The 72,089-nt window shown below is 36.0% G+C and overlaps 2 protein-coding genes and 1 long non-coding RNA gene across 4 annotated transcripts; 2 read left to right on the top strand and 1 right to left on the bottom strand.

Moving 5' to 3' along the window:
• Nucleotides 1-20,284: 20,284 nt before the first annotated feature.
• LOC127844890 (60S ribosomal protein L14-like) lies at nucleotides 20,285-36,025 on the bottom strand. Its single transcript, XM_052375443.1, has 5 exons — nucleotides 35,960-36,025; nucleotides 31,114-31,209; nucleotides 30,126-30,320; nucleotides 21,694-21,747; nucleotides 20,285-20,388 (listed from the first exon to the last, which is right to left on the bottom strand). Exons 1-5 carry the CDS (start codon nucleotides 35,969-35,971, stop codon nucleotides 20,320-20,322), a joined length of 426 nt encoding a protein of 141 aa, XP_052231403.1. The 5' UTR covers nucleotides 35,972-36,025; the 3' UTR covers nucleotides 20,285-20,319.
• Nucleotides 36,026-36,380: 355 nt separating this feature from the next.
• On the top strand, nucleotides 36,381-66,996 carry LOC127844888 (probable D-lactate dehydrogenase, mitochondrial). 2 transcript variants are annotated; one of them, XM_052375440.1, is made up of 12 exons: nucleotides 36,381-36,537; nucleotides 37,984-38,108; nucleotides 41,069-41,210; nucleotides 41,597-41,738; nucleotides 44,013-44,172; nucleotides 57,019-57,124; nucleotides 58,641-58,734; nucleotides 60,579-60,707; nucleotides 63,520-63,647; nucleotides 64,566-64,656; nucleotides 65,930-66,041; nucleotides 66,508-66,996. In XM_052375440.1, the coding sequence occupies exons 1-12, from the start codon at nucleotides 36,451-36,453 to the stop codon at nucleotides 66,674-66,676; spliced, it is 1,485 nt and encodes a 494-aa protein (XP_052231400.1). In that variant the 5' UTR covers nucleotides 36,381-36,450; the 3' UTR covers nucleotides 66,677-66,996. The 2 variants fall into 2 exon arrangements, with proteins under 2 accessions (XP_052231400.1, XP_052231399.1); XM_052375439.1 differs by lacking the exon at nucleotides 65,930-66,041 and adding an exon at nucleotides 65,444-65,555.
• A 475-nt stretch (nucleotides 66,997-67,471) lies between these two features.
• LOC127844892 (uncharacterized) lies at nucleotides 67,472-70,768 on the top strand. The gene is made up of 2 exons (XR_008032938.1): nucleotides 67,472-67,736; nucleotides 68,039-70,768. It is a non-coding gene; the product is annotated as an uncharacterized LOC127844892 (long non-coding RNA).
• The last annotated feature ends 1,321 nt before the right edge of the window (nucleotides 70,769-72,089 follow it).

Below are 72,089 nucleotides of genomic sequence, written 5' to 3'. Positions count from 1 at the left end.
TACACATTATAATATAATAACAGTGATAAAACCAAAGAAATATACTTTCTTTTAAAGTAATAGTTTGGTAAATTAGCAAGCTTTACAAATGCGATCAAATAAGTTTAAATAAATCGTGGATTGCATACAAACGCTTACTACGGAATCCGATGTAGTTTTAAATCTGTCTTGATGACCGGGAGGTTTTATCGGAAGCATTTCAATTTAAATTACCCGGGTTCGTGTCAATATCTTTTAAATATATTTTAAAGCATACAACAGTTTCCATGTTAAATACAAAAACTCTTAAAATGTGTTATATCATTTAAGGTGGTGGATGTAAGCACAGACTTAAAAAATATGTCAACATGTGCATTCAACAGAAGACGCATATAACAATGCTCCTATACATGTTATTACATCATAAACAACAACGTCCAAAGCGTAAACCTAGAACACATACACTAGAACGAGATATTAAGTCTCACAAAATATAACTGAGCCAGAAGGGAAAAGGTTGATGAAGATATTGTTACAGCACGACATGTGATTAATAATGCTGCATTTTCCATAGCTTGCTTTAACGCTCAGAATACATCGGTTAGGTGGCAAAGTGGTAGACACCTATCAGTGTAGCGAGTCGTTAATTTGCTATAAAGGCGTAACTAACAGTAAAGTCGATGATACATAGACACACCTATACACCTACTGTCCACATGATCCCGACAATACCTTTGCTTACAAGAATGGCTCTCGATATATCGCCCTACCATTGTGTAATATATCAGGTGAGGGTAAGTATGACAGAACAACGAGACTTACCGAACCGTTGTTTTATAAGTGTCGAGCCAGATGTAACACCCAACGTTAGGGCAGTCACGCGTTTTGTCAAGAATCGGTAATATTTATTAACTCGATACAATAATTTCGCGTTACAACGCGCTCACGGTGAGCTTTTGTCTGTCGTTTGTATTAAGTCGTACGTCTTATGGTGTCATTATTTGCCTTGTGAATAATACACAGGCCACATTTATTATTTATCTTAATTAAATTTGGTCAGATCAGTTGTCATTATAACATCCCGGCTGAATTTTAATAAGTCACTAAGTCAAATGAATGAACAAGCGTGGAACACTCAAGATGCCACATTTATTGCCTAATCTTCATGACATGTTGTTAGAAAATAAGACATTAAAATGTATCGGCCCAAAACTTAGTAACCAGGTCAAGTTAAATAAAAAGATCGTGAACACTCCAAAGGCTACGTGTATTACATAATCGCCCTGCATTTTGATAAGAACGTGTGTTCCAATAATGTCTCGGATTAATTCGAGACTGGGTGATGTGAGGTCAAGTTCTAAGACACTAGGTAAATTAAATAAACAGCAACACTCAACACTCTAAAAGTTACACTAGTTTGCGAAATCTGCATACAACTTTCTCTTTCATTTTTTCCCAACTTTTCCCTCGATGAGTGAAATACGGTTCATGACCATATTTTCCTTATGTGTCTTTAATAAAACCATCGGAATATTATAGAAGTCGCGTTAGTTACCCTGTCTACGTAAAACTTGTTCAGAAAATATATAAAAAAACACTTATCTGCGCGGGATTAATGTGTTTCTTTGAACACATGGTTGCCGAGTGTTGGGAAAGTATTTATTGTAGATCTGTTGTGAAACCTAATGAACACTACCTGCTTAGAACAGTTCAGCTCCTTGGGTTATCAGGTGAGCGCCTTAGGATCTTTGGTCAACGTGTTCTTATTAACCCCGTTGTTATTTCCTTGTATATTATCCAGGACATCATTTTTTTGTATTCATTTGTGATTTATTAGTTTGAAAAAGTAGTAGCGTAAAATATCAGCTGTGTCACACATTTTGATCTATAATATTAAAAATTGTTCCAAAAACGTGGTTTCATGATATAAAACGCCGTCGCTCGATTGCAACAGCGAAGCGCAGGTTGCTTATATATGATATAAAAGAATCGCAATTAGACGGCATTTACAAAATAAAGTCGATACGAGACGAACAACAGTGTGAAAGGATATAACTAGTTATTGCGGTAATTCTTTTTAGTAGCTTTGCTTTTTTGTGGTTTATATTATTCTGTAGCCGGAGTAACACCGGTTCAATATAGTGAAACTAACAAGCATGTATATACATATATATATATATATATATATATATATATATATATATATATATATATATATATATATATATATATATATATTTATTTATTTATTTATTTATTTATTTATTTAATTATTCATATTTATTTATACATATATATTCATGACATTTTAAGAGATAAAACAATTTCAGTAATAAATCCACGATCTCATAATTGTTATCATGGAATACACATTAATTACATTTCTTGTCGTTCGATAGAAGGACTCGAATAATGTCTTTCATGAACAATTTTATTCAAATTTCATTTTATTAATTATTAGGGTCGTGATTATTTATTTGCCCGTATATGCTCTAGTAAAACAGCTTTAGTGTGCATCATTGCCTGCAACTATTTTCTATACATTATAAATAATATTGTATTAAATCATATGTTTCCAATTAGAGCATAGAAAGTGATAGGCTTATATAATATAATCAAAATATTTTTTCCGATATTTACAGCAATTAGATACTTGATATACCAAAAGTGGCCCAACGTTGAACAGAATATTTGACACAATTGTGATCCAAAAAGCGAAAGTTCTAAAATGACATCCAATGAATCAATCTTATTTGCAGGTGACTGGGACAACTGTTCTCTTCTAAACTTGACTCGAAACATGCCAGCAATAACGCAAGAAATTCTAGTTGCCTACAATATGTTTCTCTACGCCATCATCGCATTGGGTGTGTTTGGAAATCTTATTGTACTTTTCGTCTTCGTCAAGCACAAACCTGCTAGTACGACGGACTGGTTCATTTTGTTCATAGCGACCTGCGACGTTTTCTCATCTGTATTCAATGTTCCAGTACATTCCAGTGTTGTCAATACCATGTTTCTGGCTGTTTCGAAATGTTGGTGGATTGTGCAAATCAGTTTCGATGGACACCAATCTGTTTTTTTTATTATCTTATGGTCTTCATCGTGTTTTGTTGTGCCACACTAACTGTCATTATAAGTTACACTAACGTGGCACTTACCGTGCGAAAAAGTGAGCAAATAATTCTGGACATCCAAAAATCTGCTTTTGATAGACAAACACAGAGACCAAGAGGATCTTCTTTCTTTTCGAGGCTTAACGTTAAACGAAATAGAGTGGAACCTTTATCGACCCTTTTCGTTGTTGCTGAAACAAACAGTGCGAGGTTCACAGGCCCTTCTAAACAAACTACATTAACTGCCACCACTATGGAACTGAAAACATTCCCTTCATCTAAAGGTGACCTGACAGATGCACCTAAACAAATGAAGAAAATTACTTTATCACCTCCAACATCGGAGCAAGCAAAATCAAATGTTTCGTCTGCAAGAAACCAACCAATGGTGCAAGGTATTCGTATTGCGAGCACAAGAGCCGTTTTCACCACTTTCTTGGTTTGCGCCATCTTTGTTATTTCATGGATACCACCTTGGATTTGCTTTTTTCTCGTTACCGAGCCGGGCCATAAGTTAAAGCCTACGGTCGTCCGCTACATGTTGTTTGGAAAAATGACCTACTTGCTCAACACAGTAGCAAATCCACTAATTTACTTTGCGTTCAATAAGAAATTCCGGGAAAAGGTCCGAGGACTTGTAAGTTTCAAGTAATGGTGAGAGCAAGCTTTTTCTGTATTCATTCTTGAACAGAACAAAAATGAAAACGAATTATGTTTTTCAACATTGTCCTCGATTATCTTTAAATAGACAAAGAACAACATGTCGATGTGAAAAGACCATCTCAACCTGAGCAGATAAAATAACACATAGTTCACACAATAGTAGTCAAATTGTGTTAGAGTTAAAAATGTTCGCATTATCGTTCTTAATCGGTCAATACACAACTATTGTTTTCGTCCTTATGCAGGATTTTATGAGAACTCAAGAAAACGCCCAAATGGTTTACCTCCCACGCACCTGAATTTCAAATCGTGGTTGATTGACTGATATTATTGGTAGCCTCTTCTTTAAACATGTATGCAAACGTCGTCAATAAATGTATTCATGTAAGTATTTATTGCATATGTTATGTTTGCAAACCGGTTAGCAGTTGTCATACGCTCTTTGTTAACTTCATGTAGGGATATAGCGTATGTTCTATGTTAATTTTCACGCAAGCATTTATTTAACGCCTGATGCTTTCTTTCATGTAAGCATTTATTGCATGCTCTTTGTACTACTTCATTTAAGCATATAGTGTATGTTCTATGTTAACTTTTATGTTTTTAATAGTATACTGTATGTAAAATTTCATGAAAGCATTAATTGTAGGCTCTATATTTACTTTAATGTAAGCATATATTGAATTCTCGATGTAAAATTTCATGTAAGCATGTATTGTATTCACTATGTTTCCTTTCATGTAAAAATGTACTGTTTGCTCGATGACAACTGTCATGTTATCAGGTATTGTATGCTATATATTACTTATTATGTAAGCAGTATTTGTTTGCTCTTTATCATCTTGCACTTTATCATTTATTGAATGCTATGTCGATTCTTCATGTTAGCATTTAACGTATGCTTATTGTGAATTTTCATATGCGCGTTCTAGCACATATTATATAGTCTGTTTTAACGTTGATGTAAGCATGTATTTTATGCTCCGTATTAAGTTTCATGTAAGAATTTCATGCTGCTCTGTATTAACATTTAAGTAATTGTATGCTCGATGTTAGCTTAAGCATTTATTGATTGTTCCGTTTAACACAAAGTTTCATTTAAACATTTATCATAACTTTTATTGTAATACGGGATTTTTTTAATTTAAAAAAATAATATGTTTCTTCATTATCTAGTGTTACTCAAGCATGTTTGCGTGATACTTATGACGTATTCCTTCTGAAAATAGCGATTTCTCCGATTTTGAAAAAGGTGTATATGAAACCAGCACGTTTTTACAACAAATGAAGTGACTAATGCAATGTTTTATAGGATCACGGAGGGCAAGATTCACAACTTTTTTGTCTTATTTAACACATTCTGGGAACAAGTTTTGTAAAATGTACATGATAAAATGTGTGTAGACAAATGTCTTTGTTTTTAGTGCCTGTCTGTTAACGTGACAGTTTCATTTGTATCCAGATTCATCCTGTTTCTATATGTACGACATACCAATCGGTTAGGACCATCTTGTAACATAGGAGCCGCACTCTTGGTTATCGAGATGCAATACATTTGCTTAAAGTGCCGTCCCAGATTAGCATTTGCAGTCCACACAGTCTAATAAGGGAAACAGTTCTCGCCGTAACCGGATTTTTTTGCTTAGAAGAAACTTCTTTTAAACAAAAAAATACCATAAAGGGGAAAGTGGCGTCTTTTATTAACAAGCATACCTTGGACGACATTTTACGCACATATATAGCGCGTCATTTTCCAAAAGCGCATCGTATTTACTCACTGTTTGTATTATTCAAGTATGCACATATGTGCCCAAAAAGGGCTTGCCCTACATATGTACTTGAACCCTCATGGGCTATATACGCGCATTTAGTATCAAACGTAACATAATTAAAATATATCATTATTTAACTTAATTTGTTGAACTATGTAATAGGAAAGGAAGTGTGTAAGTCCTTTATTTTACCACGAAAAAGTGACGGTGCATCAATGTCGCAAATATATGATTGGGATTGATTGATGTATCTATATTTATTTAAAGAACCGGATGCAAACGCCACAAAATGATTCTTATACAAATTATGATTGATTTTAACTTAGAGAATGAACTGTCAACTTTGATGACATTCAACATCGACGATCTTTTATATGGCTCTATAATTGGAACTATTTTAATTCAGAAAATGGTGCATATTTTATACCTCTCTCTAGGCTCCGTCGTTTTAATTTCCGGTAGTATCGGATGAGTGTCTTTTCGGATAGGAAATTTATTTATTTCAAGCTACATTTATGTGTTACGTTATCCAAGCAAGTAAGTAAAAGTGGGGCTAGTTTCTTATTGGTTACACGGTTGGTTTAAGGATTTCTTTTGCATACATATTTTGCTTAGTTGCCGGCGGAATGATCATTTCTAACCTATTTGGCCTCTCCGAGTATGCTGGCCTCCATCCGTCCACTGGCTTCCGACTTGCCAATTCTGTCTAACGTTTAAAGGGATTGAGTCTCATATCCGACAGAACAACGGCGATGAGTTTATCACCATCCCTATATTTACATGTTCTCTGTTCCTTTCTCCGACTGTTCATTTTTAAAGTGATATCAAATAATCCACGGTGTGTTAATTGTGGGAGCAACACTGTCTGTCGCATTGCAGAATACTGTTGTATATTTAGAGTTAATCACAACAGGTTGAACAACCTATGTATCATCGGTTACGTTTATTTTTTTACATAAAAGTTGAAGAACCTGTTAAAGGGGCCTTTTCACAGATTTTGGCATTTTTAACTTATTCATTAAATGCTTTATATTGATAAATGTAAACATTGGATCGTAAAAGCTCCAGTAAAAAATCAAGAATAAAATTAAAAAAAAGGAAAAGAACATTGCCCGGAGCTGGTTTCGAACCAGTGACCCCTGGAGTCCTGCCAGAGTCCTGAAGTAAAAACGCTTTAGCCTACTGAGCTATTCCGCCGAGTACACATTCTTGACGTATTTTATACTTTATATAAGCAATCTTCGTAGTTATACAAAATTTAACGACAAAAACAGAACTCTCCAAATTATTCAATCGTTCCGCGTTGCAACGCTTTATAATTTTTAGGTTTTATAATCGTCAAAAGATGTATATTATGGCTATATAAGAGCATGGTAAATGTTCAGTATTACTGTTTCCTCACAAATATCATAACTAAAACGAAAATTTGCGAATCTGAAACAACTTTTTTCAATTTTGTCAATTTACCAAAGCGTGAAAAGATCCTTTTAAAGATCGGCTATGTATGAGTGCAAGAATATTCGATTTCAGTGAAATTTATAAGATTATATAGTTTTCTCTCAGTTAAAATATCAGAATAATCGCTATTACATTTTCCGCCAGTGTTGGTTACGTTTCATAACCAAGAAGAAAATGCGTTTATAGTATTCCCAAAGATTGTATTATCAATATATCCAAGACTTACATGTATATCTACAACACTATCATTTAATAAAAGGTTATGGCACTTTTTGCCACCATGCTCATTTATGACGTTATTTAACAAACATTTAGACAATGTCATGATATATAAAACTTATTAATTTTTGGCCTGGGGCGTAGCCCCAAGGCCATAGCAATTATATCGATTTCTGAGCCTATCCGAATTCGCTGGCTGCCAAAAACCAAATTTCCAAAACTCCGATTTACCACTTAATGCATTCGCAATTAAGTTATTCTTCGCAGATCTCAATAACCCGCCTTGTAAATACAGAACATCACGATATAACATGACAGTGTCATAAAAAGTGTAAAACAATAGTATTGATAGAAAATTGCTAAGCATTGGCTACGGCATAGTTTTTATTGTTTACATATTCATGCGAGAATAAGCTTCTCACTTGACGGTCTAGGCCGAAAAGATACGAGTGTTTACGGAGATAGTAAGAAGAATTTTTTTCTGAAACATTTTTTGAAGACATTATATTTGGTATTTATAAACTTATTTTAAAATATTGTTATTTTATTTTGCGTTAAAAAGACATTCGTCGGAAACCGGATATGTTATTTCACTGCGCAGATCGAGCGCGCAAATCGAGCGCGAAACGTTCTACGTGATACAATCTGTACACCGTTCTTTATCAGGGTAAGTGGATTTGCTTTTGTATAAACAATACAAATGAAGTATGACTGTTTTCCTGATCTGTTTATTATGTAATAGAAAGCTTTTTTAGGTTATTTAAAGTGATTTATTTGACGCTAACAATAACAGTTTTGTTGCTGCCACGTTGTTGTTGTAGTTGTATTTCTTCACCGCCTATGTAGACGAACCTTTACCAGATCTCTAGAGTTGAACACAAGGTTATCGTTCCCACCACCAGTATCGTGTAGTCCTTCATCGTCTATGTACACTGTAGTATTTACACAAATATTGTATTTTCTTACAGTCTCTGAGCTTCTGCACTCAACCGTTATTGTCAATCTGTATAAATTCGGACAAAGAGAGAAATTCGGACAATACAACCTTAATGCATTTAACGTTGCTATACTTCTTTCGCTAAGTGCACTTTCGATTTACTGCCATGCTTCATCTATTTAAAGACAGTATTTAAAGATACATCATGGCGTCATTCCGTTTATTGCTTACTAGTATATGAATGCGGAATTCTGAGATCGAAGACCTGAATTACCTTTTACGTCACACAAAAATCTTTTCACGGCGGGAAAATTCAAGCCTTCGATAAAACCTAATATTCTAGTAGTAATATCTTTGATGAGAGTATGCAAAATAATCATTCTGTATTCAACTGCTATTATTAAAACCCCAATATCAAATGATTAAATCAAATAAAAGAGAAAAATAAAAGTGTCCGAATTTTTTTCATCTTTTTTGCGTGTCGGAAAAAGTCGGATACAGATTATTTAATAATCAGTGGGTGGTTTAATTATTATATAGGGTCTTTACTATAGAAATGATTGCAAGTTGCAAATGTCATATTTCTGTACATTTGTTAAACAAGTTCCGTTGCAGAAATAAGTCGTTTACAGATTTTTTTAAACAGATCCGTATACCTTAATAACACCTTTCAGCAATAATTATATCCAATGTTTATAAATGTCAGCCGTACCAGACACTGTTAAGGAGATCAGTAGAATGCAGATTGGATACACGAAAATGGAGAATGTTTCAACTGTGGTCGCAATTTAAATATTGGACAAATCATATGAGCAAGAACACTGTTTTCGTCATCCAACAGTATATGATTTGCTTATATCAACTAACAAAACTTACTATACGAAATGCACTGGACGTGATGTAGTAGTATATACCGCAGGAAGATGGGACTAGAAAAAACAAAATGCTAAAATATTAAATGATCCCGACTACATTGTGTCTTGCAAGTAGCCATGTGTTTCTGGCAAACCATATCATGAAAAAAGTTTGAGACGATACTCGATTGCTGTTACACACTCTTACAGATCAGAACTGATCAGAGTCGATGTAACAAACGTGTTGTGCTGATATGTTGTAAAATGCGAAATGTATGAAAGAATGGTCACCATATCCAGTTAATAGGAGAAAAAGAATGTATCATGTATATGTATTAAATTGTAAAATAAATAGATCTATTATCAGAACACTATCATGTCAAATCCTTAAGTGCAGATCTACAGATTGAGAGTTTCATCTCTATCACATGTTCTACACCAGAATCGCACCCGACATTGCTTGCAAAGGAACCGTACATTGTAAAATGATTTGGAACCTTTGTATTGCATGTACTTAGGCTCTGCCTCTAGCAGGCGACTAAATGCACATTTGTTTCTAGATATATTCATGAGGCTATGTCTCTTAACATTTTGATCTGTATATTTCTTCACAGAAACCAAAGATCTATTAAATTTAAATATATTACATGTATCTAGGTCTTTGCTGAAACTAGTCAGAAACTTGATGAAATGTTTTAAGTGCTGATTGTAGCTAGTTAAAATGTTGAAGATGTTGGTAGTACGGGTTCAACTTGTACCTAGTTCGAAACTTGTTAAAATGTTGATTCAGATAAATATTCTTTTAAAATACACTAACAATGTCATTAAATGATTGCTGTACATGTTAGCAACAATTTTTTATCAAAAACAAATTGATGTTAGAATTTTCTTTATTTAATTTTTGTAGCTGTCCGAGTTTTCCCTCCATGGTTTATACCGGTCCGAATTATCCCTCGATGCGTCCGAATTTTACCAATTCAACACTTGTTACTATTTTCAAATAAATTCATTATCTCGGACCGATTACAAAAAGAGTACAAATGATAGCATCCGAGCACGACAGTACAAAACATGTAGCAGAGGGAATGGCAAGGAAAAACAATACCGGATACGAGTATTAAGCGACGCAAGTACAATAATACAAAATAAGTCCGAATTTATACTGATTGACTGCAATAGTATTGATAATACTGTCTAGTGTTCTTTGTTTTCTGGACTTTATATTGCTTAACATATTTAACCTTGACACATGAAGAGAATATAGCAGTCGTCTAGAGTGATATTCAATTAAATTTTGTTTACGAAGTTTGACACTTTCCAAGTGAGTACTGTAATCTAATAGGACTCTAACTTTATCATGTGGTGTTTGCTCGTTAAAATGCTTATTTGTCAGCAGTTCATACTGTGTCGCGACTTCCTGAAGTATTGGTACTCTTATAAGATACAACATATCACACTGCAGTATAAATTGAAATTGTGTTGTTTTGAAAAGGTGATATTATAGACCTCTTGACCAAACAGCGAGACTGTTTGAAGTGGCCTCCTCCTTCGAAGTATTGTTATTAAGATCATGCTTTTGTATCTTCGGTTTCATCTTGTGAGTCAAATACAGCAAATCCGTTCTTTTTCGACACCCGTTTAATTCCGACAACTTTGGTCTTTTTACCGATGTCAATCAAATTATCGGGGGCTTCAGAGCTTCTGACCTTCAGATTGCGTAGATGAAAAATCAAAGTAAATTTTAAATTATTCAGACTTTTTTGTTATGTTCGTTAAGAAGACATCAACATTTTGTTTAGGGCATATTTTTTTCACTGAAATAATAAGAATTTCACATTTTATCGATAGATTTTTAACCCCGTTTGTCACGGGGTAAACATTGACTTTATAATTACAAAAACAATACCGCATCTCGAGTATATGGTTACAGAGCTAAGGCTTTTGCTCAAACATCATTTGACCCGAGGGTCCCGGGTTTGAATCCAACCATGAGCGTATATTTAGCAATGCCAAGTAAATCAAGAGTGACTTTCCTTGCGGAAGCGAATGAATATTCATAAATGGAGAAACGCGGCCCGAGTATTAGTACCAATTTATTACGGTCTTCAACGGCGACGATGGGTGCCAAAATTGTCATTTTTAAAAAGAGAAATGATGAAATTCATCGGAAAACGTCTATTTTTCAATGTAATCGTCTTTTTGTACAAGAAAACTTAATTTGAAAAATTCAAAAAATGTTTCCAACCGAAATGAGGACGATAACGGTGTGTTTTCTGGTTTGTTTCAATGCACACATATGCCTTTAGTTGATCTGTATCCTTTTTTGTATGAAATAACACGGAATATACACGAATATTGGTCATTTTCATGCCCACCCATTTGTAAACAAACAGGCAAAATGCGACCGGAAGTTACGGGAAGTCAAAATAAATGCAGTTCTTATGTGGCTTATCTTGAGAAAAGCATATATTACAAGTTTTGAGTATGTCTTAAAAAGTTAAAAATGGAACTGCTTTATGATTACTGTTTGATTTGCCAGCAAAAAGGGTGATTTTTTCCAATTTTGTATTCGTCTCCAAAATGGTTCGTACTTAAGATTATGTGAGATTGCACTGTTTTACACTGGGACAGTTCTAGACTATGTTAGGGTTGAAATACTTAATATAATAGTTTGGATCCAGATCAGATGCCACAGTCACAGAATGCAGGGCCCTTGCTACACTTTTGGGGACTGGGGCCCTTAGAAGGGGGAAATATCGCGTCGTTTTGGGGGAAAAGGGGGAATTTTAGAAGATTTGGAGAAAAAAACGCTTAAAATTGCTATTTCTCAATATGTTTTTGGAGGGGGGAATTTTTAGCTGACATAGGGGAAAAAGTAGATTAAACCTTCGACTTTATAAGGTCAGCATACATGTACACTGTATCTGGCAGTAAAAGATGGTGGGTCCGTTTACATTTACCTCAGTTTAGTCACTAAACTTCTTCCCAAGCACACTTAATCTAGCCCCAGGCCTTCAGCGCCTACAGCGCTTTGATTTTACATATGAGTGATTCTTTCCGGATATCTGACACAATTTGTCAAACGGTGTCTTTGACTTTAATTAAGCGTGCACATGCAGCATTGCGTTTGCATTAAGTATAAGTGTTGCAGAGAAACGTACATATTTTCGATGAATCTTCTAACATGATCTGCATTGCTTGCATATCATTTATTAAAGGCGCCTGTGTGTTTAAAATGCATATAAAACTAGAAATGACTCAATAAGACACGGATGACTCCTACTATGCAGTCTTGTCTGTTACGTTTCATAAAAGTTTGTTGCAATTATACTGAAATTTAGTTTATTTTCGGAGTGTTGTATTTATGCAAGGTCCAAAGTGTGTTCATTGTTGTCCAAAGTCAGTATTTTTGGTAAAATTTATACGTACCACCTTCAATGCAATTTCAAGCGAATTCTCGATATAAGGTACCTTTGTATTAAACTTAAAGGGATAAATATTTTCCTGATTTCGAAAAAAAAACATTTAATAAATTTACGCACAAAACTTTAATACATGAAATAGTTGAAAAACAAAATAACAACATGGACAAACATAAAATAAAACCAATTTGCCATACTTGGGGTTGAACCTCTGAAACTCTAACAGCACAAGCGTGCACGCTACCTACCACCACACCACGTAGGCACTTTAATCGGAACTCTTTATTATGCCGCCAATATACGTATATGTGTTTGCTGAATCATCTACGAAAAACGTTACAAACGGAGGCTGAAAAAGGGCAAGGAGAGATAAAGCCAGCAAAGAGGCAGGCGGATCACGTGAAAAAAAGTACTTAAGTATTTCTTTATTTATATGTTACCTTCGGCATTTATTACAAAATTAAATATTTTATAATCTATAATAATCCAAATAAGCGAAAAAAAGGGTTACTCTTCATATCTGTATGAAATGCGATGTGTATCAAGATGACCTATCATTCAGTGATTGATCATGTATGTTTTATTTTTTATTTGTCCCATTTCACATGTTCCACATTTGGAAGTCAGGTCCCAAATATGCTTAAAAGGAAGTCAGTTTCAAAAAGGGGTGTTAAACCCTTTTTTAGGCAATAATTTACTTATCAGAGATGAAACGGCGTCGGGAAAATGAAATAATCGTTATTTTAGTTCTATTTTTCAGTACACGTGCTTCAACACTGTCTATTATAAGAGAAAATGATTTTGTACATCCACTTTCTCGAACGTCACGTAAGTAGACAACAGATTTGTGGATGGTTTTCCTTCAATGACTTTTTATCCCAACGTCTACGATATTAAAACAAAAAAATAGCAGAGGGAAGGCACTGTACAGCCGAAAGGGCGTGATCATTTAAATGAAATATAAATATTATATGGCTTACCGGGTGAACATATCCGATACTCCTTCACGAAAAACACGAACACGAAGCCATCTTGGAAGTAAGTTCCAACTAAACTCACTTAAATCCGGTAAGCTCCCGTATAGACATGTATGGCAAGCGGTTCGACGCATAATCCCAAGAAATTGTGTTTCTCATGAGAACCTATGTTCTCAGAATGAGAAGCTAGGGTCTCAAGAGAACTATGGATCCCAAATGAAATCTTGGGTTCTCATGAAAACTTGGGTTATCCGAGAGAACGACGCGAAAAGCTGTCGAGAACCTAGGTTCTTGTGAAAACCTTGGATATCAAACGAGAACTTAAGTTCTCAGAATGAGAACCTAGGTTCTCATGAAAACCAAGTTGCTCATGAGAACCTAAGTTCTATGTGTCTATGAGAACCTACGTTCTCATGAAAAAACGAGTTTCTCATGAGAACCTTGCTTTTCTAGCGTAAACTAAGGTTTTCAAATGAGAACCTAGGTTCTAATGAAAACCTATGTTCTCATGAAAAACCTAGTTTCTCATGAGAACCTAATTTCTCATGAAAAACCTGGTTTCTTGGGATTTCATAAACCTAGTTTCTCATGAGAACCTAGGTTCTCATGAAAAACCTAGTTCCTCATGAGAACCTAGGTTCTCATGAAAAACCTAATTTCTTGGGATTTCATAAACCTAGTTTCTCATGAGAACCTAGGTTCTCATGAAAACCCTGGTTTCTTGGGGTTTCATAATTATATATAACTGTCAACCGAGCGCAGAGACGTGTCCAACTTGCGGGGCCTTTACGAAAAACCCTCTTGTTGTTCAGGGTTTGATCCCAGAATCTCTCGGACACATACTCGTTCCGACTAGAATGCCACCACAGAACAAAAAGAAACCGAAAAACAACTAGAGCTTTGTCACAGACGTGACGTATACCCCCACGTGCCGCATTGACACAGACTATTTTGCATGGTGTCTTCACAAAACAAGAGAATCTAAATTATGATGAATTTTTAAGAATTATTATGTCATTATCATTTATAGCCATTTTGACTTATGAACTCTTGAATTCTTTCACATGACACGCCGTCCAATGACTGTGAACAAAATTAATGTACAGAGTCATTTTAAAATCTCACAATGAATGACATAGTTATGGCCCAGACAAGATCATGTATTGCAATTTTTGACCTTTGCACTAAAAGTGTGACCTTGGAGATATCGACGTAATTCTTTCGCGCCACACACCGTCAAATGATGGTGAACAAAAGAGCCAAATGATTTTAAAATCTCACAATAAACGACATAGTTATGGCCCGGACAAGCTCATTTATGGCCATTTTTGACCTTTGAACTCAAAGTGTGATTTTAACCTTGGCGATATCGACGTAATTCTTTCGCGCGACACATCGTCCATTGATGGTGAACAAATGTGCCAAATTATTTTTAAATCTGACAATTAACCACATAGTTATGGCCCGGACAAGCTCATTTATGGCCATTTTTGATCTTTGAACTCAAAGTGGGACCTTGACCTTGGAGATATGGACGTTATTGTTTCGCGCGACACACCGTCCAATGATGGTGAACAAATGTGCCAAATGATTTTAAATTCTCACAATGACCAATATAGTTATGGCCCGGACAAGCTCATTTATGGCCATTTTTGACCTTTGAACTTTAAGTGTGACCTTAACCTTGGAGATATCGACGTAATTATTTCGAGCAACACACCGTCCAATGATGGTGAACAAATGTGCCAAATCATTTTTAAATCTTACAATGAATGACATAGTTATAACCCGGACAAGCTCATGTATGATCGTTGAACTCAAAGTGTGACCTTGATCTTGGAGATATCGACGTAATTCTTTCGCGCGACACACCGTCCAATGATGGTGAACACATTTGCCAAATGATTTTAAAATCTCACCATAAATGACAAAGTTATGGCCCGGACAAGCATTTGACCTTTGAACTCCAAGTGTGACCTTGACCTTTGAGATATCGACGTACTTTTTTACACGACACACCGTCCCATGATGGTGAACAAATGTACCAAGTCATTTTAAAATCTTACGATAAATGACATAATTATGGTCCGGACAAACTTTCAGTTTAAAACACACTAATTGACCCCGTGACCTAGTTTTTGACCTGGCATGACCCATATTCAAACTTGACCTAGACATCATCCAGATACAACTTCTGACCAAGTTTGGTGAAGATCGGATGAAATTTCGGGACAGACCGACAGACCGACCGACAAACGGACAGACAGACCGACAAAGTGACTCCTATATAGCCCCCATTAACAATGGTAATGGGGGTATAATTACATCAGGGCGCATTTTAACGGGAGAGGAAATGTTAAAAAACTAGAGGTATTAATAGACGGTTCTAATGCGTTTCCGAATGGGCCACATAATTATATTCTTTGGTTTGTATGCCAGTCCATCACTGTTTCCGCGCATTTTGATATGTTAAGTTTAAAATTAGAACTAAAACCAATCTCAAACATGTCGAATTGCTAGACTACTTGTGTACTTATCTGGTGAATATTTGTGACAACAGGCATAAGCCGTCGGTGACCGCCTCTTGTTCATATGTACGACGTTTCCCGTGCATGGGTGTTCTTGAGGAATGAAATTAGTAAAGAAATCGGTCGACATTGGTCTGAACACGTTAATAAACAATTAAACTGTTTATGAAATACATCTTTAATTGTAAATATTATTTTGAGACTAAAAATTGAAACAAACTCAGACCAATCGTTACATAATTCCTTGTTACAACATTAAATGAGTTTCAGATATTCAGTTTCCTTGTTCGAGCCTCAAACGACTGTACAGTTCAGTTTTCTATTTTAAGTATGTCTGTGATATATTATTAATAATATCAAGCAATCATTATGGTATAAATAGAAGTTTAATCTGTATTGATAAAAAATGTAATAATGCATTATTCAAACTTAAGATATCGACCCACACTGCAAGAAAAACTTATACACTAAAGACTTTGCAAACGTATTTCAATAACTTGAGATATCTGAAAAAAAAAAGTTCTTAACGGCGTGTTTTCATTTTGTCCAGCCCGTGTGCAATCATATGTGAACCCCATTGATCTTGCGCCCTGAATAATTTATGTCCCGTATTTCAAACGAGCAAGTTTACGCCGTCCGACGAGTAATTCTGGAAACCTAGGTTCTCACGAGAACCTATGGTTCCCGAATGAAAACCAGTATTAACTAGAAATGGCGCGGCAGAGGCCGACGCGTGTCCCCACGCCGCATGTTTGACCCAGGTGCGCCCCAGGGTTGGTAATGGGGCCATGCATAGTTGAGATTGACCGTATTGTCGTAAGAGATGTTCAGTATAAATTTGAAGTAATTCGGTGTAGAAATGAAGAAGTTAATGTAAAATAACCTAAAAAATGATTGAAATCTATACCCTAATTTCTCCTCCTCATCCTGCTCTCCTAACAAATCTAATACTGAATAAACTTCACTGACATCCATTCTGTACATGTCATCCTCATTGGAATGACTTATGAGATGGCTGAACATGCTCTCTTATAGCCAATCTTCTTGCTTCTGTTTTGGAAAAGTTATGTTTTGAGGTTAAATGGTTGACTAAATAGTAGCTTCTCAGAAATTTTCTATCGCAATCTTGTACACAACAATGAAAATGTTGAATTTCATGTCTGTCTTTGATGTGCCTGTTCAAAGTCCATCTTGCTTTAAATTGTTTCTCACATTTTTCCCACTTGAACATTTTGACAGATTTTCAGTAGATTCTAAAAGTGTAATTGAACAAATTGAAAGTTTCAGCCCTTTTATAGATTCTTGAGGCTCTATTCCATGAGTTTCTCGTGCTTTTTATGCTTGACTGCATTCTATCTCTTCTCTCATATACAGGTGTACCTTTGCGCCAATATTTTTTATAATCCCTTGTATAAACATTAGATGGATGAGCTAAACCATTTAACAATTGACTACTAAATACATCTCTGCGCAACTACTGTATAACTCCCGGAGGGGGGGGGGGGGTAACTTCCCAAATTTTAGGGTAGGGGTGTCCCGCTGAGACTTCCGAAATGTGAACCATTTTTTTACCGGAACTCTGATAAAGTAGACCCATTTTGATACAAGATTTTTGAAAGCGCATACCCATTTGTATACGATACCATCGAGAAAGTGGACCCATTTCAATACAAGAAGTTTGATAAACTGGACCAATTTAAATACTAGAATTTGATAAAGTGGACACATTTCATACTAGAATTTTAATCTCTTTCATGTCAATACAGTATACTTATTGAATTTGCTATTTTATCTTTCCCGCTACTGAAATGTACTTTTTGATACATATTTATATACAAGAATGACATTTATCATTCCCAATTTGATACTGATACTTTCAAATCTATATGCATTAAAATACAAGCAAATTTCTGATTTCAATACCCATATCTATACTTAGATGCTCAAAACCATACCCATATCTATAATTTTAGTCGAAAAACACACTCCATAAAATCGGCACACCCCTATATAGGAAGTTACCCCCCCCCCCCCGGGTGTAACTCTATGTGTTTTCATGAAAATGCTTGCACTTCTTCTGATTGGGTAGATAACCACATAATAGATTTCGAAATCTAAACGCGGACCCTAAGTTCAAGGTCACAGTGGTAAAAAATGTCATGGGCATGGAAAGGTCTTGTCCAGATACACATGCACACCAAATATGAAAGCAATATCTGAAGGGACACAGCAGGTATGAGCCTTTTTCAAATTGCAGTCACAGATTTCGAAACCTGAACGCTGATCTCAAGTTCAAGGTCAAGGTCACAGGGGTCAAACATTTTATGCGCATGGAAAGGTGTTGTCCAGATACACATGCATACCAAATATGAAAGCAATATCTGAAAGGACACAGAAGTTATGAGCCTTTTTCGAATCGCGGTCGCAGAATTCAAAACCTGTAAACTGGCCCCAAGTTCAAGGTCACAGGGATAAAAATTTGTATGCCCATAGTGCTGTCCAGATATACATGCATACCAAATATGAAAGCAATATCTGGAGGGACACAGTAGATATGAGCCTTTTTCGAATCACGGTCGCAGATTTTGAAACCTGACCCCAAGTTCAAGGTCAAGGTCACAGGGGTCAAACATTTTATGCGCATGGAAAGGTGTTGTCCACAAAAGGATGGTGCCCTGTTCGTTTTCCCCATAAACATGAAAGGGAAACTGCCCTCACTGGAAACCATGTTTCTGCACATTTGTGAATAAATTAAGCTTCACCGAATCGCACTACATTGAACGATTTGTTTTAAATAATGCGAAATATGTTGATTTGTTTTATATAAAAAATGTTAAACCTTTACATTTGACCCGAATTGTGTATGCCGTACTTCGTTACAGTATGCTTCCAACACCATGCTATGTTTTACTCTTCACTTGGGTCTTGCACGTGACACTACGTCAAAGTCCGGACAAATTGTAGTCCTAGGACTGTGACCTTGACCTCAGGGACCAGATTATGCACAAGACCACAGGAACTCTTGTACTTATAAAATGTGAAATTCTTCGAACATCTGTACACGATTGACAAATGCATGCTCTGGACAGTGTTATTAGTTGATTCTTTTGAATTCACCTGAATAACCTTGAGATTTGTAATAGGCCCTTGTTCGTGGGTGCCATACTAGACCCCACAATGGTCGTTGTCATAAGTATGCTTCATAAAGTGTTTGGGTTGATGCATACAATGAGGTTTTTTATACATGAGCTAGATATTAAAATGCAACATCGGCCACATGCAAAATACAGATTTTTCTACCGACTAAACCGTTTTTTTACAATTGTGTGGGGTTTATTTTCTATAGAAGTATAATTTTCGATGCCCAAGGCGAAAAGAAATTATTGTTTATTGATAAAGAAATGACTTGGCTACAGGTACATGCCAAAGTTGTTGAGCTGCAACATTTATGTCGATGAATTTGGACATTGATTGATGGCCGTCTGTGAAATGTAAATTTTTCAACACCCATGATACCATATTCATGACTTAAGTTTTTGAAATGTTAGGTCAAAATAAGCCATACGTGACTTTGCACCGTTCCAGCTCCCTGAGGTGACATTGAAGCGAGCGAAATGGGGTTTTGCATGTTCACCACGTCTAAATATTAGATTCACTGTGATCATTACCTTTAACAGTCACAAACTTCGACTTATTTTGTGAGTGCGAGATTTTTACATGCGGAAAATTGTCTTAGATGAGCAGTTACCAACAATTTATTTTGAAATCCCAATCAACTAATACCATTAATCAACTCTATCAAGTTCTGAGCCTGTCACAGATGTCCCACACCGGCAGGGATTATGGAGAGGGGTATAAATGCAACTATGCTCGATTAATGCTCTGGACAAATTTCCTATGATGAATTTCTTATTGTACATATGATATGAATTTCTTATTGTACATATGATATGATATTGAATTGTGACCTTGACATTTGACCTCATTCCTGGGTCGTGCACACAACACCCCGTTCTGTTTGTTACATCTGCCCAGTTATTTAAATTAAATCAATGCTGACCAAAGTTATGTTACAGATAAGTGATAAGGATTTATTTCTTGAATTTAATCTTTGACATTAAAAATTGATCTGGACTTTTTAACAATGGCCTTAATTCTGTGCACAGACACCTGCAAATAACTTCTGCTAGCTAAAAGAATTACATAAATGACAGACAGCGTTAAACTTTGTCCATGCATATAGTTAGAGAAAGAATATTTCCAGTCTAAGCCCAACTCATCCCAAAATCCATCTAACCATGCGAATGCACAAAGGTAGAGCAGGTAACTTTCCTTTTTAATTGAAAAACAACGCACAACTGCCAAGGGATGACATTTATTTACTATCATACAGTTTATTTCTTTGCAGCTTTCTTTGCAGCCTTTTTCAACTTGCCAAACTCTGTGTTGATGAGGCGGTTTCTCTAAAAAGGACAAAGATATACATATAGTATATTAGAGAGAAAGAGACCAGAAAGACATATTTCCATTTTTGATTGGAAAGATGACAAAACTTACAGTAATTTCTGTAACATATTCTGCTTTAAAAACACCATGGATATTAAAGTCATTAATAAATGGAACAATAAATTGACAAGCTCTTAACACATTTAATGCACATGTTCCTTCAAAACACCATAAAAGATCATGAACTACGACAATAAAGAAGAAACACTTGCATATTACGAGTGTTTCATGTAAGTGCCATACTTCTGATCAAACTGTACAAAATAACATTCAGTAAAACTCATGGAAGCAACAGTATGATACAAATGTTCCAGTACAAAAGGTCTGCAATTAGAGAAGTCCAAATTGAGACATTAGAAATATTTACTAAAATAATTAACTAACAGAGTAACTATATGTTGTCACTTGTGGTCATAAATACTTATACAGTTCAATTAAAACTAAAACACATTTATAGAAAAGTATGACTGTGATACAACAGCTATATTGTCAGTTTTACTTCTTATTTTAATGTGTACTATACCAATACTTCAGATAACAAGAAACCGTCGGAGACAGGTGATGCTCCCCAAAGTTTTTTTTGTCACAATATTGCACTATATATTCAGATAAAAGGAAACGTCTTGAGGGCATAGTAGTTGGGGGGAAAATAATTTTTTTATAGAAAATTTCAAAGGGCCATAACTCTGTGACAAATCATCCGACCAGAACCCATTGATAATATGCACATCTCCTCTTGGTAGTGAAGCTTCCCATAAAGTTTCATTGAATTCCGGTCATTAGTTGCTGAGAAATAGCCCGGACAAAAATTGTGCACGGACGAACAGACAGACACACACACCGACAGACGAAGCGGCGACTATATGCTCCCCCCAGAGCATAATAAATTAAATAAGTGTATATCAGTTTTATGCTTATTAAATTATTCTAAAAGACATCTGTTGAGAACTATCCCCTGCATCTGTATGCCGCTATCACAGGGTGCAGACAATTAACTTGTCAGAAAGTCCTTAGATTGAAATGAGTTATCTCCACACAAAGAAAAATTTCAGTATTGCATTTGAATTTGGGACTGACAACATATACTCAAGCTATCAATGCTAGATTTATGGGCCATAACTTTTTATTAAAGTATTAAAGCATGGTCGGGACTTTAAGATTTGATTGAGCTATCTATCGTAGGTTTCCAAATGATCAATTCTTGAGTAAAAAAAAATAAATACTGTAGTTATTTAATCATCTCGTAACAGTTTTATACTCACGGCTTGCTTGGCCTTCATCAGTTTGAATCTGTCGAAGTCTGTGAGAGTGGCCCTCTGAAAATATCAAATATAATGGATAAATCAAACAAGCAAACATGTTAAAATGGTTGGAAATGTTTTAATGCCAAAAGAAGAACACTTCAGATCAAGTTGATCAGCACAGCTCTCAGACGGCAGTTCCTATCAAAAACTTGGCTCATCATTCAATGTCTTCATAACTTTGAGCAGGCAAATTGATTGACTGTTTTTGTTGTTACTTATATTGAGCAAAGCAGGTGTCCATGGGACCCGAAAGCTCACAAATTCCTCTTGTGTCTCTAAACTTAAGTATGAATAATGACAGAGCCATATGATGTTACATGTACCTTACAAAACCTCTTGGCCTTGTGAATATTCAAGCCCAGTTTATGAAACCTTTTATAAATAATGAAAGAGATTAATTTATCATTTTTGCCGTAAAACATATATTTTTCCTCCAAAAGAACAAGTATACTCTTATATTTCTGTTATACTTTTTCAAGAGGGTCGACCTCTAACATTACTTACCATTGTAGCTCATGTCCTTGATCTTATCAAAAGTGCTGATGGAAATTATTATTTTCATCATAGAAAGTAGCTTTATTTAAATATATTAATGCATAAAGGTCAGTGTCTATATCAAGGGACTGTACAAAAGATTCCTTATTCTCTAGGTTGGCGCTAAGGAAAAAAACTTAGTCGCCAAATCTAGGGGGGTCCGGCGGCATGCCCCCCCCCCCCTCCCCGGATTTTTTTTTGATCCTAGATTGTCTGTGGTGCGTTTTGGGGCTATTTTCTGAGCAAAATTAAGACTATTTGATTCTGAAATTAGCCCTTTTTGCTTAAAAAGTTTCCTTTGCTGGTGAGCGACTTGCTGACATTTTGCAGCCAATTTATTTGTTTACATAGACACCAGTGGCGTAGTGATAATGATACACTAACACCGTTAAACAGTTTTCGGTACATGTGGTATTTAGGTTTTAAACCACTAAAGCAGCCCGCCCGTCTCGGAAGTAATTATACGACATTTTATTAAATCCAAACATTTTTTTTTGTTTTTGAAGAAATGCGTTAGAAATTACTAAGTCAGCATGAGACCGCCATTGCACGTCAAAAACCGTGAGACTCACGACGAAACCGTGAACCTTGACAGGTATAGACGTTTCTGATTCCGCATTCACGTCTGCACTATTTTAGACGTCCTCCGATCGCGAACCTAACATTTGGTCATTTCCTGAGTTTACATTATTCTGTCCGCTTTCTTTTCTAAAGAATTGTGTTAATTTCTGTTGCTTCGACTTTCCATTTTCGCTCGCAGCATCCATTTTTCCCAGAATCTGCAACTCACTTTCTAAATCGGTCTTTCAAGTCGCATAGCGACCGTAAAGGGAAGTAACTCTTATCTACTTTTTTAGCCAATCAAAATCGTTGTGTCTTGGGAAATTAGTTTATAGTGGCTATGTCAATGCCATAACTCCGCCCATCTGATTAAACGACAATTCCGTACTGGTCGATTCGATAACGTTGAATCATAACATCTATAGCATAGGTCATACACGGCACGCTTCAGTGATTCAGTCATCGCGTAAATAGCCAAGTAACCCAAATGTTAAAAAAGTCTGGTCGCAGTGTAAAGCTTGACCAATTAAGACATTAGCCATGTGGATTATCGACCTAGGCGGTCGTCATTATCCCCTGGGGCCTTTCCGGTAAGGATGTTATCTGTGTAATCTTAGCGATGTTTCTGGCGATTGATACGGCCTGAAAACAGGCATTTAGAGTGTGCATTTGTAAAGCATAGGGTCTATTTTTTCTCAATCGCCAATTTCATGAAAATCTTATTTTTAATCGCCAGCTAGGAATTGTAATCGCCAATGGCGATTTCGGCGATCGGTAACGCTAACGTAGTTATTCTGTAAGAACACCTTCAGATCAAGTTGATCAGCACAGCTCTCAGACGGCAGTTCCTATCAAAGACTTGGTTCATCATTCAGTGTCCTCAAAACTTTGAACAGGCAAATTGTTAGTTGTCTGCTAGAAAAGGTTACAAAAGCAGGTCTACGCATACACCTGAGGAGAGACAATTTGTGTGAGCCTACCTAAAGATACCCAGTAATTATTTTACTGTATCATTCATGAAGGAAATAAGTGCATTATGCAAAACATTTCCCTTAGTAAGCAAAAATTTCACTGGATAAAAGGTGAACATAATAGCCCCCCCCCCAAAAAAAAAAACAACAAAAACAACAAACAAATATTAAAATTACATCAGCATAAGTACTGATTGGTGATTAATTTTATAAGCGAATAAATAGACATTTGAATCCATTTTTGTTGCAAAGAACTTCTAAAAATCGCATCATTTCTGCAAAGAGTTATATAATTTAACTAGTCTTTGATATTTTAAAAGTAAAATTACCTCATATACATGTAAGCTATTAACTGAACTAACAAAAATATACTGTATAATCGCAGTCATGGGAACCTAATAAACTACAATTTATGATAATATTCATGAACCAATTTGGAAATTAGGCCTAAAATGTATGATATTGATAGGTCTATCACTTTACAGTTAACCTTATTTCATCCGCAAAGAGTAAAGTATACCGATACTCCTTTATAGTTCTGTGTTACTCCTTTTTTCAGAGGGTTGAGTAATGTTACTCATTTCCTACATCATTATCAACAGTGCTAATGAAAACAAAGATATTCATCCTATGATACATCTGTATTTTGTATATATTAATGCATAAAGGTCAGTGTCTATATCGAGGGACTGTACAAAAGATTCCTTATTCTGTAAGAACACCTTCAGATCAAGTTGATCAGCACAGCTCTCAGACGGCAGTTCCTATCAAAGACTTGGCTCATCATTCAGTGTCCTCAAAACTTTGAACAGGCTAATTGTTAGTTGTCTGCTAGAAGAGGTTACAAAAGCAGGTCTACGCATACACCTGAGGAGAGACAATTCGTGTGTGCCTACCTAAAGATACCCAGAAATTTATTTTACTGTATCATACATGCAGGAAATAAATGCATTATGCAATTGTAAAACATTTCCCTCAGTAAGCTAAATGTTACTGGGTAAAAGGTGAAAGTAATAGCCCCCCTCTCCCCCCAAAAAACTACAACAAATATTAAAATTAATTCGGCATTTATAAGCTCTGATTGGTGATTTATTTTTACAGCGAATAAATAGACATTTGAATCCATATTTGTTGCAAAGAACTTCTAAAAATCGCATCATTTCTGCAAAGAGTTATATAATTTAACTAGTCTTTGATATTTTAAAAGTAAAATTACCTCATATACATGTGAACTATTAACTGAACTAATAAAAATATACTGTATAATCACAGTCATGGAAACCAAATAAACTAAAATTTATGATAATATTCATGCACCACTTTAGAAATTAGACCTATAAAGTATGATATTGACAAGTTTATCACTTTGCAGTAAACCTTATTTCTTCCGCAAAAAGTTAAAGTATACCGATACTCCTTTATAGTTCTGTGTTACTCCTTTTTTCAGAGGGTTGGGTAATGTAACTTATTTCCAAGATCCTTATCATGACTCCATGCTGATGGAAACAAAGATATTCATTGTATGTCACAGCTGTATTTTGCATATATTCATGAATAAAGGTAGGTGTCTATAGCGAGGGACAGATTCCTTATTCTGTAAGAACACCTTCAGATCAAGTTGATCAGCACAGCTCTCAGACGGCAGTTCCTATCAAAGACTTGGTTCATCATTCAGTGTCCTCAAAACTTTGAGCAGGCAAATTGTAACTTGTCTGCTAGAAAAGGTTACACAAGGGACAAAATTGTCACAAAACCAGGTTTTCATTGTGAAAAAAAAATATGATAAAGGGAGAAAACTCAAACTGAACTTTTGAAATGACCAAAAAAAATTAACCCCCTTTGTAAGTTTTTTTTTTTTTTTAAATCTATTTTTAGTCGTGGCGACCTTGACATTGGAGATATTGACGTGATTCTTTCGTGGGACACACCGTCCCATGATGGTGAACAAATGTGCCAAATGATTTTAAAATCTCACAATGAATGACATAGTTATGGCCAGGACAAGCTCATTTATGGCCATTTTTGACCTTTGAACTCAAAGTGTGACCTTGACCTTGGAGATATCGACGTAATTATTTCGCGCGACACACCGTCCAATGATGGTGAACAAATGTGCCAAATGATTTTAAAATCTGACGATGAACGACATAGTTATGGCTCGGACAAGCTCATTTATGGCCATTTTTGACCTTTGAACTCAAAGTGTGACCTTGACCTTGGAGATATCGACGTAATTATTTCGCGCGACACACCGTCCAATGATGGTGAACAAATGTGCCAAATGATTTTAAAATCTGACAATGAACGACATAGTTATGGCCCGGACAAGCTTATTCCGCCAGCCCGCCAGCCAGCCAGCCCGCCCGCATTCGCCAATCTAATAACCAGTTTTTTCCTTCGGAAAACCTGGTTAAAAAGCAGTTCCACACATAAACAGGAGTGAGAATTTGTGCCAGCCCACCTAAAGATACCCAGTAATTATTTCACTGTATCATACATGCAGGAAATAAATCCATTATACAAAACATTTCCTGCAGTAAGCATACTGATTTTCCAATATTTTACTGGGTAAAAGGTGAAAGAAGTAGCCCCCCCCCCAAAAAAAAATCAACAAGCAAATTCATTGAATTGATATCCCCTGCCAATATATTCTGGACAAAAAAGTGTTATATTTGACACTATAAAAGCATTTTTTCAAGATACAAAGGGCCATAACTCCATAATTAACAGATGGTGTACAATGCCATTTGGGGTGCATCATCCTCTTATCGATATATATATATACTCATACCAAGTTTCAATGAAATCCGCAAAGCACTTCCAAGATATGGCTCCGGACACAAAAGTGCCAGACGGATGGAAAGACGGAAGGAAGGACGGACAACGCCAATACAATATCCCTCCGCCTATGGCGGGGAGAACAAACAAGAAATGTGTTTGTCAGAAACACTATGTCCCCTTTTGCAACGCTTTGAAGCTATATATTTAACCTTTGACTTTGAAGGATGACCTTGACCTTTCAGTTTCGCCACTCAAAATGTGCAGCTCCATGAGATACACATGCATGCCAAATATCAAGTTGCTATCTTCAATATTGCAAAAGTTATTGCAAATGTTAAAGTTGGCGCAAACAAACAAACACACAAACCTACCAACCAACAGACAGGACAAAAACACTATAGTGGTGGGGGACATAAAAATATAAAAATTACATCAGCATAAGCACTGATCGGTGATTAATTTTAACAGCCAATAAATAGACATTTGAATCCATATTTGTTGCAATAAACTTCTGAAAATTGCATCATTTCTGCAAATAGTTATGTAAATTTAAATTGTCTGTGATATGTCACAAGTAAAATTAGCTAATATAAGCTATTAACTGAACTAGAATAAATATACTGTAAACCTTATTTCTTCCGCAAAAAGTTAAAGTATACCGATACTCCTTTATAGTTCTGTGTTACTCCTTTTTTCAGAGGGTTGGGTAATGTTACTTATTTCCAAGATCCTTATCATCAGTGCTAATGGAAACAAAGATATTCATCGTACGACACAGCTGTATTTCTCATATATTCATACATTAAGGTCAGTGCCTTTAGCGAGGGAAAACAAAAGATTTCTCATTCTATAAGAACACCTTCAGATCAAGTTGATCAGCACAGCTCTCAGACGGCAGTTCCTATCAAAGACTTGGTTCATCATTCAGTGTCCTCATTCACTAGGCTATATTGAATTGCAACAGGAGAAAAGAAATTTGTCATACACAAACAAGAGCGCCGCATGACGGAGCAATATACGCCCGATTCGTGTGCCATTGGAGATGATATTGCATGTGTTAATCGGTTGCATGTCTCCAATCAGACCTGACTGATATATAATCTATATACTACCTCTGACCAAGTTTGGTGAATTCAACTTGAACTAGAGCTTTGTCACTGAATGTGACTTATACCCCCATACCACTTTGACGCAGGATAAAAAGTTGTTTAAAAGTTTCGGATGAATACAATTTGAATTAGAGTCCGGACAAAGTGGCGCCGTTGAAAATGCACTAATTGACCCTATGACCTAGTTCTTGACCCGACATGACCCATATTCGAACTTGACCTAGATATCAACTAGATGCAACTACTGACCAAGTTTGGTAAAGATCGGATGAATACAATTTCAATAAGAGTCCGGACAAAGTGGCGCTGTTGAAAATGGACTAATTGACCCTATGACCTAGTTTTTTACCTGGCATGACCCATATTCGAACTTGGCCTAGATATCAACTAGATGCAACTACTGACCAAGTTTGGTGAAGATAAGATTTATACAATTTGAATTAGAGTCCGGACAAAGTAAAATGCACTAATTGACCCTTTGACCTAGTTTTTGACCCAGCATGACCCATATTCGGACTTGACCTAGATATCAACTAGATGCAACTACTGACCAAGATTGGTGAAGATCGGATGAATACAATTTGAATTAGAGTCCGGACAAAGTGGCGCCGTTGAAAATGCACTAATTGACCCTATGACCTAGTTTTTGACCCGGCATGACCCATATTCGAACTTGGCCTATATATCAACTAGATGCAACTGCTGACCAAGTTTGGTGAAGATCGGATGAATACAATTTGAAATAGAGTCCGGACAAAGTGGCCCCTTTGAAAATGCACTTATTGACCCTATGACCTAGTTTTTGACCCGGCATGACCCATATTCGAACTTGGCCTAGATATCAACTAGATGCAACTGCTGACCAAGTTTGGTGAAGATCGGATGAATACAATTTGAATTAGAGTCCGGACAAAGTGATGCCTTCCGCCCGCCGCCCGCCCGCCAAGGGGTTTCACATAATACGTCCCGTATTTTATACGGGCGTATAAAAAACCAATGTCAGATATGTCCCGTATAGTTTACCTATACACACGTTTGGACACAAACAAATCTACTATATATTATACAGTTAGTGTTTTTCCCAGAAAGGCAAAGGGGCATCGCGCAGTATATTTAAAAGAGTCATTTTAACGTGCAAAATGTTCCGTGAAAACATGGTTTGGGGATGACCATTTTCTTTGCTAAAATTGCTGATAACAACTTAATATCAGGAAATAAATAATAAGTGAAAACAATGTACGAAATTTGTTAATTATGTTATTTTATTAACTACCTGTCTGAGCTCACATTGTACGTTTATTGAAAAACAAAATGTATATAAAGCGTTAGAAAGGATGTCGGCTCATTTTTTTTGCTAGGCAATCTAATTAAAGGAGTTGGGCAGTTGGTTGCCCATCTAGGCAACCAGCCATATAAACTTAGTTCCCATCTCTGTACATTACAGTGATTGTTTCAATAATTACTTATCTAAAAGACCATAACAATAAAGATAAAGCTTATTTTATTTGAAAATAAATCACATGTAGACATACATGTTTTGATATGACTCTACTATGACTGAAATGCACAATTTCCACAATGATAACTCTCATTTTCATCAGAAGTCTCGACTAAATAACTGTTCAAGATTTTATCATGTAGGAATACACATTACAGACTGATTAGTGTGCTTGGTATAACAAAGCTACTGATATTATTGACTGGTTTTGACACAGGTTTATTCATGCATGACTAATTCACAACTGTGTGCATCTTTGCTCCCTTGGGGCCATACTGTGATACTATTTGGCTTAGTAGGCAATAAAGATGTTATCAATTAGGGCCCATGGTGGCTTTTGCCCTTGAAAAGGGCAAATTGGCTCTTCAGAACAGCGGCGTGGCGCAGCACCACACAAAAAGAGCCTGTGAAAAAAACTAACAGTGGACAAAAAGGCCACAATTAAGCCAAAAACTTGTCGCATTGAAAATTCCTTTCTTGAAAATCATCTACACAAATTGAAGTTAAAAATAAAGTAATATTTTCAAAGCATGTATACCCTTCAAATGACCATTATAAGTCTGAACGTTTGAAATTAAATAAATCTAAATTGAAAATCTGAACAAGGATGACTGTCAGTTTACTTTGTGACTTATTGCACACAATAAAATACAGCAGTAAGTAGTATATTATTCAAATCATTAATTTCATATTTATTACCCATAGATAAAACACACTCTTCAGACCAAAGATATCAGCACATTAATCAGCCGGCAGTTCCTATAAAAAACTTGGTTCATCATACTAAGCGTGTTGCAAAGGTATTAAATTATCATGGAATATACATCTTAAGACCAGTCCTTTCTTTATAAAAGAAACCACAATGGAATTTAAAGCTTAGTAAATAAGTATTTGTTTATTTTCCACCAGTTTAAATATTATACGTTCTATAGTTACCTTTTCTCTATTTGCAATTTTCTTGGCCCAGATTGTTTCACTCCACTTTTTGCTGATATTTTCCTTCTCCCACATTTTGCGCACCACTTTCTGCCTGCCAGATCGGGGCACTTTCAACACAAACTGTGTGAGCTGGAGGGCCTTCAGATTGACCTGCTTACGGGTTACATTTGTGCATGGACCTTCGATCAGAACCTGAAGGAGATTTCATTTAAACAAAGATAAGTACAAATGACATTCAGTCTGTTGAGCTAAGAATTAACAAGACATAATTGGGCCAGGGACTTCTCTAGGCTGCTTTAGTGCCCAAGAGTGCTTAAATGCTGACTTTTACATACTGGGGAGCGTAAAAATTATTATGGGCTTATATTGCACTTAAAAACTCTTCCGGATAATCTATAATTTTACTAATTACAGTTTACAAGGCTGTGATTCCTTCACTGAACCTATCTAAAATTTTCATATGTTGTAAATTTCAGCAACGAGAAAATAATCTTTCTCTGAAGTTTTCATTCAGGCTAAAATAATATTAAAGATAATACAGACGAAAATAATAATTATTATTAAATAACTTTTTAGTCAGAATGTGAAAGAAGGGACGATGAAAGAACAAAAAAAAATTTAGAAAAGGAAAATAACTTAAAAACTAATTTTTGCGTTAGAATGACAAATTCAAACACATTTTGATTAATTAATCTGTGACGTGATGCTAAATTTACTTAGAAATACTTTTAAGAAATATAAGCATTTTCATTTGAAATAATTATTACTAAGTCCATTAAACAGTTGTTACTTGAAATTATCACAATATTACTTGTTGGATACATGTTAGTTAACAGACACTGACAGTCATATAACATATTTCTTATGTTAACGGATGTATTGACCTTACAGTTTCAATACATTTTACTCCAGAAATTTTAAGCTTGAGTCATTATCTCTGGGATTTGAATCCTATTAAAAGACAGGATCAAGATATTCTACTTACCCTGTTTTGGTCTATCACATCGACAATCACACAGAGTTTTCCTTTGTCATCCCCATAGGCAATGTAGGCAACACGCCCAATTTCGACTTTACGAATCTATTAAATGTAAAAACAAAAAAGGTTAATAACAAGTGAATACTGCAGGATGAATAAATGATATGCATATGCAGTTCATATGTCCCAGACCCTGACACACAAACACAGTCATGCATAAAGGTCAGTGTCCAGTGCTTTTTATCCTTCTTTGGGACCCGCCGAAAAACAGCCCTTTCCCCTCGGATTTTTTTTCCCCTCAGCAGGTAAATTTTCCCCCAGACTTCATTTTCCCACTCCCCCCCCCAATTTTTTTTTTTTTAAACCTCAAATACATTAAGTTAACCTGATCCAGTGTAGAAAATATAACATATTGCATAATTAAATTATCTGTTGCCTTGAATTAGTTTTAAAAACAGCAAAATATGTTAAATTGATTATTTAAGACTTTCCTTATTTTCCCCAAAATCCAGCATTTCCCGTGATTTTTTCCCCCAAAATCCAGCATTTCGTGCGAATTATTTTTCCCCTAAAAAAAGGCCAGGCTTTCCCCCAAAATAGGATAAAAAAAACCTGGTGTCTATTGTGGAAAACTGTCTGTACACACAACTTCTTATTCTATAAGTACACCTTCAGATCAAGTTGATCAGCACAGCTCTCAGACGGCAGTTCCTATCAAAAACTTGGTTCATCATTCAGTGTCCTCAACTAAATTGCTATATTGAATGGAAAAATGGAAACTAGAAATGTGTAAACAGACACTGCAGGGGTCAGCCGTGAGAGACTGGTAGATAACTTCTTGAACATATTAACTTGTCCCTTTAATTACATAAAGGAGAAGCGACTTCTCCTTTTGAGATTATTTGTTTGGCTAGAATTCGACTAATATGTTAAATAAGTAAAGTATAAGAATAACACAACATTAACACTTGTGTTTGTTTTGTGAATGTTCTTCCCGAAACTGCAAAATGTGAGTTAATTTTGATTTATGATGATGGGGGTGGTGTAATGAGGGGTATAAAACATGTAATGACTTGATTAAAAGCTGAACAGAAACCACTTCTCCTTTAATTTGTCGCACTTATTCCTGATTTCAGCTGAAAAAGTAGACATTTCTCCCTCAATTTGAAAGTAGGCTGAGTCCTGAATTGTTGGCCTTGCAATAAAGTTATTTTCTAAAATATTAATGTCTCGACTGTTGTTATACAGTTTTATTGGTTTATTTATTGCATTTGGAAGCCTTTTTTTCCACTTATTCCTGATTTCAGCTAAGAAAGTAGACATTTCTCCCTCAATTTGAAAGTAGGCTGAGTCCTGCATGTAGGGTAAGCCCTGCATTGTTGGCTTGGCAACAAAGTTATTTTCTAAACTATTAATGTCTCAACCAGTGTTTTTTTGGATGAAATATTCGACGTTGTTCGGCCCCATTCCCCCAATCTTTAGAGTATATATTTTTCCCCCAAATATTTTTTTTAATCCCCTCTCAGAAGTGTTCTTCAATTTTAATCAATACCTCATTTAAATGTCGTTCGTTACGAATTTACTACAATTTTCCTGAACTGCATTCGCGTGTTTACTTTATTTTAGCCTTTACCACAAACCGTACGTAGTTCACTATCACGACTTTCGCTTTACGACATCTACCCCAAACCATACGTATTCCAACATGTCGCACAACAACAAAAGCTATCGTAAAAAATTGACAAATCTGTTTTAACTTAAAAATAAATTGATATTCTTTTCAAACAAGTACCGTATTTTACCATGCATAGCGCGCTCCCATGTATAACGCGCATGCGATTTTTTAAAGCAAAAAGGAGAAAAAAAAAAGAATTCAAGATCAAAAACCTGAAAATTGGGCCGAAAATGGCCGCCATTCTTATATTGCGCAATCATTTAATCTGAGTTTTTCGGGTGCTTAATGTTTTGTTTTAAAGTAGGGAGCATTTATACGATCAGGAGCATGGATTGCAAAGCATTATATTTTCGACAATTTTTAAGATTATTCTCTCGAGAACACCGTATATGTCCTTATTGTCGCGCACTGCGCGTGTTTTTTCAAGACCCCTGCGCGTTAAATTCGAACCACTATTACCTATTCCTCACATTTGAACAGTGTAACATTTTCATTACCTGCCGCTCACAACATCGTATGACATAGTCTTCTGCAGACCCGCAACATCGCAATGTCCAATTTTACGCAAATCGTCCGTGGATCCCATTTTATTTTTCATCAACTTAAATATTTCCCCATTAAGAGATTCTCCCGATTAATTCCAGTTTGACCCGGCATTTCGCGCCGTCACTGCGTCTAGTTGATCGGTATTTATAGTGAGTCAAACAATACACCCGAACACTCAATTCCATACAGTTGGTGTTAACGGCGTAAAGCCATTAGACAAATATCATTTGTTTGTCTCTATTGAAAGAAACTAAAATGAGTCTATATCTCTATTGTTGGTTTGTAACCTACGTAGTATACTCGCACGGTAGCATATTAATGCAGAGATCGGAAAATCATTGATAAATGTATTCGTCGTTTCAATGCTTAGGGCCGAGAAATTTCGGCAAATCGGAACTCAACTAACGTATAACACTTGCTCAATTAACCGTTTAACTCAACCTCCGTTCTCTGCAAAAAGGTTCGAAGGCGGAGCTTTGCACGTGCTATTATTTAATTGGACGATTGCCATTGGGGAACAAACACACGATTGGTTCGGCATGTTGATTGCTAGACAAAGGAAGCCAATTTTGTCGGCGAGAAACTTGTCGCTTTATTGCTTCAGACAGGAAGCGGCTTTCCTTTGATGACGTCAAACTGTCAATTCACATAGAGTGCAAATTTTCGGAATTGCTAACATTAAAATTTGGATTAAATTATCAAAATAAAGCAAAAGCGAAGTTGAGAAATATGATTGAAATAATTAGCGTCAGTTCAAATAAGACGTTTTGCGTTGTAAATCAACGAGTTTTCATGACAACAAAAACTTAAACAAACAATACCGCGACGACGCGGGGATTGATATACCTCGATTTTTTTTTATGAACAATCAATAAAGAAGTGTGAAAACACCAACAAAGACATTTTTTCATCTTTTAATTTTTGTCAAAACTGTTACTACCCCGTTCATTCCTACCCTTTCCCGCTTTTTGTTGTTTCGACAACGGCCCTTTCAGTCTATAACATTATAGGGTGTAGTTTTCTGCAATAAAAAAATGGCGGCAATTGTGAAGATTTACGATTTTGAAATGGATTTTTTGCAATTTAGCAACCAGGAAAGCGTTGTGTCAATGTATTACGCGCACTGAATTTTTATTTTAAAATTTGAAGGTAAAAAACTGCGCGCTATGCATGATAAAATACGGTACAACTTAAAAGTCAGTCTTCTTCAAATGCTGGCAGTGAAACGCCAGAAATGTCCGGTCAATAGAGTGTTGAAAGACTGTTTAGCTTGCTCAACCTGCTTTGCAAACCACAGAGAAACAGGCTTGGGGAAGCTACATTGGAGTCCCTGATCAGACTTTGTCTGCACACGGAGAGACTTGGTGAAGAGGCGGTCACCAGAATAATTGATAAATTTGCTGAAAAGCCCAGAAATGTTGAACTTTGAACATAACATGTTTATGAATTAAAGAGTTTGAATTATGTTTTTCTTCCTCTGTATGGTGAATTATAGTGTTAAAACTTGATTTTGTACTGTTACTAGCTAAGCATAGAAATTTCCCTCTTTTCCCATTTTACACGCGAATTCCCCCCCCCCCCCCCCCTCAGGGGACCCGACCCCCTTCCCCCTCAACTGAAAAAAAAACACTGTCAACTGTTGTTATAGTTTTATTGGTGTATTTATTGCATTTTGAAGCCAATTTTTTAGACCATGGTGTTGTGCAGGAATGTTGAAAGTTGTGTCCCTTGTATTTATTTATGGCATGTGTAGAATATTTTCTCTAATGTTAAGTTATATTCTGGTAATACCAAGGTTGCAAACCCATGTTAGGATTTAGAGTTTGATTATTATTTAGGTTGATGACAACAAAAAGCAATTAACCAATACACTCAATGTTCACTATGACAACATCAATCCTTTGGTTTACTTATGTACTGATGGCTATGAACTTTCATTAATACATGTTTTTGCCTATTGTTAGCCACATTCCCAAAAGTGCTAGACAGACGGACTGTCCAATGTTTGATAGACAGGTCAGATTGAAAATGCCATATTGCCAGTCCAGATGTCTGGGGAATAATTAAAATGGAAAAGTTAATTTCCTTCATAACATAAAAAATCTTGAAAAGAAGAGCTTAAATGAGAAACAAGCAATACAAATTACACATTTTTGTTAACATTCATGATCTGTTATCGTTCATGCCCACCAGAACACTTCCTTCAAGTCCTGCAAGTTAACAAAGTCCACAGGACCAGATGTCTTATGGACTTAAAATACTTTACAACAGAATTTCTAGCAATCCCAAGTTTGCTTCTATTTAGTGACACTTGACTTATTTAACAAATGCATTATTTTGGTTGTATCCCTGTCATACATGTTTATCAGTATGGTATTGGGTCTAAGGAATTCCCTGTGATTACGTACATACGTAGTTTATTTGGTACGAATTGTTCTGGTTACGAATCGAAACCATGTGTTTCACGACTCGGCAAACAATAATAATTTACTCATATCACTCGGAATATAAAATATTGACAATGCATACATGCGAAAACGGAATTAATAACGATGACTGAATATAACAAAATATGGAGTTTCTTTGGTGATATAATTAATAAATACATTATTGTGCTTATTGATTGCATACTTTGAGCACCATCGTGTCTACCAAACCGGAAAAGGAAGTATCCTACGATAGAATTGGGAAAGATGGGATTTCTTTTCAATTATACAATTATTTGCTATTATTTTAAACGAGTACACAGAAACGTCACTTTTAAATGAATGATTGTGAAAAAACTGATATGAATGATAAAAATATAATATTCATGAAAAAATATTTTAACGAGAATGAAAATAAGGTGAAGGCTACATTGCACTTACTTTTTAACGAGACATTCACTTAAATTATATATGACGTAAGTTTTCGAATACTTGGTTGAACAAAAGTCCCAGTAAACTGTTGTTTAATTAATTGCAAATATATTATTTTTTTAATTCGTTGAACGACATCAATCATTTTAATGCAACGATTATCTTTGATTTGTTTTAATATCACGTTGGGTTAATTCATACAAAATTGTAAACAGCTGCAAAAGACTTATTGTCACTGCTAAATTTCCCCTGCATTTTGAAACAATGAATTGTCAGCTTGCTTTCGGAAGACTTACGCGTCTTCTAAAATGTGTTCCGCAATTTCCATTTTCTTATAGATGCCAGTCGAAGGTAATAAGCTCAGAATTTGAAAGTGTATTGCCAGCTAACATTTCTAAGCTATTTTTAGAGCTGTTCACTCTTTTTTTACGTGAGGTCAAAAACTAGGTCAACATATTAGTTCTTTGACAATTGGTGTACCCTGAACTAAGGTGAGAGTTTGAGGGTCATCAAATCAGAATCCACACTAAGTGTTAAAAATAATTAGCATCTTGCCATTGACACTATATTTTTGAAGTCCGAATAAAAAAATCCAGGACAAATAAAGACATTTACATGTTAATAAGTTATGATGCCGATAAGCCCTGCCTACTGCTCATTACAGCGAATAGAAGCAGGCAATACTCTGTATGCTTGTATTGCTGTTAGCAGTTGTGAATAAACATATGAACATCCTACATCCGTAGGGTCTTTAGCCTAAGGTTTAGACAATAATTATAATAATTATCAATAAAGCAAGATAACACCTGTTGTCCAGAGATTTATCATATTTATATTAACCCATATAACACAGCCAGATTCCCTTAAAAAATTGTTTGTGTGAGATAACATGACCCTTAACATGGCTTTTTTTTTTTTTTAACACGAAAAAACCCTGTTGAAAAAAATATTATCCCCTTATTTTTGTGCCCCTGGATCGAAAGATCGGGTGTATATTGTTTTTGGCCTGTCTGTCATTGTATGTGTCTGTGTGTGTGTGTGTGTGTGTGTCCCAAAACTTTAACCAAAACTTTAAACTTCTTATTAACTTTTGCCATTTTGAACATAGCAACTTAAATTTGGCATGCATGTGTATCTCATGGAGCTGCCTATTTGGAGTGGTGAAAGGTCTAAATCAAGGTCATCCTTCAAGGTCGAAAGTCAATTTATTTTGTTTTAAAGCGGCGCATTAGGGGGCATTGTGTTTCTGACCAACACATTCTTGTTATTTTAAAGATGTGTGTAACAATACACACATTAAAAAGATCTATATTCTAAATTCACAATCTTGTTGCTCATTTAAAAAAAAAACAAAAAAACAGTTATTTCTGAATCTTAGTGATGAATGGTAAACTGTTAACCTCTTAACAATTACCAGTTATTAGATCATGTTAAGTTTAACTTAACAAACGCATGGGAATCGCAAATCATTTACCATTGGCCTAGAAAATACTATACCCTCCCCCCACCTACCGGTATTTGTTTGTGAAACCTTAAATTGCAAAATGGTTTGATGTCATATGTGCAGTCTGGTCATGAGCTTCCCTGTCCACTTAAGCATGACTTTATAGCATTTTGACCGAACTACAGGTTTGCACCGGCTGATATGGAGCAAAGTTTGTCTCAAATGTCATAAGACCCATTTTTGCATGACTGGGCTCATTTGTCTACCATCTGAATTGGAAAATGTTAAAACCAATATAATTAAGGAAACAGTATGAAAGATCTTGTTATTTGCCAATTAATATTTTAATTTAGGTTGCAGTGTCTCCCAAAGTGACCAGTTCCTTTGTGCAAGATGTCCAAGCCATTGTAGGAAAGTCAAATGTGTCCACTGCAGATGCTGTGAGGCAACAGCATGGCCACGATGAGAGTTATCACAGGTAAAATAAGAAATGAAAATGGGAAAGGGGTGGATGTAAAATATTTGTTAATGTTGACCTGTGTTTGGCCTTTGGTAAAATCATAGCCTATGGACATATTTAGCACTTCTTTGAACTTTTTGTTTAAACAACATCTCCTTAACAGCTGTGCATATTTTAACCCAACATCATACAAATGATTCTTGATTTATGTTCTTTCAAATTTATTCTAATTATTCTGGTCCCTGTATTTCAAGGTCACCAATGCTGAAAATAGATGTTACAAATTAAAACTTTAAAAATCTGCTTTGAAACCTCAAGGGTAAGGTGTTAAATATTTGGTGTTTAATATGGCATAGTGCTCATGGTTTATAGACTTGCATTATACATAACGTAAGACATTTCCTCTAGTACCGCAAAGCCCAGAGGTTTGGTATTTGTTATGTAACATTGTATAGTGGTCCTCTACCAAGTTAGTTCAAATCATGCCTCTTGGTTAAAAACTGGCAATGTCCAGTGGTCACATAATTATATAGACTTTTATGCATTTTTTATACAACATTAAAAATCTTAAGAACTGCAATGGGCAGAAGTTGATTATATGTAGTGTAACATCGTGTAGTGGACTTCTTAAAAGTTTGTTCAAATCATTGCTCAGAATTCATAATGTTGAGACCTTAGTGTCACATAATATATTTAGAATATTGTGGTTATATTTTAAGATCTTCCCTAAAAAAAAAAACACCAAGGCTAAGAGGTATTATATTTATTTGGCAAATAACATGATGTTGTGTTCTTCTTTGTATCAAGTTGTTACAACTTTTCGCTGCCTAAGTATGGAATTGATCAATGCTGTAAAAAACAAATTTGCAATAAAAGCAGTAAATTTACTACCCAGGCTTTTTCCGCTCCATTTTGGGAAAACGCCACACTGGAATTTTGGGAATTTCGCGTCGTGAAAACCCCCATTTTGGGAAAAAAATTAATCGCAAAATTGGCTCAATTGGGAAAAATTATCGCATGTAAATTATTTAAAACAGTGTTTCTTATATTTCAAAGAAGCCGTTAACTGGTAAATAACAACTATTTTGATAACTTATTATTAAAATTTTACAAAATATTATGAACATGTGTGATTAGTGCAGGTTTTTTAATCTGAATTTGGGGAAAAGGCTTGGCCTTTTTGAGGTGAAAAAAATCGCGGGAAGCGCCGGATTTTGAGGATAAAAAGTAAAGTCTTAAATAATCATTAACATATTTTACAGTTCTTAAAACAAATTCAAGGCAACAGATAATTTAATTATGCAATACTTTCTATTTTCTACACCAGATCAGGTCAACTTATATATTTAAAGGGTAAAAAAAAAAAAAATTTTTTTTTTTTTTTTTTGAATTGGGAATTTTTTTTTCAATTGGGAAAAAAACAACCAGATTTGCATTGGGAATGGGGCCGAATTTCGGACCCGTGGCATAGGGCGGAAAAAGCCTGCTACCTTACATTAAATATATGATTGCCACAAAATTTTGATTATAAAAACATGTTAGTTTCCTATTTGTGTCTAGCTAGTAAGGTATGAATCGACAATCAAACTGACAAAGTTTCTTTCAACTAAACGAAAAATTATCTTACAGTATAATGTTTGCATTCAAAGAGAAATACAGTGTGCATGCAAAATATATTATTGAAAATTGTAAAATATGTAATTTAATGATAAATTGACACAGTTATTGTTTAAAAAAAAAATGTTGAAAATATATAGGATAAATGAATTATAGATCCTGTAAGTCTCTAAGGTGTTCTTGTGTGTTTTTAAATTATTATCTGTTCTAAGATTCATCAGACAGTCAAATAAATTACGTCCCCTCAAATTGGAATCCTCTTAAACTGATATATAGGACAGGGTAATGTTTACTAATAGTGGTAATGTTTGACCAGCCAAACTGAACAGGTTGAACAAATAAGATTCTTAAGATGTTGGTTTTGTGAAAAATGGCATGATTGATTATGCACTCTGACACATTGCATGGTTTGTAGCACTGAACCCCCAGACAATGTGTTGTAGCACTGAGCCATAGACACTGTGTTGTAGCACTCAGCCCCCACTAGGCCTGACAATTTGTTGTAGCACTGAGCCATAGACACTGTTGTAGCACTCAGCCCCCACTAGGCCTGACAATTTGTTGTAGCACTGAGCCATAGACACTGTGTTGTAGCACTCAGCCCCCACTAGGCCTGACAATTTGTTGTAGCACTGAGCCATAGACATTGTGTTGTAGCACTCAGCCCCCACTAGGCCTGACAATTTTTTGTAGCACTGAGCCTCAGACATTGTGTTGTAGCACTCAGCCCCCACTAGGCCTGACAATTGTTTGTAGCACTGAGCCATAGACACTGTGTTGTAGCACTCAGCCCCCACTAGGCCTGACAATTTTTTGTAGCACTGAGCCATAGACACTGTGTTGTAGCACTCAGCCCCCACTAGGCCTGACAAGTTGTTGTAGCACTGAGCCATAGACATTGTGTTGTAGCACTCAGTCCCCACTAGGCCTGACAATTTTTTGTAGCACTGAGCCATATACACTGTGTTGTAGCACTCAGCCCCCACTAGGCCTGACCATTTTTTGTAGCACTGAGCCATAGACACTGTGTTGTAGCACTCAGCCCCCACTAGGCCTGACAATTTGTTGCAGCACTGAGCCATAGACACTGTGTTGTAGCACTCAGCCCCAACTAGGCCTGACAATTTGTTGCAGCACTGAGCCATAGACATTGTGATGTAGCACTCAGCTCCCCAGACATTGTATTGAAGAACTTAGCCTCCATACATTGTGTTGTAGCACTGAGCCCCCATACATTGTTTTGTAGCACTGAGCCCCCAGATATTTTGTTGTAGCAAAAGAAACCCCCCAGACATTGTGTTGTGGCACTGAGCTCCTGTAAATTGTGTTGTAGAACTGAGCTCCCAGACATTTTGTTGTAGCACTGAGCCCCCAGACATTGTGGCGTTTGCTGAGAGTGTGGATCACGTGAGTCAGGTGGCCAGACTGTGTAACTACCATGGCGTGCCTTTGATACCCTTCGGCAGTGGGACAGGCTTGGAGGGAGGGGTCAATGCTGTGCAGGTATGCCACATTACCTTTATGTTGCTCAAGTGTTCACAATTGCAGACCAGATATGACAAAATCAATCTATGTGTGAATTCAAATGGGTGCTATCTTGCAGAACTTTCACTTAAGCTAGTTTGATTATGGATCATTGATAAAATATGATACAAGATTCAGTTCTATAGCCTTATATTTTCACACACCATTTAGGTACAAATACATACACATTTAAATTTCATTCTTATATTTTTTCTTGTATGTCGCCAAAGTAAATATGATGTTATGTGAGTCCTACCACTTTCATATTCTTACCTTGATCTTACTTCAGTAAGATACAACAAAAACGCTCACAACTTTGCTGTAAACACGTCGGTCAACAAGCACATTCTTTGTGTTGGTTACAGGGAGGTTTGTGCCTGGATGTGTCAAAGATGAAGAATATTTTGTCAGTGAATGCTGAGGACTTTGATTGTTCTGTGGAAAGTGGGGTCACGCGTGTACAGCTGAACAACTACCTGCGAGATACAGGCCTCTGGTTCCCTATAGGTCTCTGTTTAACTTGAATATCTTGATGTTCCTTTGATTTTAAAGTTTTTTAGCTCACCTGTCACGAAGTAACATGGTGAGCTTATGTGACCGTGTGATGTCTGGCGTCTGTTGTGTGTGCGTGCGTGTGTGCGTCCGTCAACAATTTGTTTGTGTAGACAGTAGAGGTCACAGTTTTCATCCAATCTTTATGAAATTTGGTCAGAATGTTTATCTTGATAAAATCTGGGTTGGGATTGTATTTGGGTCATCTGGGGTCAAAAACTAGGTCACTAGGTCAAATAATAGAAAAACCTTGTGTAGACAATAGAGGTCGCAGTTTTCATCCAATCTTTATGAAATTTGGTCAGAATGTTTATCTTGATGAAATCTGGCTTGGGAATGTATTTGGGTCATCTGGGGTAAAAAACTAGGTCACTAGGTCAAAAACTAGGTCAATTATTAGAAAACAGGGGTGTGATTTTTCCGCGGATTTCTGCGGATCAGGTTGTCTCGGAGGTCATTTCTGAGATTCGCGTAAATTCGTAAAAAAAAATGGGGGGGGGGGGGGGGGGGGTACATCTGATTACGCGGACGTCTTTTATGTGCGGCCCAAAATATCCGCAGCTCGCGAAATCACTCCGCATAGTACACTGGTAGATTCTGCCTAAGCAATTTGAAACGCGCTATGTCATTGGCTATTGTTTTCCAATCTACCAACGTTCAGTATTTCTTTTCTGATTTGTCTGCAAATGGCGCAGTTGCAAAGCGAAAATTAAGTTTATCCAAATGACAAATATCAATCGAATTAGCGACTGTCATCATATAGTTAGATAGGATAAATGAAATGTGTCTGTCATCGATGAAGACTGCGTTTTAGATACAAGCAACACATATTTTTTTTACAAATGTGCGCAGTGAATTTGTGTCTCGGAAACCAGTGTTTGCAAATCGGAGTTCACTCTACTTGCGAAGTAAAACAATTTAGAAGAGTATCGTTTGAAAATGGAAATAGACAAACATGATTTGATTTATATGTTAGTGGATCTGTGTGTAATCAGATTCATATGCATATTCTGCTTTATTATGTTTGTCACACTGTTCAGTTAACTGAAATAGCATTGAACTGTAGATGTGAAATGCAAGATTTTAAAAGGTAAACACATTGAAATATATTAATTTTACTCAGTTTAATACATCCTTAACTCAACAAGAACACTCAAGTGTGTTTCTTTATATTTATTAATGTTTTCCCATTTTGATATTTAATTAAATAAGTCCATTTACTGTGAATACATTGAACAACTGCTGTTTTTGATCACAGTAAATATTGTTTACTTTGCATCCTCAGTACATGTATGTGAAATGGGAAGTTAAACAGGTTTTCATAAAGAAATAGTGTTATGAAGTTCAAGAAATTGTTTATTTTAATGTATGTTTTATTTTAATGTCTGTTTTAAGGTTTGTCATTGCGTTATTCCCGCGATTCGCGTAGTCAAAATCAGTCGACAGAATTTTCCTCCCCTCTGACTTCGCCTCAATCACACCCCTGGAAAAACCTTGTGTAGACAATAGAGGTCGCAGTTTTCATCCAATCTTTTTGAAATTTGGTCAGAATGTTTATTTTGATGAAATCTGGGTTTGGATTGTATTTGGGTCATCTGAGGTCAAAAACTAGGTCACTAGGTCAAATAAAAGAAAAACCGTCAACAATTTGTTTGTGTAGACAGTAGAGGTCACAGTTTTCATCCAATCTTTATGAAATTTTGTCAGAATGTTTATCTTGATGAAAACTGGGTTGGTATTGTATTTGGTTAGTCAGGTGAGCGATTCAGGGCCATCATGGCCCTCTTGTTTTGTATTTCAGTGTAAGTTTTTTTTTTTGTTTACATTTGGACTGTTTGTAAGAAAAGGTCAATCATGGTAGCAAGTACATTAAAATTCCTCTGGACATATTGTTCTACATTATGCTACAGGTTTATGTATTTGTATTGCATGGACATCAATTTCCGTAAGTTATGTTTAGTTTATGCAATATGTTTTGATTAAAAAATGCAGATTTAAAAAATGAAAATTACTTTGATGATTTACCTTATAAAACACACACCAAATACTATTTCTCTAAAATCAATATCCATTCTCCAAAAATTTTGCTTCTTGATTTATTCTTTCCCTTACTTATGGCGATACTTTATCATCCCCTTGTTCCCCCATTCAAAATCAAATGCCATATATAAGTCCAAGGAAAGAATACCCTTAAAAATGTATATAATAAGTATAAAGTTTAATCCACAGATCCTGGGGCGGATGCCAGCCTATGCGGTATGTGTGCCACAAGTGCCTCAGGTACGAATGCGGTACGTTATGGTACGATGAGGGAGAATGTCATGAACCTGGAGGTGGTGCTAGCAGATGGTCGAGTTATCAACACTGCAGGGGCCGGCAGGAGGACAAAGTGAGCTCCTGATCAGTGATCTATATGAACCTTGTCTTAGGATAATTGGGTTTAATGCATGTGCATAAAGTGTCGTCCCAGATAAGCCTGTGCAGTTTCCTTGTTTAATGGTGTTTTTATTTTAAAGAAGTATTTTCTAAATGAAATCCAGTTTTGGCAGAAAGCATTGTCCCTGATAAATCTGTGTGGACTTCACCGGTTTATCTGGGACGACACTTTAGGCACATTTATTGAGCTCAGTTATTGCAGAACGAGTCTGTATTCTCAAGATTGTAATACACAGTGATGGGATTCACATCTTTTTAGCTCACCTGAGCACAATGTGCTCATGGTGAGCTTTTGTGATCGCCTTTTGTCTGTTGTCCGTTGTGCGGTGTGCGGCGTCAACATTTGCCTTGTTAACTCTCTAGAGGGCACATTTATTGTCCAATCTTCATGAAATTTGGTCAGAAGATTGGTCTCAATAATATCTTGGATGAGGTCGAAAATGGTTACGTTTGCTTGAAAAACATGGCTGCCTAGGGGCGGGGCATTTTTCCTTATATGGCTATAGTAAAATCTTGTCACGTAATTACACGTTGTTCGTTGATAACACACAGTAACAACTGAAGTTCATTTCTGATTTCATCCAGATTTATTTTTGTGTCGAATATTTCTTTTAACACAACGCTTGCTAATGTACACGAAATACAAGTTTACAGCGCGGCAGCCAACATGGCCGCCACGTCAAGAAAATGTGACAACTCTCCAAGTTCTTCAAATCTAACCGCAGAATTTTACTACTAACTAAAACACTGCATTTTATCCCCAGGTTAATTTACATAAAATTTACTTGTAATTTCCATTGGTCACCAAGGTCCGGGCTTATTACGGATTGGTTACATTGCACCTTGGGAATTGATAGCTCGAACTGTTAGAGTTCTTACTTGCTTATAGAATATTCTAAAACCTCATTACTCGGTGTGACATAAAACTTTATGTTATGTTTGCCTGTGAATGCCTGTGAATTATTTTATATGGCCTGTACAAATAAGATTTTCTGTTGACCCCTTTCATGTGTACCGTTACAACGATAAATGAGGTAATAACAATCGTATATGTCAATAGGTTGACCTGTTCCGTTAATCAAATGTCTGTCAGTTATATCAGTGCCCCAGATAATTATTTCGGAAATAGGGTTTTCACCCACTGATTTTGAAAAATAGGGTGATTTCATTCTTGGAATAGGGTGAAATGAGTTAAAAGATGCATACAGTAAAACCATTGCTGCTTTACTTCTGTTGAAGCTGCACACAATTGTATTGATTCAATAAAACTGTAAACTAATATAATTAACTTTAATAAACTGATGTTTCATAACATCTTTAATCCTTGAAACTGTCAATGATATCAACTTTAAACTTAAAAAAAATCGATAACACGAATGATTCGGCACTTATTTGCTCTTGGTTCGAAAAAGTTAGCGATCGACTGATATTTTGGCGCAACAATTGCGGACGTCTTTCTCTTAGCCATTTTTATTACGCATCGTATTAGAAACTGAAAGTACAGACACTTAACAAATACATGCACAATGAACGACGGATTAAGTCAGATTGAAAACGCATGTATGTCGTCGTAAATAATTTGGTCAGCCGCTTTATTTAACTATGAAATCTAGTCCGCAGAGCGTTTGAATAGCTTTGACTGTTTTATTGCTCCGTCATCCAGGCGCTTGCTGAATAAAAGCGTCGCCGCGTATCGAAAATAAACACAAAACATACCGAAAATGAGCAAAGTATTTTCGATCAAAGCTATTGTATCGTACGCATTAAATAAGACGAATGTGCGTAAAAGGCCAATCGGGTGCGTTTTCAATACGCATGATATTGTATTTCTTTGCGTTTTCAAACATTTTAATAGGGTGAAAGACGCAGATACGCAGCTTATCTGGGGCACTGTTATATAATCCCTCAATTTCCTATTCTTAACATATGGTATTAAAATTTCAATTTATTTACCCCACACTCTATCATGTTTACTTGCTTATTGACAAACCTTCCAATAATTTAACTAGCCTTTACATGCACGAGATGAACTCTCAAATAGTTCAACCACTTTAACTTTTAACTTCTGCTTATGTATCAGATAGAAATATTGATGTAAATAATCTTTTAACATTTCCATACATATTAGTACTTACAATAGTTACTAATCAATTACTCAAACATATTATTAAAATATTTCCTTATAATGCCCCCCTTCGAAGAAGAGGGGGTATATTGCTTTGCTCATGTCGGTCGGTCTGTCTGTCGGTTGGTCTGTCGGTCGGTCCGTACACCAGGTGGTTGTCAGACGATAACTCGAGAACGCTTGGGCCTAGGATCATAAAACTTCATAGGTACATTGATCATGACTCGCAGATGACCCCTATTGATTTTGAGGTCACTAGGTCAAAGGTCACGGTGACCAGAAATAGTAAAATGGTTTTTGAATGATAACTCAAGAACGCATACGCCTAGGATCATGAAACTTCATGGGTAGATTGATCATGACTTTCAGATGACCCCTATTGATTTTGAGGTCACTAGGTCAAAGGTCAAGGTCACGGTGACCCGAAATAGTAAAATGGTTTCCGGATAATAACTCAAGAACGCATACCCCTAGGATCATGAAACTTCATGGGTAGATTGATCATGGCTCGCAGATGACCCCTATTGATTTTGAGGTCACTAGGTCAAAGGTCAAGGTCATGGTGACCCGAAATAGTAAAATGGTTTTCTGATAACTCAAGAACGCATACGCCTAGGATCATGAAACTTCATAGGTAGATTGATCATGACTTGCAGATTACCCCTATTGATTTTGAGGTCACAAGGTCAAAGGTCAAGGTCACGGTGACCCGAAATAGTAAAATGATTTTCGGATGATAACTCAAGAACGCTTTTGCCTAGGAGCATGACACTTCATAGGTACAGTTCAACCTGTCAATAAAGACCACTCAAGGGATTTGGTCGTTGTGGTCTTTGTTCACAGGTGGTCTTTATTCGCAGGGTCGATTGAAACTTTGCAAAATGTGCTATCAGTTTTTTAACAGGTACCTTATCTATGACTGTGCTCTATTGTTTAAATGTTTGAATACTTATGCATGTATAATGAAATAAAGGATTGAAAACACAGTTTTGTTTTACATTTGTATATTTATTACATGTTGTATTTCTATTCCTTTATGTTTTTATTAGCCTTAAAGTCCAAATATCCTAACTCACACGCAAACTTCAAGGCTTTCTCCTGGATCATAGGTCCAGACACAGGCAAGAGCCTTGCACTTGCGTCAACAAACCACTTATGCACTAAGTCATTCACTGACGCGAATTCCGACTCACGCTTAGGGCGTTTACTTTCACAGTTTACGTTCTCCTTGAATTCGTCCATAATCTCATGTTTACGCTTTAAAATGGTCTGAATTTGAGTTTTTCCTACACCAAGATCACTAGCCACTCGTCTACAACTGTGTCGTGTACCTAACAAACTAATGACCTTAACGCGTTTTTCCAACGTCAAGAACTTACTCTTGGAAGCCATGATGGCTAACTTGAACTGACAATTTACTTTTCTAGAATCTATGAACGTCTTATTACGGATAAATTTAAGAAGAGAATGACTATCAAAATGTTTGTCTTTAATAGGCATCGTTAATGACATGAAACCGTTAATTTCCTTAATGAGTTTATGAAAGCCCCAAATTTGTCTTTGATATTTTCGGCAATTAGTGCATTAATCGCGAGTTACTTAAATACAAAGGCAAATTTTTACACTTTTGACAAACTGTCAAATGCATAAAAGAAGCAGGCGACTACCAATTAGCAATGCATGTTAAATAAACAAACAACTGCTATCGAGTGAAATAAACTGTCACTTGCCAATATCTCCATAGCGACCGACGAGTCCACTGGTAAGATGCGTATCACGTGACTACGCAGCGTCCTGGCGGCCATTTTGATTTTTGAAAGTTGCGAAATCGTTGATTTTTATGATTGTAGTGGTCGTTGTAAGCTATCAAAATGGAGATTTGGGAATGTAAAAGGGTGGTCGTTGGTCTTTGTTCACAGGTGGGCTTTATTCGCAGGTTCAATATATAGTGAAATCGTTCGGAAGGAAATCGGTGTGGTCGTTATTGACTGTTGGTCGCTATTAACAGGCGGTCGCTCAGGCAGGTTGGACTGTACATTGATCGTGACCCGCAGATGACCCCTATTGATTTTCAGGTCACTAGGTCAAAGGTCAAGGTCACAGTGACAAAAATCGTATTCACACAATGGCTGCCACTACAACGGACAGCCCATATGGGGGGCATGCATGTTTTACAAACAGCCCTTGTTATTAAATCTATCCGTACTTAAATTTCTATCATAAGAATAAACTCATAAGAATAAATGATATGTTATAAGCTGTTACATGACAATCTTGTTAACACTCTAGAGGCCACATTTATTGTCTGATCTTCATGAAACATGGTCAGAAGATTTATCCCAATAATATCTTGGACGAGTTCGAAAATGATGCCGATTGGTTGAAAAACATGGCCGCCAAGGGGCGGGGCATTTTTCCTTATATGGCTTTAGTAAAACCTTGTTAACACACTAGAAGCCACATTTATTGTCCAATCTTCATGAAATTTGGTCCGAAGATTTGTCCCAATGATATCTTGGACGAGTTAAAAATGGTTACGTTTGATTGAAAAACATGGCTGCCATGGGGCCAGGCATTTTTACTTATATGGCTATATATGGCTATAGTAAAATCTTGATAACAGAAACTGTAACACGCTAAAGGCCACATTTATAGTCCGATCTTCATGAAACTTGGTCAGAAGATTCATCCCAATAATATCTTAGACGAGTTAAAAAATGATGTCGGTTGGTTGAAAAACATGGCCACCACGGGGGCGGGGCATTTTTCCTTATATGGCTATAGTAAAACCTTGTTAACACACTAGAGTTCACATTTATTTTCCGATCATCATGAAACTTGGTCAAAAGATTTGTCCCAATGATATCTTGGATGAGTTCGAAAATGGTTTTGGTTGCTTTAAAAACATGGCCACCAGGCGGCGGGGCATATTTCCTTATATGTCTATAGTTAAACCTTGTTAACACTCTAGAGGCCACATTTATTATCAGTCTTCGTGAAATTTGGTCAGAAGATTGGTCTCAATAATATCTTGGATCAGTTTGAAAATAATTATGTTTGCTTGAAAAACATGGCTCCCAAGGGTCGGGGCAATTTTCCTTATATGGCTTTAGTAAAATCTTGTTAACACTCTAGAGGCCACATTTACAGTCCAATCTTCATGAAACTTGGTCAGAAGATTTGTCCCAATAATATCTTGTTATCTCAGGTGAGCGACTTTGGGCCTTTCAGGCCCTCTTGTCTCATAAATGCTTTCTCAAAATATTGAATAATTTATGAAATAATCAACCAGATTATTTAGGTTTATTGAACACTTACAGGTGGTTGCAGAAGTTTTTGCATAAGATACTCTTAGTTTACCATTCTTGGCTTTGACTAGATGCGTAGTTTAACTACAATCTATTAGATTTAAAGCAGTAATGCTCTCACTAGGTTATGCTAATATTTATGTAATTAGTTAACTCTTTTTTAACTTCACAATACATCATTTTTAGCTCACCTAATCACAACGTGCTCATGGTGAGCTATTGTGATCGCCTTTTGTCCGTCGTGCGTCGTCCGTTGTCAACATTTTGCCTTGTGAACACTCTAGAGGCCACATTTATTGTCTGATCTTCATGAAACTTGGTGAGAACATTTGTCACATTGATTCCTCGACTGAGTTCGAAACTGGGTCATGCTGGGTCAAAAACTAGGTCACTAGGTAAAAAAACAGAAAAACCTTGTAAACACTATAGAAGACATTTGATGCCCAATCTTCATGTTACTTTGTGAAAATGTTTGTCTAAATGATATGTTGGTTGAGTTCAAAAATGGTTCCGGTCCCTTGAAAAACATGGCTGCCAGGGGGCGGGGCAGAATTCCTTATATGGCTATAGAGAAACCTTGTGAACACTTTAGAAGTCAGAATTTTTGCTCAATCATCATGAAACTTGGTAAAAACATTGGTTTTATTGATATCTCGGACGAGTTCGAAATGGTCCAGATCGGTGAAAAAACATGGTCGCCAGGGGGCGGGTCAGTTTTCTCTTTATGTATATAGTGAAAACATGAAAACACTCTAGAAGTCACATTTTTGGTCCAATCTTCATGAAATTTGGTCAGAACATTTGTTTTCTGGATACGACAGTTGAGTTTGAAAATGGTTTGGATCGGTAAAAAAACAAGGCCGCTAGGGGGGGCGGGTCTTTTTCCTTATATTTATATAGTAAAAAAGCTTGTGAACACTCTAGAAGTCACATTTCTTGCCTAATCATCATGAAATCAAAACATTAGTTACGTGGATGTCTCGGACGAGTTTGAAAATGGTCGTGATCTGTGGAAAAACATGGCCGCCATGGGGTGGGGCAGTTTTCTTTATAATTATATATTGTAACGCCTGCCTTGTAATTGTTTACTTTGTTTTTATTCTTACAATAATGATTCTTTAAATTGCAATTTTTAATAACTTTTAAATTCATTAATGATACTTAATAACTTATAAATTCATTCATGATAGATCAGGTATATTTTCATTGTATGGTAATTCTTAAGAAATGAAATAAATGCTTTAAACTCTCTGTAAGTGTGGATAGTTTACATCAGTGGTCAGTAGGGCTGTCACGATACGCCGTGAGCGTACCGCGGTATATCGTGATACGGCAACAATGTATCGCGGTACGTACCGCGATATTTTACAGAATATGTATCTGTGAAGAAAACAGCACTGCAGAATAACAAGTTTTACAAACTTTATTAAACTCAATAATCAGAAAACACTGGTATCATAGTATGACTAGAAACTGTAAAAGAAACTGTAAAAGAAACTGTAATAAACTTGATAGAAGTAGTCATTGTTATTGTTCGCGTCTTTTTCTAAAATGTCCGCCATGTTGGTTACAATAGCTGTGACTACGATCTGTGTACATGTAAATCGAACGCTTCAAGGGCATGTTCAAAATGCGGAGTCAGCGGGCCCAGTATTGAAAATCCGTAGCGTTCTGACTCTTCCTCGACTTATTCAGAATCTTAAGATAACATGATTCGGAAGTGCCATGCTTCGAATGATCGATATACTAAAGAAAGAAAATAAGAAATAGAATAAACATCTTTTGGATAATTATGAACTTATTTGCAAAGGCAGGGTTTTTTTCCCAATTTTTGGGAAGATAGCCCATGGCTTTGGAATTGGGAATTTTATCGGCATATTCATGAAATTGGGAAAATAAATTCATTAGCCTTTTTTTCCACACGAAAAGTCCACTGATTAGGGAAATACTAAATATGATATAACCCTTTATAATCATTAAAATTAAAAGAACAAAATCATATAAAACTTTGTTAGATGTAATGAATTAAAATTGAGATAAAATACACATTAGACTTCTTTCTAAAAAAAAAAAAAAAAAAAAAAAAAATTTTTTTTTTTTTTTTTGGAAATTGGGAATTTTTTGCCACATTTTGGGAAAAAAGTATACTTTTTGGGATTGGGAACATAGCCGAATTTCGGCTATAAAATCGGGCAAAAAAAAACCCTGAAAGGAAATCTGTCCCTAATTCCAAAAAAGGTACGGACCCATACATGGCCGTATTTTAAACATGAAAGTTAAACATCTACAAGTGGAAGCGCTTGCTTGACCTTGATATTAACGGATTATTTATTTAGCCCTTTTGAATCGCTTCTACATTTTTCAAAACAATATCTATATCAAAATAATTATGAAATGTATCTATATTTGTGCTAATATAATAATATTAAAAAAAACAGTGCGGCAACGCCGTACCGCGGTGCGATTTTTTTCACGACATGCACCGCGATATTCCGATATACCGGTGAATCGTGACAGCCCTAGTGGTCAGTGCTGCATCTCTTCTGACAATGCTTATCTTTACCTTGATACTAAGGATAGCAGTGCTCTCATTTGATTGGATGTTTACCTTGCCAGCTACACCTCAGAATCAGGGCACTAGCACATTGTTGGCCTTTCCCATTGAATTAGTGATTTACTGGGTTTCACTAACTGGGAATGTTAAGTAAGTGGAGTTAGTTTAGTTCTTTTAACTAAGTGCGATTATTAACTAAGTTATAACTAAGGCAAAGTGACTTCGTTTTTTTCTCTAAGTAAAAATATTGAGATAGTGATTTAATAAAGAACATGACTTAGTGAATTTATGCAACAACAAGTTCGTGTTTTTAATAAGTGATGAGTGAACATAGTGAATTTATTAAATGACAAATCTCAGCTAGTCTTTTAATTAAAATGACTTAGAGTGTTGTGATTAACACAAGTTATAAGTGATAAATTAAAGCCTAAGAAATGGATTTAAACTGTTTGTTTTCTTTAAGTGTCTTACATTAGATTTAAGTGAATAATACAATGAAAGTGAGTTCTTAATTATTTGTTTAGTGAAAGTGAAGTTTGTGAGTGAATTCAATTAAAGTGATCACTGGTGTTTGTTTATCCTAGTGCTTTATTCAGGCATTTGCCTCATACTGAACACAAACTGTTGACCAAGTTTAGACATGAAAGTGTATAATTGTTATCGAAACCTTGTTTTAACTATGATTAACTTTTGAAAGTTTATGAACTGTATTTCTATATGAGTTGTTTTTATTGTTTGCATTATTGCTTAAGTATAAATGATGAATGTTTGGAAAGAATAAAAATAGTTTAGTCACATTGTTGTTGATTTTTCGTGTGCCTCAAGCTAGGCTCAGATGAGCCCCAGTAGCTTTCCTCGTTACAGTATGTGATAAATAAATAATAATTAAAATTATTGACTTCATTTTAATTTGATAGCCGGCATGACGGGTGAAACGCTTCAGTATATAGTGAAAACATGTGAACAGTCTAGAAGACACATTTTTTACATAATCTACATGAAATTTGGACATATCTTGGAAGAGTTCAAAAATGGTTCAGGTCTTTTAAAAAACATGGCCCCATGGGGGCTAGGGCTGTCATGATAAGCTGTGAGCGTACCGCGGTATATCGTGTTACGGCAACAGTGTATCGCGGTACGTACCGTGATATTTTACAGAATATGTATCTGTGAAGAAAACAGCAGAATAACAAGTTTTACAAACTTTATTAAACTCAATTATCAGAAAACACTGTTATCATAGTATGACTAGAAACTGTAATAAACTTGATAGAAGTAGTCATTGTTATTGTTATTCGCGTCTTTTTCTAAAATGTCCGCCATGTTGTTTACAATAGCATTGACAACGATCTGTGTAAATCGAACGCTTCAAGGGCATGTTTAAAATGCGGAGTCAGCGGGCCCAGTATTGAAAATCCGAAGCGGTCTGACTCTTCCTCGACTTATTGAGAATCTTATGATAACATGATTCTGAAGTGCCATGCTTTGGACGATAGATATACTAAGGAAAGAAAATAAGAAATAGAATAAACCTCTTTTGGATAATTATGAACTTATTTGCAAAGGAAATCGGTCCCAAATTCCAAAATAGGTACGGACCCATACATCGCCATATTTTAAACGTGAAAGTTAAACATCTAGAAGTGGAAGCGCTTGCTTGACCTTGATATTAACGGATTATTTATTTAGCCCTTTTGAATCGCTTCTACAGTTTTCAAAACGATATCTATATCAAAATAATTATGTTATGTATTTATATCTGTGCTAATATGATAATATTAAAAAACCGGTGCGGCAACGCTGTACCGCGGTGCGATTTTTTTCACGACATGCACCGCGATATACCAATATACCGGTGAATCGTGACATACCTACTGGGGGCCATTGTTGTTCATTCTTCATAAAACTTGGTTAGAACGTTTGTTCCATTGATATCTTGGGCTGCAAAGAACAGGTCATTTCTTTTTATCTCAGGTGAGCGACTTTGGGCCTTTCAGGCCCTCTTGTTTTTAATAAATCACTATCCCAAAATGAACATTTTTAGCTCATCTATTTTTTGAAAAAAAAATTATGAGCTATTGTCATCACCTTGGCGTCGGCGTTGGCGTCGGCGTCCGGTTAATTTTTGCGTTTAGGTCCACTTTTCTCAGAAAGTATCAATGCTATTGCATTCAAACTTGGTACACTTACTTACTATCATGAGGGGACTGGGCAGGCAAAGTTAGATAACTCTGGCGTGCATTTTGACAGAATTATGTGCCCTTTTTATACTTAAAAAATTGAAAATTTTGGTTAAGTTTTGTGTTTAAGTCCATTTTATTCCTTAAGTATCAAAGCTATTGCGTTCATACTTGCAACACTTACTAACTATCATAAGGGGACTGTGCAGGCAAAGTAATGTAACTCTGACTGGCATTTTGACAGAATTATGTGCCCTTTTTATACTTAGAAAATTGAAAATTTGGTTAAGTTTTGTGTTTAGGTCCACTTTATTCCTACAGTATCAAAGCTTTTGCTTTCATTCTTGCAACACTTATTAACTATCATAAGAGGACTGTGCAGGCAAAGTAATGTAACTCTGACTGGCATTTGGACGGAATTATGGGCCCTTTATTCTTAAATAATTGAAAATTTTGTTAAGTTTTGTGTTTTGGTCCACTTTACCCCTAAACTATCATAGATATTGCTTTCATACTTGGAACACTCGCAAACTATCATAAGGGTACAGTAAAAGGACAAGTTGCATAACTCTGGATGTCATTTTTACGGAATTATTGCCCTTTTTTGACTTAGTAACTTTGAATATATGGTTAAATTTTGTGTATTTCGATCCACTTTACTTCTAAAGTATCAAGGCTATTGCTTTCAAACTTCAAATACTTTCATGCTATCATGAGATTACTGTACCTGGCAAGTTGAATTTTACCTTGACCTTTGAATGACCTTGACTCTCAAGGTCAAATTATTAAATTTTGCTAAAAATGCCATAACTTCTTTATTTATGATTAGATTTGATTGATACTTTGACAAAACTACTCTTACCCGACATACCACAATAGACTCCACCCAAACCATCCCCCGTGCCCTCCCCCCTCCCCCCCGAATCACTCCCCCCCCACACACAAATGACCACCACACCCTCACACTATACTATACCCCCCTCACCCCACCCCCCCCCCAAATTGTTTTTTTTTGAAACTGTTAAAAAACACAAATATTTATTTTTATTATTTTATGTTTTAAATACCGTCCAACCATCGCACCCAAGAATACCCCACCCACCCACCCCCCCTCCCCCCCCCCCCCCCGAATTCCCCCCAACCCCCTAAATATTTTTAATTTTTTAATTTTTTTTATAAGATCATCTCACAAATGATCACCACACACTATACTATCCCCCCCCGAATCACCCCCCCCCCCCTATTTTTTTTTAAGATCATCTCACAAATGACCACCACACCCTCACACTATTCTACCCCCCCCCCCCCCCCCCAATTTTATTTTTTTTGAAACAGTTAAAAAACACAAATATTTATTTTTATTATTTTATGTTTAAAATACCGTCCAACCATCGCACCCAAGAATACCCCCCCCCTCCCCCCCCCCCCCGAATTCTCACAAATGACCACCACACCTTCACACTATACCCCCCACCCCCACCCCAACACCCCCAAATTAATTTTTTTGAAACGATTAAAAAACACAAATATTTATTGTTATTATTTTATGTTTGAAATACCGTCCAACGATCGCACCCAAGAATCCCCCCCCCCCACCCCCGATTTTTATGTCCCCCACTATAGTAGTGGGGGACATATTGTTTTTGCCCTGTCTGTTGGTCTGTTGGTCTGTCTGTCTGTTTGCGCCAACTTTAACATTTTGCAATAACTTTTGCTATATTGAAGATAGCAACTTCATATTTGGCATGCATGTGTATCTCATGAAGCTGCACATTTTGAGTGGTGAAAGGTCAAGGTCATCCTTCAAGGTCAGAGGTCAAATATATGTGGCCAAAATCGCTCATTTTATGAATACTTTTGCAATATTGAAGATAGCAACTTGATATTTGGCATGCATGTGTATCTCATGGAGCTGCACATTTTGAGTGGTGAAAGGTCAAGGTCAAGGTCATCCTTCAAGGTCAGAGGTCAATTATATGTGGCCAAAATCGCTCATTTTATGAATACTTTTGCAATATTGAAGATAGCAACTTGATATTTGGCATGCATGTGCATCTCATGGAGCTGCTCATTTTGAGTGGTAATAGGTCAAGGTCAAGGTCATCCTTCAAGGTCAGAGGTCAAATATATGTGGCCCAAATCGCTTATTTTATGAATACTTTTGCAATATTGAAGATAGCAACTTGATATTTGGCATGCATGTGTATCTCATGGAGCTGCACATTTTGAGTGGTGAAAGGTCAAGGTCAAGGTCATCCTTCACAAGGTCAAGGTCATCCTACAATGTCAATCATCATATAGGGGGACATTGTGTTTCACAAACACATCTTGTTTTTTTTTGCATTTTTTTCCCTCATTTTTGGAAAATAATGTAATAAATGTCCACGCCCCCACACTATACACCCCTCTTCACTCCACCCCTCCCTCCTTTGTGATTGAAAATGAGAGTTCCTTAACCTTTAAAAAGAAAATAGATGAGCGGTCTGCACCCGCAAGGCGGTGCTCTTGTTATAATTGGGTATCAGCCCAATATTATCCATATAAAAGTTATTAAAAATTATTATTGTAATGTGAGCGTTTTCTTTTATTTTATTGAAAAACAAAACATAATAATTTCTTCTTTTTTATCGAGGAAAACTTCTGCAGGATACAATTTGACCAACCTGTTTGTGGGTTCAGAAGGAACTCTAGGTATTATCACCAAGGCTACACTGCGACTCCAAGGGATACCAGAAGCAGTGAGTTGTTTATGAGCTTCGCTCTGGAAAAAACAGGTTAACCTGTGCTTAAAGTGTCCTCCCAGATTTGCCTGTGCAGTCTGCACAAGATTATCATAGATGACACTTACTGCTTTCATGGAAGGTTTGGTTTAAAGGAAGTCTCTTTTAAATGAAAATCCAGTTGAGGCAGAAAGTTTCATCCCAGATTAGCTTGTGCAAATGGCACTGTGAGGTAAGAGTAGTTTTGTCAAAGTAACAATCAAATCTAATCATAAATAAAGAAGTTATGGCAATTTTAGCAAAATTTAATAATTTGACCTTGAGAGTCAAGGTCATTCAAAGGTCAAGGTAAAATTCAACTTGCCAGGTACAGTAACCTCATGATAGCATGAAAGTATTTGAAGTTTGAAAGCAATAGCCTTGATACTTTTGAAGTAAAGTGGATCAAAACTCAAAATTTAACCATATATTCAAAGTTACTAAGTAAAAAAAGGGCCATAATTCCGTAAAAATGACAACCAGAGTTATGCAACTTGTCCTTTTACTGTACCCTTATGATAGTTTGCGAGTGTTGCAAGTATGAAAGCAATATCTATGATACTTTAGGGGTAAAGTGGACCAAAACACACTTTTTTTTTTGAGATCATCTCACAAATGACCACCACACCCTCACACTTTACCCCCACCCCCCCCACCCCACCCCCCCAATTCTTTTTTTTAAACGGTTAAAAACACAAATATTAATTTTATTATTTTATTTTTGAAATACCGTCCAACCATCGCACCCAAGAATCCCCTCCCACCCCACCACTCCCCCCCCACCCCCGATTTTTTTTTTTTGCATTTTTTTTCCGCATTTTTGGAAGATAATGTAATAAATGTCCACACCCCACACTATACATCCCTCTTAACTCCACCCCTCCCTCCTTTGTGATTGAAATTGAGAGTCCCTTCACCTTTAAAAAGAAAATAGATGAGACGTCTGCACCCACATGGCGGTGCTCTTGTTTATTTTGGGGTAAATACACATGGTTTTAATAATTGCCATAGAAAAAGTATAGCAATACTCTGAGAGTTTTGTTGAGTGTAAACCAATTTATTTTATATGTTTAGCAATTTAATAATTGTGGGCGTTAGGTTTGTATTCTGTCTTGTGTGCATTTATGTTAAAAAAAGATCTCCCTGAAAAAGAAAAAGAAATAATTCCCCCTGATATACATGTAGAAGAATGCTTACATAAGATGCATTAACCCTTTACCACTTAGATACGTATTTTGAGGCATTTGTTGTTCCTCAGAAAGTTAAATTATAAAAATATAATTAAAGACCTTTCTTTCTAGATTCGAGTTTTAAAGGCTTTATTTCTAATCCTTAGATACTGATTAGCAGCGAACAGCTTAAAAACCTCAACAGACTGCAAGTTACTCGCTGGGTGTTCTGGTTTTATGCTGTTTGCAAATAGCCATTTTCACTTTGCTTCTGAGTGGGAAAGGGTTAAGCATTGCTTTCCCACAACACGCCTCACTTATTGCAGACGATATCAGCCACCTGCCATTTCCCCGATGTCCAGTCGGCCGTTGACACCACTGTACAGGTTCTCCAGTGTGGTATCCCTATGGCTAGAATAGGTGCGAGTTTGCTTCTGTGAAACTTTTGTGTCAAAATCCTTGTTGAATTTTATAGCCACCATCGTATTGTGAGCTTTTGTGATTACCTATTGTTGGTCATGCGGTGTTTTGTCATTAAATTTCCCCTATGAACACTTAAGACGCTTCATTTATCATATAGATTAGTCAGAACATCTGTTCCTCTAATAAATCTGCTGAGTTTGAAAGTAAGTCATGTGGGATAAAAAACTAGGTCAACTTACAGAAATGTATATGAATACTGTATATTAGTTACTCGTTTTCCAATCATTATGAAACTTTGTCAGAATATTTATTCTAATAATATTCATAGGCACCAATTTTTTCTGCAAGTATCATCCTAAATGTTTCAATATACAACATCCAAACTTGCTGGCATTGATCCTTATGGTATGAAGTTGTGCTTGTGCAGTTTTATATTATCCTATTAAAAAAATTATACAAATTTACAGCCCATTTTCAACTCAGACATTCAATGATAGGAACTATTAAAAAATAAACTTCTTTAAAGCACAAGACTCGCATGTTTTATATTTTGTATGTAACATGCTATAGTAGTCATCTACAAAAATAAAAGTACCGGGTACTGACAGAACTGGTGTGACGATGCTTTTGAAGAGGATGGATATTTAACCAATTTAAGTTTATCTACATCACCTGAATTGTTTATGTGGGTACAAAAAATTTGGGAGGAAAAAATTATTATAAAAAAAAATTGGGGTAGGAAAACAAACATCGGGTACGAAAAAAAAATTGGGTACGAAAAAAAATTGGGAACAAAAAAAAATTGGGAACGAAAAAAAATTTGGGTACAAAAAAAAAAGGGTACGGTACAAAAATAATTTAGGGGTACAGGGAAGAAGTACCCGTGGGGAACTTTACCCATTCAGCAAAACTGGGAGGCATTAAACATTCTCAATCAAATTTAAAAATAACTACATTTGGGGTTATCCAGGCGTCACAGCGTTTGAAGTGCCACCTGGCAGTTTAGTGTCTGGTTCCTGTCCTGAACCTCTCCATCAATTTGAAAGAGGATGGGAACCAAGCTGCCTTTACCTTTATCAATGATATTCAGCGAGGTATGCTATTGAGAAAATTTAGCTAACTCAATCGGACTGGCTTGGTCTTTTACATAAGTTGCCGTTGTGAAGAATTTTTACATGGCATGATAACTTAGACGAGCTGCTTCGCTGAAGCAGCATCGTCAAAAGTACATTTGTCCCTGGGGAAACAATTTTTGTCACATCTTTCAAGACACATGATTATATAAACTCATATAGCACAATTACTACCACAAGGCCCAGAGATTTGTTATTTGGCGTGTTACATTTCGCATTCACTCGTAAATGTTTGGATATCGTAGCCGGAAATTCACATGGAATATATTGTGACACAAAAAATGAAAACGAGCATTTTGTATCGAGTTAAATCTATGTTACCAAACCACATCTAGCGTTTAAATATTAGCTATTACTATAAGGAACTTTTTGTATGACTTTTGTGTTTACTTTATTTTTCAAAATATTGTAGGAAATATTCGTTGATTTTGAGTGTTAATATGCTTTTAACAAACCCTTGTGAAGACTGGCCTGATCTCTGGAATGCATTTTTTTAATCAACTTGCTGTGTATTTATTGACATGATATTTCTAAAAATATGTTTAGCTTAAACACAAACATTAAGTTTGTTTTCTTTACCTGAAAATTCAAAGTACACCAAACACACAAATTGACACAAATATTCACATATTTAATTGAATGAAAACGCAAGTATTCACACACTGCTTTGGGTTTTCAATTTTATAAATGGAGTGCCATGTCTATCAGAGTTTCTAGACGAGGTTTCCATCGATGCGTGCAACAAGTTCAGCCATCTTGATCTCAAGGTAGCTCCATCGCTGTTCTTCGAGTTCCATGGAGCGGAGGCAGGACTCGAGAACCAGACCAAAGTTGTTGGTGGGCTAACATTAATAATGAACATGATAATCATTATTGAATTCTGTTTTCACAAGGTTTAAAATTAATTTGAAAATCCTGTTTATTAGATTCAGGCGTGGTGAGTGGGTGTGTTGGCTGCATCAAATTGTTGGGCTGCAGTAAATAATTGTCTAATGTTGATGAAACTTTGCATATAGTAAACTTAATTATTGAGTTTGCATTGACCAATCTAGATTAGCTAAATACAATTCAAGGCTGGGTCTACATGACAAGTAGCTGCTATCTTTCATGCAGACCAAGCATTGAATTGTATTTTGGGCTTGTTGGGTCAAAGGCAAGATTACTGTTAGGTAAATTAGAAAAACCTTGTCTTCACAATCTTTTGAGTAAAGATGGAGATATTCAATTGAAATTTTTATGTAGGTAGCTAACATGAAGACATAATTTAGTAATGCTTTTGGGGCCAGTTGTGTCAAGGTCAAGGTCATATTTACTTTAAAAAAAAAGTGTACTGGATAACTTTAGTTTGGATTAAGGTATTGTACTGAAATTGTGTGCATAGGTAATAACTGTGCACACCTATCATGTGAGTTCTTTTGGGGCTAGTTGCGTCAAGGTTAGTTAAGGTCTTTGTTTTTCAAAATAAAAACTTGAGTTTGATGGAAGTTTTCTGCTGAAATTGTGTGTGTATGTAAATTAATTTTATCACATGCTATACCCTGTCTCCCATGCAATACAACCATAACATAATTTTTTATATTACACGTGTGTAATACAACATTTTAAAGCTTTTTCATTGGCTTAGTTTTCGTTTATTGACCAATCGCATTTTGTTATTTTGCTGAAATGACGTTTCAACGTTATATGACGTCACGAAATATAAACAACATTCGGGATTAATCAATATGTTTGCGTAAATATTTATTTAATTTGCTCATTTAAAAGCATGTGATAAAAAAGATCTGACACTCGTTGTCTTATCATACCATATTTTATTTAACTCGTCCAGGAGATTCGTTAGTAAGCTCGCCAAAGGCTCGCTTACTAACAAAATTCCTGAACTTGTTTAATAAAATATGGTATGAAATGACAACTCGTGCCATATCCTATATGTATCAGAGTAACTTGCAGTCTGTTCAGGTTTTATGCTGTTTGCTGCTCATCAGTATCTAAGGATTGAAAATGATCCCTTTAAAACTTGAATTTAGTAAGAAAGGTCTCTCATTAAATGTAACTTTCTATGGGACTAGACATGCGTCAAAATACGTATCTAAGTGGTAAAGGGTTCATGCAGACCTATCTTGGGATTGCATTTGGGACCAGTTTGATCAAGGTCAAGATAACTGTCACTTAAAACTGTTTTCTGCTCAATAACTTAAATATGAACGGAGGCATTAAAATTAAATTGATAAATTAAATGGGGACATCCTGTGTTTTTGGTATTTGCAAGTTTCTTGAAGCACTAATCCACCCTTTTTATGCCTGGAAAACTGTCAATCAGTCCACCTCTAGGAATGCCACTGATTGCTTAAAATATGCAATAAAATGTAGATAATTATTCTTTATATTGTTAAATTTGTAGTTAAAATTGCTTTCCTTATTACGCTTCCACTCACAAGCTCTTATAACCGGTACAATTGCTAGCCATTCAAGCTCTATAAACAAGAACACAAAATTGTAGAGTCAACATTTGTTATGCCCCCTTTCGAAGAAAAGGGGGGTATATAGTTTTCACACTGTCCGTCAGTCTGTCAGTCTGTCTGTCAGTCTGTCACACTTTTCGTGTCCGCCCTCTAATTCAAATAGTTTTCATCCGATCTTTTCCAAACTTGGTCAGAAGTTGTATCTAGACAATATCTAGGTCAAGTTCGAATATGGGTCATGCCGGGTCAAAAACTAGGTCATGGGGTCACTTAGTGCATTTCAAGGATTTAGCATGGTGTCCGCTCTCTAATTGAAGTAGTTTTCATCTGATCTTTACCAAACTTGGTCAGAAGTTGTATCAAAACAATATCTAGGTCAAGTTCGAATATGGGTCATGCCGGGTAAAAAACTAGGTCACAGGGTCACTTAGTTCATTTTAAGGATTAAGCATGGTGTCTGCTCTCTAGTTTATGTGGCTTTCTGATTTATTTTCATATTCTAAGACATTTTTATGCCCCCGAAGGAGGGCATATAGTGATCGGACCGTCCGTCCATCTGTCCGTCACACTTTGTGTTTAGATTTCGAAAAATGCTCATAACTTCTATGTCGCTTCAGATAGCAATTTCATATTTGGCATACATGTAGATGTGTAAATGGACAAGGCCTTTCCATACGCACACACATTTTGACCCCTGTGACCTTGACCTTGAACTTAGGGTCCAAGTTTAGGTTTCGAAAAAAGCTCATAACTTCTACCAAGCGTTTTAGGGGGCATAAGTCATCCTATGGTGACAGCTCTTGTTTCTTTGTAAAGTGATAACTGAAAAAAAACAAAATGCATTTTTTTAATGTTTGCTGTGCTTCATTAGTTTTTTGAAGTTTAAGTTGTGTAGTTAGATTTTGCATAAGTATTATTCATAGAGCAGCATTCTGGTAAAACTTGGCTTAATGCATATGTGTTAAGTGTTGTCTCAATAAGCCGTTGCTAGCCGCACAGGCTTATCAGGTACAACAATTCAAGCTTTTATGGAATTTTTTGTTTAAAGGAAGTCATTTCTAAACAAATATCAAGTTTGGGCTGATAAGCCTGTGCGGACTTCACAGGCTAATATGGGACAACTTTTAATGCACATGCATTAAACCCATTTTTCCCAGACTGACGCTCAATAATGAATTGTGTTGTAGCTGAGCTGGTGAAGATGAATGGTGGGTCAGAGTTCCGCTGGGCGACTGACGTGGACGAGCGTAACCACCTGTGGAAGGCCAGACACGAGATCCTTTGGGCCTGCATGGCACTCAAACCAGGGTCAAAAGTATGGGATATTTCTGACTGGCGGACTGATGAATATTTAATCATCCTATATCATTTTATTTACATGTATATCCTGATGGTATATGATTATGAAACTTGGTATTTATATTGCAAGTAAAAAGATGATTATGCAACCCTTCATTTCTGCACATGTCTTATGTCATGTGAGTGTTTCTTTATATAGAATTACACAAAATAATGCAAAATATTGTCTTGAGTCTTGGTATACATATGCTATAAAATAGACTTTGGATTTCATTATGATACAACGCTACTCATTAAGTTTTATGCTGTCGCGAAAATATATTACTTACGGTTCATTTTTTACACAATTGTTTTAAAGAAAAATCTATTTTGACGTTGTAATATATTGTACTATGTATATCAGTGATACAATCTATTATTGAATAATATAAAACATGTTTTTATTTAAGATTTATACTTTGTACTTAAATAATAATCCGAACAAAATGGGCATCTCATGACTTCAGTTACTATATTTACCGACATTATCCGATGTAAACCGATCTTACAAAAAAAAACGCGGGAAATGATCACAGTTGTACTACCTTAAAAAGGCAAAGCACATTTTTGTCTCAAAGGATTTTCACCCAATTGGTAGAGGACTCAATTATTTGGGATCCATGTTTGTCTTGTATGCTTTATTTTTGGTCTCTTCATGTGTCTGAATTCACAATGTATATTAAATTACTGCAGCTTTATATCCAGCATGCAAATTTTCATGCAAGACTTGTGTGTAGTGAATATGCTTCAATCCATATTTACTTTCTATTTGTTCCAAATTGTTAATCGGTGTTGGTAAATATCGTTCTGTCTTTGTTTTTGAAGTTATTATGTTCAAGCCATTCTCAATCATAACTAGAATCAGCAAAATGTATACATTTTCTTTTTGTTTCAGCCCTATTCAACTGATGTCTGTGTGCCAATTTCAAACTTGCCTCAGGTTGTTGTTAGAACTAAACAAATGATTACAGAAGCAGGGATTATTGGTGAATAATCGATTGTTGGCTTTCATTGTTTCCATTACACACAGGCTCATAAACCTTTTTGAAAGCTTCATGTTTACAACACTATGAATCATACATGTTTTCCCATTCTGCAACTTTTATGTACATACTATATTGAACACCATTATGAAAACCGATATAATATATGCCTAATATTACATGAAAGAGGTATATTAGAAACAGAGTCTAATATTTAGGTTTGAAAATCATGCTTTTTCTTGTTTAATTGAATCCTTCATATGCATCAGAATAAAGATAAAAAGGCTTGATTGTAAATAATATTAAAATATTGACATGGACCTAAACTACTTGTGCTCTTTCTTTGATATTATGATTTAAGGTCATGCCTGCTTTTTCTTTTTAGCTCGGCGTTTTCGGAGAAAACCCGAGGTATTGTCATAGCCAGCTCATCGTGTCGTCCGCCATTCGATGTGCACGTCGTGCTAAAACCTTAACATTTTGTTAAGGTTTTGAACATTGGCTCTTTCTTCCACCTACAACTTTGAAATTTTATATGTAGATGCACCTTGATGAGTTCTACACGCCACACCCATTTTTGGGTCACTAGATCATAGGTCAAGGTCACTGTGACCTTTAAAAAAATAAAAAAATTAATCTGACAAGTTTTCATTTATTCAAAACTGCACCGTGCCGAGCGTGGCACTTGTTATGCCGTGCTCTTGTTGTAGATTAATAGCCTTTTCTTCTATTCAAATATTCAAATATAATTTTGTTTACATAGAAACCCCATATTGTTTTTCCCAAACAGGTCCTATGGTGGGCCATGTTGGAGATGGTAACTTCCATGTATTTTTCCCTGTACATTATGATGATCACGTGACATTGAAAAAAGTTCATGATGTCTCTCACAAAATGTCATTGTAAGTGATAAAGTTTTATTATTGAGTGTGGTATTGAGATGGTCATTTACAATTCTGCCATTTATAGAATTGGAATATAATATATTCTAAGGCTGGTGTTCTAATAAAATGTCTATTTGAAGATGTATCCAGACATAACTGGGTACAAATGGAAGAATTCCTCAAGAACACACAAAAACACAGCAAATGTTTGAAACAAATTATAAAATGCCTTATTTCACACTTTTAAATTCATATGTAAGTTCCAATTTTGAATAATCTGACCGAGTTGCAAATGACGCCATCATGTATAGCTAAACACACAACAGTTTACTGGTTATGTGTAGCCTGACTCCATTGCAAGCTTGTTGGCTGATCTTTCAGTTCCATTTCAGGCTTTCTATTGGGGCATGTTGGGGATGGGAACTTTCATTCCTTGTTCACACTTGATCCTTACAATAAGCAAGAACTGGAAACTGTTAAAAGATTGGCTGAACAAATTGCTCTGTGAGTCACATTTGTTTTAATTGTATTTTGGATTTTTCTTCGGAATTGTTACACTGTTAATAAATTCAGCCAAAGTTTAATGCAGGAACAATCAAAATAGCCCTTTTTTGTCTTGAATATTTTTGTTACAAAGAAGTGCCCAAGAGATTATTAAATACATGTAGGTTAAGAATAATGAATATTAATCACAATTATTGGTAGGGTCCTTCTGATGTTGATGTTGATTACACAAACATCACATTACTTTCATAACAGTTTATATGTGCATATGGTGAGTGACCTCTTGTATTAAGACCCTTTTTTTGTCATTAGGACAGATTGATTTCTATTATTTTTAAGGAGTCTTTTAAGGCACACATGATCATATGTAAATCCACAAACAAAACAGAACAAAAAAGAGAAAAAATATATTTGTTTCTCCTATGGATAATATATATCAAAGCTGACCCATCTCTGTTAAATGCAGGATTGCCTTGGAGCTGAATGGTACATGCACAGGGGAACATGGCATTGGGATTGGCAAACGGGACCTCCTGGTGCAGGAAATAGGGGCAGAGGGGCTGGCCGTGATGAGGCAACTGAAAGACACCCTTGACCCCAAGGGTATCATGAACCCTGGCAAGGTGTTCTTCTAGACGACAGACATTTGGTGGCATGTTGTAATAATTATTTGGCAATGTAGTTTGGGCATTCAAATAACAAACAGACTTGATTGAAATAATTAAAGACCCTTGTCCATAGCTTCAAAGGTCAGATTCATACTGCGATCATTAAATATTATGTGCATTCTTGACATTCTGAAAACTAACAGTATTATTCAGAATGGACTCTTTATGTTGCTGAAAAGGTTGAAAAGAAGTTTATTGATTAATAATTGGAGAGATCATAATACATGGCAATTTGTTTTCTGGTCAAAATGATATATATTGTATAGTGAACAGTGGGAAACCTGAAATCAGCATTTCTTTTATTTCTGTAAATCATGCTTAAAGATGACTAAGTTTTTAAATCAACTTTTATCACATAATATTGTATGTGTTAAAGAAATGAATATAAACACAAATCTTCCCAATTTTCATGAACATCTTATGAAGACATGAGCAACATTCATCAACACATCAACCTATGTGACAGAATCAGTCACTGTTCTTAGTTAATCGATTAGCAAATTTTAAATTAAGATTGAAAACAGTGTCATATTTTTATACGCCCGTATAAAATACGGGACGTATTATGTGAAACCCCTTGGCGGGCGGGCGGGCGGCGGGCGGGCGGCGGGCGGGCGGCGGGCGGAAGGCATCACTTTGTCCGGACTCTAATTCAAATTGTATTCATCCGATCTTCACCAAACTTGGTCAGCAGTTGCATCTAGTTGATATCTAGGCCAAGTTCGAATATGGGTCATGCCGGGTCAAAAACTAGGTCATAGGGTCAATAAGTGCATTTTCAAAGGGGCCACTTTGTCCGGACTCTATTTCAAATTGTATTCATCCGATCTTCACCAAACTTGGTCAGCAGTTGCATCTAGTTGATATATAGGCCAAGTTCGAATATGGGTCATGCCGGGTCAAAAACTAGGTCATAGGGTCAATTAGTGCATTTTCAACAGCGCCACTTTGTCCGGACTCTAATTCAAATTGTATTCATCCGATCTTCACCAAACTTGGTCAGTAGTTGCATCTAGTTGATATCTAGGTCAAGTCCGAATATGGGTCATGCTGGGTCAAAAACTAGGTCAAAGGGTCAATTAGTGCATTTTACTTTGTCCGGACTCTAATTCAAATTGTATAAATCTTATCTTCACCAAACTTGGTCAGTAGTTGCATCTAGTTGATATCTAGGCCAAGTTCGAATATGGGTCATGCCAGGTAAAAAACTAGGTCATAGGGTCAATTAGTCCATTTTCAACAGCGCCACTTTGTCCGGACTCTTATTCAAATTGTATTCATCCGATCTTTACCAAACTTGGTCAGTAGTTGCATCTAGTTGATATCTAGGTCAAGTTCGAATATGGGTCATGTCGGGTCAAGAACTAGGTCATAGGGTCAATTAGTGCATTTTCAACGGCGCCACTTTGTCCGGACTCTAATTCAAATTGTATTCATCTGAAACTTTTAAACAACTTTTTATCCTGCGTCAAAGTGGTATGGGGGTATAAGTCACATTCAGTGACAAAGCTCTAGTTGTTGTTTTTTTTGCTTATTTCCAAAACAAATACATCAATCATCAGTGTATCATCTCCAATGGCACACGAATCGGGCGTATATTGCTCCGTCATGCGGCGCTCTTGTTTTTTAAATGCAGTCAAAGAGAAGGTAATTTTGTGTGCACGAAAAAGAAACACAAATGTCTGTTCTTTATTAAATAAGTTATTGTGTATGCTACTTTTCATGTGCTTTGGTTTGACACTTAAGATGTTGATAACATTCAGCCAGGAAACACAAAAGCAGTCGGCTTTTTTTTGAAACCATGTAATAGTAATAATAGGTCTATTGGTAGGGGCCTTAGCTTCCACATTCATATGTGTAGAATGAGAGTGTGAACCAATAGCTTTGTATTACTGCTAAGGTGTAAACAACAGCAATTGGAAGTTGAAATAAGCAGGTGTGAGGGGTTAAGTGATGTGAAGTTTTCCCCACATGGAGCCAAAAAAGCAATTTTTTGCAAATGTATTTTAAGAGTGAATGCAGGAATTAATTCTCTTATGTCAGGACAGCAGGACAAACATCACGAAAGTGGAAATTTCCCCATACTTGGGAAATTACATACCAGTATACTTCAAACTATAACACACTTGAATATTACCAAAGTCATTTAAATTGTCGAGTTTGTTGTCTTACTTTGTTAAGGTTTTTGCTTTTTATGTCCCCCACTATAGTAGTGGGGGACATACTGTTTTTGCCCTGTCTGTTGGTTGGACCTTCGCAACTTGGGGAACCAGTACAGACAGGCATCAGAGCTAGAGAAAATTGGTCTACAGGAACTACGAGACCACACCAGACGCAGACTTCAAGACCTGAGGAAAGTGGAAAGGATATGGAAAGCCAGAAGGGAGAAGGCCAGACAAAGATCACGATTTCTTTCCAATCCCTATGGTTTTAGCAAGTTAATCCTTGAAGAGAAGAAAGCGGGACAGCTGAATTGTTCTAAAGAGGAGGTTGAAGAGCATCTGAAGAACACGCACTCTGATCAGGCGAGACATATACGGATGGAGGGACATGAACGCATAGCCCCAGTACCCATGCCCATTGTTGCATTTACTGAGGGAGAACCAACCCTCAAGGAGGTCCAAGATATAATCAAGAAGGCTAGATCCAAGTCAGCACCAGGCCCAAATGGAATACCTTACAAGGTGTACAAGTCATGCCCAAAACTGCTGAGACGGTTGTGGAAACTATTGAAGGTGGTCTGGCGTAAAGGAGATGTACCAGTGGAGTTATGTTTTTTTTGTTAAGTGCTTTATATTTTTACATAAGATATTTTTACATGATAATTATTTATTCATATTTCATAAAATTAAATGAGTTTTTATGGTTAATTTGTTACTTAATTTCTGTAAATTTATTGTTTTTGCCTAGCCTTCCTTGACCAATATGTAATCTGTTCCTTTATATTTGAACTCACCTTCACATAGACACTTTTTATTTCAATATTGATAATATTTACAAAACATTAATTACAATACGAATAATGTTTGCAAAAACATGTAATATAGATAATGTGGGAAAGAGAAAACACATTAAATTCCAGAAAGATGACAATTCAATTCTTCCAAAAGTGTGTTTGAAAATTTAAAGTAACATTACTATTCAAAATCAACGAAAATGTCGTACTATTGTTCGGAAAATAAACGTAATCAATTCAAAATCAGTTTTCCTTATGGCAATTGCCGAAATTTCAACGTCAGATGTGGTCTCGTAAAATAGATGTTTGTAGATACAAAATGCTCGTTTTTATTATTGTTTTTCATATCTATCCATACGACACATGAACACTAACATGGTGTTCGTGTGTCGTATGAATAGATATATTCGCGGGAATTAATTGTGGCCACAAATAAATAAAAACGAGCGTTTTGTATCTACAAAAATCTGTGTAATCATACCACATCTAGCGTTGAAATTTGGGCTATTGCTATAAGGAACACTGATTGTTAAGATGTAAACTTTATTTTACGAAATACTTAACGAAATTTTCGCTGATTTTGAGCGTTATAGAGACTTTTAAAAAAACGCAATTGATTTTGAAAATTAAGTTGTCTGCAGTGGCAGAATTTGTATCAAAATAGTTGTTATGGTAACGATGAGATATTTTAATCAGAAAATAATAACTGTACAAATATTTTCATTATTCTGTGCCATGTACGTGTAATTATACTACCGTTTACTTGTAATTATAGTGATGATTTGCTCCTACAATCTTCCGGTATACAATAACCATACTAATGTTATACAATTTTGTAGTCAAAATCAATGATGCGTTTATGCGCATTTCCAAACTTAAAAGATGTTTGCGGCAGTAAGATGCCAACTGTACACTTGCAATACGTTGTGAGTTAAACTTGTGATTGTTATTATAGATGGATTACTAATCCAATATAAAAAATATATATTATTTTGTTGTTTAAAAGTAGTGCTTTTTAATGTGGATTGTTTTATTTTGTTCCCCTACTGTTTTGTACATATTTAAATCAAAATGTTAATACATATATAATATCATAGTATTAATTTGGTGTTCTTGTTATTAATCAACTTCCCTAGATTGTCACCTAAATTGTGCACGTGAAGGATACAAATATTGGACCATAAGGTGCTGTCGGAGAGAAAATCTGAGCTTGTTGTGCCACATCCTTTGTTATTACCTGATTCCTTATATAAATGATAATTATTTGTTTCTATTCCGTGGTCGAAACAGTAATGTTGCAATGTTTTAAATTGTTACCGGTGAATATTTTGAACTGTTGACCGGTCAATAGTTTGAACTGTTGCCCGCTCATGCAGACTATGACATTTTCCTATACGTCAAGTTCTACGTAAGGCTAAGACATGTGTTGAAAAATGTCTATCTTCAGGTTTCAATAATACAGTTGTGTTTAAATTTAATTTGCTTTTTTTCTATGTTTGAAATTCGATCAGGTAATTTAACAGTTATTTCATGGATGCTTGGTCAACAGTCAAAATTGTTGTCCCTCGGTATCAGGGCTGACATTTGGAACTGTTCCAAAGTCATCCCTGATACCTTCGGACAACAGTTTTGACTGTTCGCCGCGCACGCATGAAATAACTGTATATTGCTTCGCTTTTAAAACGCTGTTCCTAACGTTTTGTCAATTGCGTCATCACCCATGTGTTACTCGTCCGTTGTCATCGGCAACATCTGCATTGTGAACACCAAAATGACTACATTTAATGGCAAATCTTCATAAAACTTGGAATATCCGTACCAATACCATATTGGCCATCTTTTAAGCATTGAAATCTTTTACTATACAATTCGTTGAATAAGCGATTATTCGGAGAAAGATCTCAACGATAACCCAAGAGAAAGACACTTGCTCGATTTTTCGGCATAGCTGTATTAAGCCAGCTTTTCACCTTACCTGACCTTTGTAAGTGTCCAATAAAATTTCCCGCGGCTAGGTACGAATGAATACACATCATTTATTCCATTGGCTGATTTGAGTATACCACCAGAACATTGGAAACATATCCGCGTCTTTGTAACACTGTTTTACTGCATGAAACAATTTTATCTAATGAAAAGGCTTAATAGATAGAACAATTTTACACTCGATGCTCGACATCAATACAGTTTGTGCGTGCACCTTTTATTTTCAGAAAATTACCAGCGCAAAAGCGTTTATACTTAAAGGCTATGTTCTCATATTTAGTACTTACTTCCACATTCCTGTCAACATGTAAAAGTATAAAGAGCAGTGGAAGCGAGGCCTCACTTTAATGCATTTCATTTCAACCCGCGAGGTATCGGGTCAATTAGCGGCCAGTGTGTGAATGTCAGAGTTTATCGGAGTTCGCGACCAGTAAAATA

This window comes from Dreissena polymorpha, chromosome 9 (genome assembly GCF_020536995.1).
Source record: "Dreissena polymorpha isolate Duluth1 chromosome 9, UMN_Dpol_1.0, whole genome shotgun sequence".
Lineage (NCBI taxonomy): Eukaryota > Metazoa > Mollusca > Bivalvia > Myida > Dreissenidae > Dreissena > Dreissena polymorpha.
This window is presented reverse-complemented; position numbering and strand designations above follow the sequence as displayed.

What these genes read in the sequence shown, in the direction of transcription:
- LOC127844890 (XM_052375443.1), bottom strand. An exon ending in AAATTGCAAATAGAGAAAAG is followed by an intron (nt 21,748 to 30,125) that starts GTAACTATAGAA and finishes TGATATTTTCAG; the next exon opens with AGGGCCACTCTCACAGACTT. An exon ending in TGATGAAGGCCAAGCAAGCC is followed by an intron (nt 20,389 to 21,693) that starts GTGAGTATAAAA and finishes TGTCCTTTTTAG; the next exon opens with AGAAACCGCCTCATCAACAC.
- LOC127844888 (XM_052375440.1), top strand. Translation starts at nt 36,451, where the DNA reads ATGAATTGTCAGCTTGCTTTCGGAAGACTTACGCGTCTTCTAAAATGT. An exon ending in TCCAAGGGATACCAGAAGCA is followed by an intron (nt 57,125 to 58,640) that starts GTGAGTTGTTTA and finishes CACTTATTGCAG; the next exon opens with ACGATATCAGCCACCTGCCA. An exon ending in CACTCAAACCAGGGTCAAAA is followed by an intron (nt 63,648 to 64,565) that starts GTATGGGATATT and finishes TTTTTGTTTCAG; the next exon opens with CCCTATTCAACTGATGTCTG.